At 30.7% G+C, this 72,089-nt stretch overlaps 7 protein-coding genes across 8 annotated transcripts; 5 read left to right on the plus strand and 2 right to left on the minus strand.

The window, feature by feature from the left end:
* The first annotated feature begins 13,358 nt into the window (after positions 1 to 13,358).
* LOC106774020 (abscisic acid receptor PYL9) lies at positions 13,359 to 16,977 on the plus strand. Its single transcript, XM_014660817.2, has 3 exons — positions 13,359 to 13,701; positions 15,671 to 15,886; positions 16,278 to 16,977. The coding sequence occupies exons 1-3, from the start codon at positions 13,576 to 13,578 to the stop codon at positions 16,491 to 16,493; spliced, it is 558 nt and encodes a 185-aa protein (XP_014516303.1). The 5' UTR covers positions 13,359 to 13,575; the 3' UTR covers positions 16,494 to 16,977.
* A 7,812-nt stretch (positions 16,978 to 24,789) lies between these two features.
* Positions 24,790 to 28,209, minus strand: LOC106774019 (pentatricopeptide repeat-containing protein At4g01030, mitochondrial). Its single transcript, XM_014660816.2, has one exon. It carries the CDS (start codon positions 28,049 to 28,051, stop codon positions 25,205 to 25,207), a length of 2,847 nt encoding a protein of 948 aa, XP_014516302.1. The 5' UTR covers positions 28,052 to 28,209; the 3' UTR covers positions 24,790 to 25,204.
* A 2,016-nt stretch (positions 28,210 to 30,225) lies between these two features.
* Positions 30,226 to 33,054, minus strand: LOC106774343. Its single transcript, XM_014661302.2, has 3 exons — positions 32,748 to 33,054; positions 30,756 to 32,357; positions 30,226 to 30,632 (listed from the first exon to the last, which is right to left on the minus strand). The coding sequence occupies exons 1-3, from the start codon at positions 32,799 to 32,801 to the stop codon at positions 30,567 to 30,569; spliced, it is 1,722 nt and encodes a 573-aa protein (XP_014516788.1). The 5' UTR covers positions 32,802 to 33,054; the 3' UTR covers positions 30,226 to 30,566.
* A 4,358-nt stretch (positions 33,055 to 37,412) lies between these two features.
* Positions 37,413 to 41,500, plus strand: LOC106773596. Of its 2 annotated transcripts, none has more exons than XM_014660303.2 (4): positions 37,413 to 38,068; positions 38,925 to 39,140; positions 40,838 to 40,863; positions 40,953 to 41,500. In XM_014660303.2, the coding sequence occupies exons 1-4, from the start codon at positions 37,721 to 37,723 to the stop codon at positions 41,194 to 41,196; spliced, it is 834 nt and encodes a 277-aa protein (XP_014515789.1). In that variant the 5' UTR covers positions 37,413 to 37,720; the 3' UTR covers positions 41,197 to 41,500. The 2 variants fall into 2 exon arrangements, with proteins under 2 accessions (XP_014515789.1, XP_014515790.1); XM_014660304.2 differs by having other exon boundaries at positions 37,759 to 38,068; positions 38,933 to 39,140.
* A 1,732-nt stretch (positions 41,501 to 43,232) lies between these two features.
* On the plus strand, positions 43,233 to 47,957 carry LOC106774166 (rhodanese-like domain-containing protein 4, chloroplastic). The gene is made up of 8 exons (XM_014661045.2): positions 43,233 to 44,035; positions 44,547 to 44,649; positions 44,760 to 44,840; positions 45,246 to 45,323; positions 45,429 to 45,503; positions 46,640 to 46,720; positions 46,919 to 47,143; positions 47,574 to 47,957. The coding sequence occupies exons 1-8, from the start codon at positions 43,401 to 43,403 to the stop codon at positions 47,619 to 47,621; spliced, it is 1,326 nt and encodes a 441-aa protein (XP_014516531.1). The 5' UTR covers positions 43,233 to 43,400; the 3' UTR covers positions 47,622 to 47,957.
* A 1,812-nt stretch (positions 47,958 to 49,769) lies between these two features.
* LOC106773551 (histone H3-like centromeric protein cnp1) lies at positions 49,770 to 53,000 on the plus strand. Its single transcript, XM_014660242.2, has 7 exons — positions 49,770 to 49,902; positions 49,979 to 50,037; positions 50,122 to 50,170; positions 50,285 to 50,427; positions 51,146 to 51,220; positions 51,815 to 51,890; positions 52,668 to 53,000. The coding sequence occupies exons 1-7, from the start codon at positions 49,863 to 49,865 to the stop codon at positions 52,721 to 52,723; spliced, it is 498 nt and encodes a 165-aa protein (XP_014515728.1). The 5' UTR covers positions 49,770 to 49,862; the 3' UTR covers positions 52,724 to 53,000.
* An 11,736-nt stretch (positions 53,001 to 64,736) lies between these two features.
* LOC106774320 (probable WRKY transcription factor 53) lies at positions 64,737 to 67,548 on the plus strand. Its single transcript, XM_014661274.2, has 3 exons — positions 64,737 to 65,531; positions 65,639 to 65,761; positions 66,595 to 67,548. The coding sequence occupies exons 1-3, from the start codon at positions 65,209 to 65,211 to the stop codon at positions 67,229 to 67,231; spliced, it is 1,083 nt and encodes a 360-aa protein (XP_014516760.1). The 5' UTR covers positions 64,737 to 65,208; the 3' UTR covers positions 67,232 to 67,548.
* Positions 67,549 to 72,089: the final 4,541 nt, after the last annotated feature.

Below are 72,089 nucleotides of genomic sequence, written 5' to 3' on the forward strand. Positions count from 1 at the left end.
CTCTTTTGTGTGTGTCTTTTTTAGCTTAACCCATAAGAAAAAATATTTTGAAAAATTCACTAAAAATAAGTAAAATATGATTTTTTGACTCAACTTTTTGCGATAACTATTAGGTTGTATTCAGATGTAGAGTGTTTGCATTTGAAATAATACTCGAGTATAGAGTGTTTGGATTTGACATAATGCTCCTAGATTTTGAGTTGAGAAGATTTAGTGGATAAAAATTTTAAATAGTCATAATTTTTGTTATGAACCTCGAGTGAAACCTCGAGTGAAGACATTTCAAAAATGGAAGTTGTTGGAATTAAAGTGACAAATGCTTTAGACAATACTCAAAGGAGACAGAGGTTATAGAATTTCAAAAAATTCATCATTTACAAGATATTTTTTATTTTCTTAATATTTTCATCCATTTTTTTTCATATTTTACAAATTTATCAGAGACACCTATAATACTTAAAAAGATCTAGAAATTTTTATTATAATTTTTTGTACTATGCATTAATTTTTGCATTGTAAATTCAACTTATCTCTAACAGTGTAAAAACTCTAACAAAAAAAATAATTGTGTTTTCTAAATGTAGTATTATATGGAAAGCTCATCAACATACAAGTCAAACCTACTTCCTATAAATTTAACTCTGTATGCTACCAAAACCATTTTTTTCAACAGTTTCTTTAATTTTGTTTACTTAATTTTTGCCAAATCATGTTTATCTTAACCCACCATAAAAGCTGTTTTGAAAATAATTTATTGATTAATATTTTGGTGGCCAACCTTACTTTTGAATATTAATTTAGAAAATAAAAGTCTTCTTCAATTAAGTAATTAAATAAAAGGGAAATTTTCATTAACTATATGTATATAAACTATGAAATCTTATGGTTTAAACCAGAGCCTGATTAGTTTAGATGAATTAATTAACCATTAAGAAATAAATTTATAATATCAATGCAAGTTTTACTAGTAAAACGCATGGTAACTTCATATCCAACATAACAAAGTAAAAAAAAAATGTATATATATGCATGCTAAAACAGGATAAAATCTATGCTATTCTAGTTTCCATCTAGTTTACATTATCTATTAATATATATATATATATATATATATGGTTTGTTAACTTGCGTACGTTTGTTTTTCAGTTAGTATATTTTAGCAATGTTATTTGGTTTCAGTAGACAAAAATATCCTAATATATCATAGATTTTAAATTTTAAGATTAAGGGTATTTTAATACTACACTAGTCCCAACTGAAAAAACACTTGTTAAACAAATTGTTTTTGTAAAGAGTTGAGTCATTGACATATTCGCCTTTTCATTCAAGATCTCTTCAATTTCATCATTTTTACTAACCTCTATAATTTCATCATCTGTAGATGTTGAATCATCATCTCTAAAAAACCTTCCAGAATAATTACTAATTTCTTCAGATGTCATCTTATTTGTAAAGATTAGATAAAATTAGATAAGACAAAAATTACAAAATAAAAACTTATTATAAAATCATTTTTTTTTAAATTTTAATTGCTAAAAATATACCAACTATATATATAACAAAACACCATTTACTATATTTTATTGTTAGTTAAACCTTATAAAAGTAATCATGAGTAAAATTTATTAAATGAAATGCAAAATAAATAAAAAATGTTACGGGGAACAAATGACAAATGACCATAGTACTCTCGTTATTTTACAGGGAACAGTAACAAGTTAATTATTAATTTATATTATATGATTTATCTTGAGTTGATAGCTTTTAAGAAAAAAAATATATATATATATATATATATATATATATATATATATATATATATTACATTATACACATGATTAATTAATCTAATTCATCCTGGACTATATACATAAGATATGTAAATTCCATTTTTCTGTAATAGGAACCCTAATATTTCTTATGTATAAACAATTCAATATTTATTCTTAGATTGAGTCTTTCCTAATTCCACAAATGGAATCATCAATGTCAACCATCTTTTATATATATAATTTTTTCATGAATGTCTAATGAATTTTACAAATGTGATTTACACCTATATATATGAAAATATAATTAACTTGAGTAAAAATATTAAAAAAATAAAATAAAAATATAACTAAGGCAAGTGAAGAAAAGAATAGATTGAATTAATAGTTTATCTTTAAGAGACTTTACTGCAGTACTTGTTTATATAATATTCCATAACCACTCTGTACTATATTGTACAACTATAAACTTATATTTGGATTCACATCTTTTATGTCATACATATTTTATTCCTTATTATTAATAAAAAAATACTTAATGATTGCATCATTATGTATAAGTGTGTTAAAATTAAATAATATTAAGATATGTGAAAGAACCCATTTACACAATAAGTTAAAACTGGTGTATTTATACTTTTTAAACGTTGAAAAAAAAATTAATCATACAAATCAAACTATTTTAAACTATTGATCTAATAGGTAATAAGATAAACTTCGATTCTAAAATAATTCCATAAATATAGCAACTTTGACATTCAACATGACTTTTTAAATGAGAAAAACAGTTGAGTACGACATTAAAGTGCGTACCATATTCATATATTCTTATTTTTTTTTATAGTAAGTTTGTCGTGTTCTTTCCACTTGTTTCAATAGCTAGGGTTTGAACAAAAGTTGTCCCCCCAAGTGACTGATTAAAAAGGTCATCTCATTTTAGCAAAAATAGATGGAAAGAATAAAACAAATGATTTTGAAGTCTTGGTCGGTGGGTTATACAAATTAATAAATGAACCTAACTTAAAAAATTTGTGAGCAAAATTAAAGTTCATGGTTTGATAATACGTGGCTTTATAAAATACGACATGCTTGTACTCTTGGTGGATTTTTATCCTATGCTTGATCGAAACGTAGCAATTTTATGTAGGGCTTTGTGCTTTATGGAACAAAAATATTAAATATTATATTGAAATTCTTCTCACTTTTTCTTATGAACTGGTAAAAGTGTTACTATTTATAGACTAACATTATTTAATATGCATGCAAAGAATATAACTAAAATTCTTATATGAAATGAATAATCTTATAAGGAAAAAGTTCTATAATATTTTAACTTCAACTATCATCATTGTTCCTTTTTCTTTCTTTCTTTTTTTATCACACAATGGTCTTTTTCCCTAAGACTGAATTGGATATAATTTTGTAGCTAAAGTGAGTTCGGAAGGTATAAGATTTGAGTCAAATGTTCAGTCTAAGATTTTTGTTAGAAAAGATAAAGTTTCTTGATAAATATGGTGTGGAATATAGATACAATGAGAAATTTTTCAACTAAATGTTTTGGAATGTTGACTGGTGAGTCTTATCAAAATCTAATCACTAAAATGTTGTTTTAATTTCAACTTTACGTAAAATAACAAATTTAAATTTCACTTTCAAATACATTGTGATGTGTAAAAAACAAGAAAGTGTTTTTACTACAATATAATAACATAATTGCATCCAAAAGTTTAAAGGTTAAATGCACTATATGATTTGTGTGTATAAATAACATAATTACACTACAAGATTTAAAACATTTTTTAATTAATATAATTCTTTTTATTAAACTAATTAATGATAACAAAATAATAATAATAATTGTATGAATGAAAAATAACACATTATAAGTTAAAGTTGAATTACTGATAAGATTGACTAAGATTCTGGTTTAATAGTTTCTTTTATTTTTATATTTCATAATAATGATTCAATATATTTTTTTTCTATTAATCTTTTACTCAATATTATTTTTTGTATTCTTTAAAAAGGTTTAATGTGGTCTGTTCAGTTAGATTAATTTTAGAAGACGATAATATATATGACATCTCTTAATACAATTACTAGTTATTTTGTATATGTTTATTGTCTAATATCAGAAATAAAATAAGACAAATGACAATTAACATTGATTTAATGAAAAATATCACATAATCCTTTTAAAAAATATTAAGTAAAGAAAAACAAGAAAACGAATATATTATCTTTACAAATATAAGTGTCATTAAGCCTAAAATATTCTGAAATTAAACTCTAAAATTTGACAGTGTAATTACTTATATAAGTGTTATTAATTCTATTCAGTTAATTGAAAGCGAGCATAATGATATATCTTTTTCCTTCTAAAATGTTCTATGAGATGCTTTGAAAAAATTAAAAAAAGAAAAAAAGATTGATTGGTCCATGTTTGTCTTTTTGTGAAGGGACACATCTCACCCACAGATGTTTGTGAAGGAAAGATGCTGCAGGATATACCATCAAGAAACATGCGTGAATATTAAACAGTGTTGTCGTTTTTACCAAAAGAAAAAATATAACAGTATCATAATATGTTTTTAAATTTATTTATATAAAGTATAAAAGTAAAATAGTCATAAAAATATAAAACTTTATATATTTTTTTAAAATAATAAAAAAATATTAAATAAGTATATAAATTTTAAGTGTGTCAAATAATATTTAAAAAAATAAACATATCACTCAACTTCCATGGAAGCCATTTTCAAAAATTACAAATAATGTGAATATCATTAAAATTAGTCCACTTTTATCTGTTGATGCCTTTTCTTAAAAAGTAAAATATGGACTTTAAATTAATTTATTCGAAGATAATGTACAGCATTTATTGCACACCCAAGTGGATATACAGTGGTCACACCCGATTGCAATAATTAGTTATATGTCATCATCCGATTCGATGTCTATACCATAGGATGTTTTTTCAATTATTTTATTTTGAAAAGGTAATGCAACTTTGGAGTACTAATACCCTCTTATTAATAGTGTTTTTATATTTTTGATTAAGTATTGAAGGCTAATTTCTATGCATTTAATTTTTATTTTTTAATTATTTAGGCAAACAATAATTTTAGAAGATGTTTTTTAAGCTATGTTTGTAAATATTAAATACTTTGTTTAGATCATGTTTTCAAATTTAAAATTCTTCCTATACTCTAAAATACCATCTCAAACTTTGGCATGATAATTGAACAATTTATTTTATAGAAACTCACTTTGTGATAGTAAAAATAAACACAATTCTCTTTATAAAGGAATATGAAAAAACATTCAGTTTCAAACTGAAAATGAAATATTGGTTCATTGATAAAAATATATATGTAAAGAGTTGTATGAAAAGTTTAATATGAAAAATTATACAAATTGTCAATACTTACGAGTTTAATAAAAGAAGAAAATGGTAAATATGTAGATAAAATAGTTTTTAAAGATACGATTCAATTTTTCCTATGTTTGATTGTCAAGTTTAATATCATATTTAATGTATATTTTTGTGTTCATTTGCATTTGTAATCATATCCTAGAGAATATTACCTTAAAGGATTTTAAGATATTTTGTAAGTATTAATCTTAATTTTGTCTATAAAAAATGTTTAAGACTTTAATAAAGATATGACAGTTTCGATTATACAATAGATGGAAAAGAAGAAAAAAAATACATGGAATATCACACTTTAGTGATTATGGCAAATGTATGTCTACATTCATGTTATACTAGAAAATATATTTATTTTTTGTGTATCTTTCAAACTTTACAAAGGGTTGTTTATATAGTTAAATAGAGAACAACATCTCACAATATTAAATGATGTGTGGCTAAATTAAGCTTTACAATACTAATAATTCTCTCATTAGGAGCTTGATTTACTTTATCATGTACATGCCTTCATTATTAATTATTTTTGAAGGTTAGTTGATGCAATACAAAGCCTCAACTTATTTGTTGTGACGATCTTGGTCAACATATAAACTGGATTCTCTACACTTGGAATTTTCAACATAGACAAGTCTCTATCATTTATCAAGTTTTTGATAAAATGATACTTCAATTTAATGTGTTTGCATCTAGAATGAAGAATTGGATTTTTAGTAAGATATACAACACTTTGACTATCACTAAACAATGGATGGTCATCTTATTCTTTCATTGAACAATGTCATTGCTTCTGAGATAGTTACATACTCAGCTTCAGTGGTTGAGAGGGAGACACTTCCTTGAAGTTTAGATTTCTAACTAATAATTATACCACCCAACATAAAAAAGTAACTTGTTGTGCTTTTTCTACCATCTAAATCTCCTCCCGCATAAGAAAATCCTTGTAAAGTGAGATTACTTCTTCTAAAAGACAAATGCATTTTTGAAGTGTCCTCCAAATATCTTAGTGTCCACTTCATACCTTCCCGATGCTCCTTTCTCGGATTTGATAGAAACCTACTCACAACTCCCACTACATGTGCTATGTCAAGTCTGGTGCAAACCATAACATACATTAAGCTTTTATTGCAGATGCATATGGCACTTTAGACATGTAATGTTCTTCTTCAACTGTTTGAGAAGATTTCCCTTTTGAAAATTTGAGTGAGTTCCCAAAGGTGTATTATTGGTTTTAGCATTTCCAACATTGAATCTCCTAAGCAATTTTTCTATATATTTCTCCTAAGATAAGTTCAAAATACCTTTATATTTATCCCTAAAGATTCTCATACCAAGAATTTATTTGGCTGGACCAAGATTCTTCATTTCAAAGTTTTCTGACAATTGCTTTTTCAACCTGTTAATTTCTGTCATATTAGCTCTTGTAATCAACATGTCATCAACTTATAATATAAGGATGATATAACTGTCAACATATTTTTTCACATAACAACAACGATCTTCTTCAAATTTGTGATTAACATTGTTATACGATTTGAAATCTCTTTATTAAAATCATAGCATGACAATTTTGAAATTTTCATAAATTTATAGAGTTCTATTCTTTAGAAACCAAATCATATATGATGTATATGATTCAATTTCTATAAGACCCGAGAAAATAGGGTCTTAGAAATAAAGTTTTGTTAAGACTTAAGTATGTTTTCTTTTAGGATATGATATGTCTGATAATATGTTATGTGAGAATATCTTTGTTAAAACATAATTATGTTATTTCTTTGATGTTATTTTAATAAAGTGTAAAACATGTTTTGGTGATATGTTTGTTGGATTGTGATATGTGTGTGTTTGATAGTACCAATATGATGGGTTGGCTTGTTGATAGAAAGGTAGTATAGGATTGAATGGTTGTGGGTTCAATTCTAAGTAGGAAGAGAGTTAAGAAAAACCTTTAGTTATATGTATTGTTGTTTAGGGGCAAAATGGTCTTTTACCTTTATTAATTGGTGTAGAAATAATATAAAAGAGGTGTAAGAAGTAAAATCATGCGAATTAAAAATATAAATATATTATTATAAGCAGGGGAATATTAGAGATAGGGTTTAGGGTGATTATAAATACTAAGATATAGGAAAGATGAGGCATTTATGTAGAAACCCTAGAAACCCTACATCAAAGATAGAAACATAGAGAAAGAGAGAGAAAAAAGACGTTTTTGGGAGAGAAGAAAGAGTTGCAACAAACCTTAGTGCAACGGAAGATTTATGGTGCTTTTGGAGTATAGATAAAACTCTAGTATTGGCCAAGGTATGGGGAAAATTACCTTTGTTTGCTTATTTGTTGTATTATATATGTTCTTGATTATTTTGATTGGTAATTCTTGTTTTGATGCGTATGTATGTGATTATGATTATGATTATATGTGGTTATTGTTGGATAAGGGTTTGTATATCCATGGGGATAGGGTTTATGTAATATTTGTATTGGGTTTTTCCCTAAGAAAGCATGTATCATGTATGTCTTTGTTGGGTTATCCCATAAAAATATGTATTGATACTAAGGGGGAACAAAGTTATGATGTTTGGAGATTTTACCATGCAAATATATGTTATAAAATGGTATGATAATCATATGTAGAATATTGAGTTTGTTTAGGTTACAATATGCATAATGGTGGGTTTTTGGATGATTCAAGTGACGTAATGTATGTATTAGGGATTGTTCATAAGGGTATATGAGATTTGAATACATGCATGAGGTATTGGGTATGTTTCCTCGTGATCTAGGGTTGATGTATGTGTGTTTTGAACACTTGAATTCTTGCCAGTATGTGTTTCGATTTGACAATAATCTATTATCACTAATTATATTCGACTATTTGTGCATTAGTTTTGAGTTTTGCCTTGGGAATAATCGATTATCTGAGATAATAATCTATTATTTGGGATAATAATCGATTATTCCTTCATACGTGATGAATATGGAAATTTGTTGCGCCAAAATTACTGAGATAATCGATTATCTTAAGTGATCATCGATTATAACAGGATATTTTTGTGTAAATGTGAACGTTTTGGGAATAATCGATTATCATAGAACATTTTTACTAGGAAAACTGCATTTTGATGAAGAATGAGCGTGGACCAAGCTTGAGGAGTTGTAGAACATGATGATAATCAGAGAATGAGATTAATGGCCATGTTTAAGGTCAGAGTTGACTTGTGGTTGAGATTTGGAGCATGGGTGAGTGTTGGGGTGTACCTGAGCATATGGTTGATAAGCATATGATTGAGGATAAATCTACTTGTTGTACCTAGTAAGTCCTAAGATTATCTACGGATAAGTACTCCTTTTGACATTGATTGTTGAAAAGGGAGGGATATTCCCTTTTACATTGGTTCTTGAAAAGGGAGGGATATTCCCTTTTACATTGGTTCTTGAAAAGGGAGGGATATTCTCTTTGGCAAATAGTTGTAGAAAAGAGAATGACGTTCGAGTATCGAACCTTCCTTGTGTGGGAGTGATAATGTTTTCCTTACCCTTGTGTGGCAGGAAGACATGTTATTTAGCTATATTGTGGGATTACTTGAGCAGATTTGTAGGGGGGAGACTACAAATGGTCTTTAGGAGCGACTATAGACGGGTGAGGTAGGGTACAAAAGTGGGACTGATTTTTCCTACTATGATTTTTATGGTTTTGTGGAGGCTCACAATGGCGTTCATGATGGGGTTAATCATGATGGTGGTACACGTTTTAATGATCGGAATGATGTTGATGCTCCAGAGTATGCTATGTTGATAGTGATGGTACCATGTAGTGTAGTTAGCATAGGTGTTGTTAAGAGGATAAACGATTTGTCTATGCTTAGGATGTTCGAGATAACATCGAGGATCGATGATCGAGTATTGAGGATCGACTAATTTAAGACAATTTAATTATTTATGTTAGAAGATTAGGAATTCTATTTCTAAGTATGAGATATTTGATTAATGATGATTTAGTCAGTATATATGTATTTTGGTTTATGATTGTTTTATCGGTAGTTGGTAAACGTGTTTGTGTTGTGTGTTTCTGAGTAAAATTATCAGCAATGATCGTATAATGCATTATATGTGAGCAAATGATATTATAGATGTTCCAAAGACATGGTAGATTCGTGAGATAATGGGGAAAAGATTAGGTTTTCTTTATTGTTCTTTTAATTGGACTTTTTATACAATGTAATGTGGAGAATTTTTATTTCCTTGGTCATTTTAATTAATTTAAAAAGATGTAATTGGAAATTACTTTTGGAACTAATATAATTTGATTTAGTTATGCATGTTTAATTATCTAGGTTTTTTAAAAGTATGTTTCCACACTTTAAGAAAGTTTAATTATTATCGATTTTTGTAAGAACTCCAGACACCCGAAATTTTGGACCATTACAATTTCTATAAAATGAAAGTATATAAATTTGTAAAAATTTTAAAATTGTAATTTTATTTTTTTTAATTAGTTTATCTGAGCGAGAGATATAGGCTTCAATTATTGAGGAATCGAAGTCTATATAGTTTATATATGTTTTAGTTTTTTAAGAACTAAAGCCTAAACATTAAAAACAATTAGCATTGAAATTTTAATCTTTTTTTAATAGCAAGATTTATGCTTTAGTTATTAACAGAACCGAAACCTAAGCATCATATAGGCCCTGATTTTATAAATAACCAAAACCTAAAGGATTATCTAAGGTAAATTTAGACTTAATTTTTCGAAGGCGTCACGATTCTCTCTTCCTCCCATTACTCTCTTCCACAATATATTGTTCGTCATTCTGTTGTCACGACTTTTCTCTTCTTTCTCTTTTCTTTGTATTTTGAAATTGCAAGATTTGTTCACAATCTTTTGTTTTTAATTTGTTTCTTAATCATGGGAGTCTAATGCATTGTTTTTGTATTTTTGTTTAGGTTTCTTAATTCATCACTTGATACTCCAAACATGTAAAAGTCCAGTTCTAACTAGTTTTTTTCTTAGGTTCAAAAGAAATTTCAAATTTTTTAAATATTTTTAATTATTTTTGTATATTTATGTTAAAGTATGTTTTTTTTTATGTGTAATGTATTTCTTTTTTGTATGTTTAATATATGCTACATTTTTTTTTTTAATTTGTAATTATAAATGTTTACACACACAATTTGAGAACCAAACACTACCACATAGACAAAGACAAAATTCAATTTCACATTATAGTTTAGGGATTATAAATATATCTAATAATTCTTGTATTTAACATAATTATGTTATATATATCTTTGTTTTTATATATAAAATACAATACAAAAATAACATTTATTATAGGCGACATTAATATCTTAAAAACAACAAAAATTTGTTGATAAACTTTTCTTTTGAATGAAATTCCAATGAACCAAAATTCATCTATAATATCACATATGGAACTTAAAATCCATAAGTAATTACCAATAAATTTATATATCATTACATATGACATATATCTATCGATAAATTCAATGTATGTTTTTATGATAATAAATTATGTTCCTTACATTAAAACAAACTTACATATATTTATCCCAAACAAACATACAATGTCCAATTAAGTATATTCTCTACACAAATGTGCTAATATTTCTATCTAAACACTATCATACAATACAAGTAAATCCAAACATAAATTATTTACAATATTATATATGACAATAACAAATACAATAAATAATAAGTTATTAAAAAAATAATGTATAGGTAAGTATTGTATCCACCCATATAAAAAAAAAAAACCTAACAAGTATTTAAAAAGTCCTATTAATCTACATTTAGTTAAACTATCAATCTATTAGTTTAATCAATAAGTTGTCCACAACTTCTTCTTTTTTCGTAATTAGATAACTTTTAAAAGTCCAATAATAACAGTGTACTTCTATTAATAATATAAGAAAATAAAAATTAATTATAGAATAAAACTAATAATAAACAAACAACTAAAAATAAAACTCAAAAAGTATATGAATATAAAATAAAATAATCGTTTAAATCTAAAATTATAGAAAGTTGACTGTAATAGAATAAAATGAATTAAAAATATTAAGAAATTTTTTATGAAAGTTATTTAAAATAATAAAATTAATTTTTTATTAGTTTATAATATAATTATATAATAAGAGTATTTGTAATTTTTATTAAAATAAAATTAATCTTTCAATAAATATATATATATATATATATAAAAGGTAATTGTAATTTTTAAGTTTATTAGTTGTTATTATAATTATACGATAAAATTATTATTTTTATTTTATGGGTAATTTTATTACATAATAAATATAGGAATACAAATAAATAGGTAAACAAATTTTAAAAGAAAAAGAAATGTTTAAAATATAACATTTTAATTACTTGATAATGAATGTTAAATACAAAATAACAATGACTATATATATATATATATATATATATATATATATATNTAAAATATAACATTTTAATTACTTGATAATGAATGTTAAATACAAAATAACAATGACTATATATATATATATATATATATATATATATATATATATATATATATATATATATATATATATATATATATATATAAGAGTAGGAGAAATCATGAGTAAAAACATATTTTAAAAATATTTAATTTAAAAATGAAAATAATTACCAATTTTATATTTTGTTTTTATTATAATTAAAAAGTAAAAATATTGATTACAAGAAATTTATTCTAAGACATAACTTAATATAAAAAAGTAATATTTTTACACAAATTTGTGATCTACTGCGCAGTTTTTTATATGAATTTTATAATTGTTAAAAATATTTTTCATACTTTTATTATAAAAGTGGTAACATTATTTAGTTTTTTTTTTCGTATTTATTTTCTCTCCTGTTCCGTGCTCAACCTATAATACACCTGAAAATTAACAGCACAATCAATATAGTTCTTAATCATAAGGTTTTAATTTATAAATTTTAAATAATAGTTTTTATATGGTGATTTTATGTTTTCAAAAATATTTTGTATTCTAAATTTTAATTCCAAAATAAAGTAATTTAGTTTTTTTTTTATTATAATAAAGTTAACCTTATATTTAAATTCAAACTCACGAGACAGTTTATTTTTAAAAATGAATTTAAAAGTTAAAAATTGGTCACCACTCAAACTAAATGATACAAAAATTAACAAAATCTACTATTTCACTAAACAATTTCATTAATCTTAAAAAACATTAATATATCTATTTTTTCGATTGATTGTTCATTTTTAAATCTCCATTGAAATTTAACCAATTGACATGCTTTGAAGTTTTAACCATTGTCAAATTCAAAAATTTGTGAAAGTTAAGTCAATCGACTGTGTCGTTTGACTTTAACTCATCCAAAATAGAAAGGCAAGATTGGTTGTAACTCGAAAGAAAGAACTCATACAATTGGTGATTTGTCTGCACCTGTACTTTTGCTTCTTTCTATCGAATTTTTAACCAATCAAAAGCATATATTATATATAGAATCAAAGTACTTCATTAGCCCTATCATTCATATCTATTATCATATTATATATAAATATAAATCATACCATTATTATATTATGGTACAATGCATCAAAACATTGATCTCACTGCTTTGAATTGTACTATGGTTAACATCAAAGTATTAATTTACCAACATAGAAATATAGTTTAAAAATTTAACCTTTCCTAATAAATACATTCTTAATGAAATACCCTTTATCTCATTTCTTTATTATTTTTTGTTAATGAGTTACACATCTTTTTTCTTATCTTATAGATATTAATATAGTCAAAACTAGGTAAAAAAATACATGTTTTTTACATAACTATTTTCATACCTTGTAAATAAAATTATCAATGGAGAGTATGAGCATGGTAGTAACACTTTATGTTTCCAATGTGTACAAGAATTTTTTTTTCTTAATGTTTTTGATATTGATGTATGCTAAAGCATAATAAGGGAGGCAAGGAGGAAGAGAGTGTTGAAGAACATGAGATAAATAAAGTAATAAGACCCACTCATAATATGCTTAATGTTTTTGATATTGATGTATGCTAAGCATTGTTGAAGAAAAACAATATAATAAAACATTGTCGGTGGATTCATGGATTTTTGATGTACTGCCAAGCTAAGCTAAGGTTGACACTTTTTTACACCAACTCTTCTCTCTCTCTCTCTCTCTCTATCTCTCTGTACAGCCTAAGCTTAAGCTTATCTCTCCCCCACCCCACTTGTTGCCTCTGCCCTATGTTATAGCCAAAAGGGTGAGAGAGAAAGAAACACAAACAACAAGCATAGAGAGAAACTAGAGAGAGAAAGAAGTTGAGTGAGTTTAGAGAGATAGATAAGAGAAGAAGATGATGAACGGTGACTCTCGCAGTGCTCTTGAGGCACAGTACATAAGGAGACATCACAAACATGAACCGAGGGAAAACCAGTGCACTTCTGCTCTTGTTAAACACATCAAAGCCCCTGTTCACCTTGTTAGTTTGCCTTTTCTACCTTACCTTGTTGGACCGATTGTGTTGTAAATTGAGTGTCTTTGGTTGGTGGGTCTGATTTGCTTGATGAGGGTGGGATGAATTTTTTTCCTTTTTATTTTTTGGAGATCTGTGAGCTTGTGCTTGTTCTGGGGTTTTTCCTTTGAGTTTCTAATTTTGTATACTTATCTGGCTGTGTTTATCATGGCATTTCTCTATTGTTTTTTGTCTTTTTCTTGAAGATGGGTGGTTAACTGGCTGTTCTATATTTTGAGTTATGTAGATGTTGTCAAAGTTGGATTTTCACCTTTGAAGATGCTGGTTTTTCTGTTGGGTTTTGGCAAGATTTTAAATTGCAGTCCATGTTGCATGTGATCGCAATAGCAGTGGCGATGATCATCAGCAATTGCAGTTGTGATGCCGTTGCAGTGACTCCACAAATCTTGACACTACAGTTTTGGCTGCTGCAATTGTAGTTACTGCCATGCAGTGATTCCAAAAAATAACAGCTTTGAAGTTGCAGCCATAACTGAAGTTTTTTTAAAATCATGTGTTTTGGTTATGAAATCAGTTTTTGGGAAGGGTATTTTTCATTTTACTAAGATGTTTCCTTTGAGTTTTATCTGTTATACTCGCTTAATTGCTTCTTTGTTGTGTTTGTGCATTTGTTTGTCAAGTCTTCCATAAGATGGATTTTTCAGCTCATGAGATTTTTTGTTTGGTTTTGACAAGATTTTGAAAACAGTTCAGCTTTGTCACCATCTTTGCAGTTGTGAAAAATTGTGAGAAATATGGCCAATGCTGCAGCAATTGCATTGGGTGACGGGTTGCAGTGATTTCAAGAATCTTGATGTTGTGGCATAGACTGGGATTATAGTTGCATGTGATTGCTATGTCTCAAAAATCTTGATGCGGTGGCATCACTGTAGTTGCATGTGGTTGCAATAGTTCCAAAATCCTTGATGCTGCAGTGTTGGTCACAATTGCAGTGGAGATGTGGCCAAAACTGTAGTATTTTTAAAACCTTATATTTTGGTTGTAAAATCAGTTGTTGGGGAAGGGTAATCTTCCTCAAATCTGGTCTTGATTGTGTTTTTCCTAACATGTTTAATTTTTGAAGATGGTGTTTTCTGTTTGTGTGTTTGTTTGTCAAGATTTACAACAGTGGATTTTTCATCTCATGACGCCAGTTTTGAATTGTGGCTGCTGGTGCTGCTTTGTCACCTTCCTTGTTGCTGTGAAAAATTGCAGACAAATATGTTCTGCTGCTGCCGAAATTGTAATGGTGTTGCAATTGTTGTGAATTAAAAAATCTTGATGCTGTGACAGCGGAATACAATAACTCCAAAAACCTTGACACTGCAGTGTCAGCCGCAATTTCAGTCACAATGCGGTTGTAGTGACTCCAAAAGCCATCACACCGAGGCTGAAATTGCGGCTTTTTGAAACCTTGTGTTTCGGATAAGCCTTTTGGGAGAAGGGTAATCATCATTTTATCAGAAGGTTTTGTTTGAGGTTTTCCTGTCACAGTTACTTCTTAAGATAAAAAACACAGTAACCTATTTGAAGGTTTTTCTTTTTGTGTGTGTGAATGAATTTCTCTGTCAAGTTTTGCGAATCAATCCTTCTGGTTAATAGAGGATGTAAGTGGAAAAAGAAGGAAATTTGAAAATGTTGGATGGGGTGCATGTTACTCAGCAGGTGATGACACAATGGCATAAGGGCCTCTAATTCTTTGTTTTTTTGCAGACTTGTTTTCAGTACATCAAGTAATGTGTAAAATTCTCAACTTTTACCAGATTATCAACCAATTTTATTCTTTTTATGGACTTTTGATGAAGGTTCAGTGTCATGAAATTAAAGAAATAAGTATATGTGATGATGGCATGCTTTCTTATTCGGTGGATTTTAGCATAGCAGTGTAGGAAAAAAGTAATTGATTGAAATATAAACCATTTGTTTCCCTTCCCAGGTGTGGTCGCTGGTTAGAAGATTTGATCAACCCCAGAAATATAAACCATTTGTTAGCAGATGCATCATGCAAGGAGACCTTGGCATTGGAAGTGTTAGAGAAGTGAATGTTAAATCTGGCCTTCCAGCCACAACAAGTACTGAGAGGTTGGAACAACTTGATGATGAGGAGCACATTCTTGGCATCAGGATTGTTGGAGGCGACCATAGGCTGAGGGTATGATCCTTTTTTCTTCCTTAATTTATTAGGTTGTTCCTTAATTTCTTTTTCTTATAGGAATTCTGGAATTTGTTGAGTAATGGAAAATAGTCTGAAAGAATTGTGATTCCAGAGTCTCCTGTTTGTTCTGTGTATTTTATCTGTTTATTCTATAATTTCTAATCCTTTCAGCCTTGCTTTAATCAAAAGAAATATTTCACTATGATAATTGTGGCCGGTTTTAATAATCTCTGAGAAGAAAGCAAATGTTACCAAGCTGAAATGCCACTATTTGTTTGAGTCTGGATGGTTTGTACTGAGAAACAGCCTAAACTATTAAGTTTGTCACTTCATTTCCTATGGTGTTATGGTGTGTCAGTATAATAATCATGTTTTGTGGAATTTGCAGAACTATTCTTCCATAATAACAGTGCATCCAGAGGTGATTGAGGGAAGACCTGGAACAATGGTGATTGAATCATTTGTGGTGGATGTGCCTGATGGAAACACTAAGGATGAAACTTGCTACTTTGTGGAGGCTTTGATCAGGTGTAACTTAAGCTCTCTTGCTGATGTCTCAGAGAGGATGGCAGTTCAAGGCCGAACCGATCCCATCAACCATTAAGCATGTCTGGGGGAGAATGAAGTTGGTTCATGATCCATTGCTCTCTGATCTAGTTCCAGTGTGAACATTGGTTGGAGTATTCCTTCCATTGTTCCCAGAAGTTTTGGAAGTTTTTTCCTCTGTATCATGGATACAATTCCCCTACCATCCCTCACAAGTTTTGTAAGATGAGATTCTGAGCCTCATGATGGTTGGGGAAAGTTTTTTACCTGCTCTTTTCTTCCTGGATTTTGTGAATGGTGGTTTGTTACTACAGTTGTCTGTAAATATTTTTGTTGAGACAAAACCAGTTTCTGCACTCTTTCAATTTCATGTTTAGTTGCAACTTTTGCCAGATCTATGTGCTGGTGCAAGAGAATTCCAAATAGTGGATACTTCCTTGTTATTTTCTTCTAAGTAGTGTAGCTTTTTTAAGTTACTTGTTCCACCTTCTCCCTGTTTAGGTCTATGTTTTCACAATCAATCAAGTTCTTTGTGCTCTTCCTCTCTCTCGGTATCGTTTATCTTTGAGGAATTTCAAACAAAGATACCATTTCTTCATGCACTTACTTTGAGGACCTTTTAAGACACTTTTAGTACATGCACCTTGCTTTGAGGAACTTCAAAGAATACTGTTTATTCGTTGCAAGTGCTTGCTTTCCAATTCAGCTTAAAATTTGCACTTTATGGGGGAGAGGAAGAAATGCTATTTATAAGAAAAAGGGTTTAAAGCAATAGGACACATAAGAAGTACTAAAGAGTTGAAATAAAATTGTGGAGAAAAGGGTTGAATTTGCAAAGAAATTAAGTTCTGTTGGTACTTTTTTTCTCCTGTGTGTATGTATTGGTGCAATTATTTATGAATGTCACTCTCATCATGGGATAAGATTGCATTAAATACCCTGTGAAGTTTAACCGAATCACGTTTAGAAGTGTTGTGCCTGAACCTTGACGTTGAGGTAAGACACAAACAATCAATACTCTAGATGTTTTTTGTTGAGTAGGGAAGGTGCTGGAGGTATTTAGGAAGGTATTTTAATGCTCAAGTCACTGTTTATGATGGTGAAGTAGTAGATTGCATAATTGATGTGGTTTTAGTGGCCAAGGTGAGAGCATGTAGTTGTCAACTACATAAACACTTATGGAATATAAGGTGTTGTATTGAACAAAGAGACAAATTCTGCACATTAAAATGTCATAGAAGTAGTTTGCAGAAGCATTAATCCATGGTTAACTGCTATATATACATATTGAGACATCAACATTTTTCATTCATCTCACATCTTGATTTTCTTTTTCAATAGGGGCAATGTTTCCTTTAATAATTTATCTTTCTTTTCTTAATCTGTTGTTTGTTATATAGTATTTCTTATGTTATACTTAATTGAATAAATGTTGATGACTTATTTTCCCCTTTCATTCACTGTGTATTCCAAACTACAAATATAGAAAAAAGGGTGATGAGGTTTACAAAGATTCCTCAAAGAAAAAAAAAAGGTTACATAGAGGAAAAGTGTATCAGTTTGTGAGGTGTTGATTGAGAAGATGGAAACATTTAAACCAGTGGCAGTCTATGATTTGCATTAAGCTTCACAAGCACATGCAACTTTATTAAGAAAAATGTTCTGTCGGTCCATTACCCATCAAGAGTTTATTTTTCCTTCTCTTTTTCTCTCACCTTTTGCATTATATTTATGGCTTCAAATTGAATGACTTGATGATAAAATTTGTGGATACAAAACTAAATATAAGAAGGAAAGATATATCTTCTATGTGATGTATATGAATGGTGTTCATTCCCTCCAAAAACATTAAAATGAAGTATAATTTTAATTTTAAAGTTGTGTTAATTTGGTATAACTTCAGTTTGAAGAAATCATATTAGTTTAGTATTATTTAATTCGTTGTAATTCTTTTTAACTTTAATTGATGTAGTGGTAATTTGATATTGTAAGAATCCCATAATTTATAAGGTTATTGGACTTCAGGAAGGGTAGCCAGGCCCATCAGACCAAGACATTTGAGCCTTTAGGGGACTTAGCCAAAGATCAGAAAATCATTTCAGCCTTTCCCCTTTCTCTCTCTAGAAACCCCATGCCTTAACATATCTCTGCCTTCTCTCTACCATTTCAAAAAATTTAACCGTTCAATCCTGGTGCGGAGAGCTTCCATTCAAACCGAATATTTCTCTGTTCCGACTAGGTAAGCTACTTCTCCCTTTCCTCTTCACTGTTTTAGTGTCTAGGGCATGCAACTCTACAGGTTACATGCTATTAGCATGTTTCCCCTTGCAATCTCTGCCAAGTCAAACTCTGAGGACATTACTCTATCGCCATTTTGGTGATCATAGGTTTTGTGAGTCCGGTGCTGTGAGGATACTGCTAGGACGGATATTGTGAGCTGCATTGAGCACCAAAAAGGTAAGGGGAGCTAATTATATAGATAAATATATTATTTCTTGGTTTGTGTATTCATTGATGGAAATATATGTTGAACTTGTTGTGAATTGGTTGATCTGAAAATATGTTGCTTTGTGAATGTAAGATGATATGCTTTGGAATATTATGCATGAATCTGTGGATTTGGTATTGCATGGGTTGGCTTATTTTAAATGGATGGGATGTTGGAAATTGACATGCTGAAAATGTTGTGTTTACTGGAAATTTGATTTTTACTGGTGATATGATGAAGGGTCATGGGCTGTGTAGAATTTAGGGTCTGTGAGTGGAAGTGAGGTACTGGTTAAGGGTAATTGAGGTTTAAGAACGCCGTAGAGCAACTAGGATACTTTAATAAGTCGGTTGAACCTGATTAGGAACCTCCTTCTTTGTTGGTAGGATAGAGGGAACCTAAAAACCAGAGCCGGCACATCACTGATCATAGAGCAGCCATGGCCTGGTCCACTCAGTTGTGACTAGTCATATGTGCTGGTGCCGAAGGTGAGTCCGATGTGATGGACATTTGTTCCCACTCCGGTGACCAATTGGGGTACAAGAAGGTTGGGAGAGAGTAGAACCCTTAGGACAGTTAGAGGATCAGTAGAGGAATTGGGTTGATTTTGGGTTGGTTAAAGGGAANCGAGATAGAAAATTTAGGTATNTGTGGTGTGGGGTGTGTACGGTCTGTCTAGGCAGTTTAGGTAACTTAATTTAGACTTGTTTGGACTATAAAACTGAACCAAAACCTATCAACAGTGTCATAATTGAATCAGGNCCCCTAAGTCTTAGGNATGAATGTTTTAGAGTTAAATTCACACCTAGGTCAGCTTATAATTACTATAGGAATAGTTTAAATTGGTTAAACATGTTTCATATCAATATTAGTGTTACAGAATTTAAATTTAACAATTGGATATGTCTAAGATGTACCAAAACCAGAAAAAATTAGGTTGCTGTCAAAAACTGATGAGAATATTCGATTATCTCACTTGATAATCGATTATTCTGGTCAGAACTTCATATTTTCTTCAAAGTTCTTGCAAATAATCGATTATCACATGTAATAATCGATTATCATATGTAATAATTGATCAAAACTCTGCCACCGATCAACGACCAAACCCCCTTGACGACTCCACCGTCGTTCGCCATTCAACGGCCACCGGAGGTCCACCAAGAGGCGGCGCCGCCGGTCATTCTTCGCGTCTGTTCCAGCGTCAGTCGTGCCGTTTCCACCGTCGACGACCTTGAGGCTCTGCCACCGTGGTCGTCTAACCCTGCCTTGGCGAGGTAGATCTATTTTCGATTTTTTGTTGTATATGGGACAGTTTCGAACCTTGAACCTTAGGATACTTTCGAACCTTGGTTGTAATGGCTTGCTGAATGCTAAGTTTGGATTATTGAAAAGTTATTGTCTGTTAATATAGGATAGTAATTTAATCTGCTGGAATTTCACCTCGAAGGTTCCATATCTGAAAACAATTTGCAGGAATTAGTAAATGTGCTTTGTAAATAGGACTTTATATAAAGAAAGTCGTGACTAACGTGAAAACAAAAGTAGAACCTTTGTTCGGACATATCATTGTTAGTTTCTGTTGTTTCTAGTTAGTTTTGCTTTCTGTTGTGCCAACTCTCTATGGTATCTGATAACCTTGGATGCTGAAAGTGATTCTATTATACAAATTCCTGACCTAACCTTTGTCCTTATTCCAAGTTATTTGCCATTTATTCCTTTCTTTTTCGTCTTTTTAAATTGAACAGAATTATAGCATGTGTCTTCTCTTTATGATGTACACTCATCTGATTTTTTTCTTGCCAGTCTTAGTGTAGAGAAGTTTCCTACCATCATTTAGATCTTAAGTATTATAAGAGAACAGAATTAAACGAATAAAGTTGGCCTTTTTTACCTGTCCTTTTTCCAAGTTATTTGCCATTTATTCCTTCCTTTTTCGTCTTTCTAAATTGAACAGAATTATAGCATGTGTCTTCTCTTTATGATGTACACTCATCTGATTTTTTGTTGCCAATTTGCTTTCTACTCCTTAGTGTAGAGAAGTTTCCTACCATCATTGTGCGAAGGGGGTAGAAAGAGTACAAAAAGTATACTGTAATGGAATAGACTGTATAAATGACCTCCTTTTGTACAGACTCCTTTTGTACTGATGAGATGCATATGGCAACTTGGTTATCAAATCACAATGATGGAGGGGCAGACTCTCAAATCCTTTTTCATCTTGATCTAACATCAATCTACTCACATTAGTTCACAATTAGTTTGAACCATAGCATGATATTCTAATTCGCTTGATGTTTCTAAAACATTTTTGCTTCTTATTCCTCTGTGACATTAAACTATCTCACAAAAAAACACAGTATCTTGGGGGTGGATTTTTAATCTGTAAGAGCCCCTACCAATTACTTTTTGACCTTGCAAGTTGTCTTGATTGCTAATACAATATTAATTAGATAAGTTGAGAATTTGCGTTGCATTTATATGCTTTATTGGCTGGCCTCATCTTGTCAAACCTAGAACCCCAAGAGAAGTATATCTCGTAGAATTGTTTTTCAGTAAGAAATCATACATGAGATCATTTGTTATGTATCNGATGAANATANAATAATTTTTATGNTTGATTTAGTANAAGTCTATGCATGNTTTATTTAAAGTTTATGTATTTATATGGTCACGCCTCAGTTTTGTATTTCCATATCACTATATTTTTAAAATTGAATACATTGTTTATATGTTTTATTGTGCTGTGTCTTTTTGATCTTTTTGATCATGAAACTGTTGCAGTTCTATTTTTATGTTCTTTTCTTTTCTGAAGAGCTCAATCTTACTTTTGTGGAATTTAACCTTAAGTTAACCTTACTTTTTTGTGCATACATTTTTCAGTGATGGATTTCAATAAAGCAAAAGATGGTAGGAATGTAAGTAAACTTGTTGTCATGTTACAAACATCCATAATGTTGAGGACCTTGGAAGTCAGCAGATGTTTGAATCTCAAGTTTCACAATCGGGATTCATGTCCTTATTGACATCTGCATACTACACTAATGATAATGTTGACTTATCACCATGTACTTATACACACCTTTAGGAGATGGACTTTTGGAAATGGACCAATTTTTGGGGTATGTTCCTTCATTTCATCATTTTTGGGGTACTTATACTACTGTTATTGAACTTGGTCATATGATTCATTTTGTGTGCAATTATTTGTTTGCAGGAGAAACTTCAAGACATTAGGGAGAACTTTGTTTCTGATCCTCATAATGTGAGGCGGAAAGAATTCTTGCAATATATACAGTTCATGTATTACATTTTGATGAAAGAAATGTATTATTAACATTTATTAGTAATGCAATTTGAACATTACAATGATGATTGTGTTAGATTTCGTAATGATTTTGACATGGTTTAATACAACAATGACCATTATTTGTGTACGATATTTGCTGCACATTATTTGTGTGTTATTTACAAGGTTTTATTTTTTCACTGAAAATATGCATTTCAAAATAAGTCTGATTGAAACATGCCCTTTTCGTGCAGTAACTTAGCTACAACTACCCACTTATAATGCTTTTGCTACCACTTAAGTCTCTGCACCATGACTTCAAACAAAAACGTTTTTCTTGGGGATGGACTGCAATGTAAATGTCTTATTAAAACTTATTTAATGAATTTTATTCAATATATTTGGTGGATAATTGGAGTCTGGAGTTCAAAAATAAGTTGTTCATTGAAAGATGCCCTCTCCGTGCCGAAAGTTAGTCTAAACTATCCACTTATACTGCCTTCGTTACCACTTAAGTCTCTGCATTATGACTTCAAACATAAACATTTTCTTGGGGATGGACTGCAATGTAAATGTCTTATTAATACTTATTTAATGAATTTTATTCAATATATTTGGTGGATAATAAAGTCTGGAGTTCAAAAATAAGTTCATTGAAAGATGCCCTCTCCGTGCCGAAAGTTAGTCTAAACTATCCACTTATACTGCCTTCGCTACCACTTAAGTCTCTGCACTATGACTTCAAACATAAACGTTTTCATGGAGATGGACTGCAATGTAAATGTCTTATTAAAACTTAATTAATGAATTTAATTCAATATAAATGGTTAACAATAAAGTGTGGAGTTCAAAGCGCCGTTGTTGATTGAAAGATGCCCTCTTCGTGCAGAAAGTTATCTTAAACTACCCATTTATATCGCCCTTGCTACCACTTTCGTTTCTGCAGCATGATTTTAAACAAGAACGTTTCCTTCTCAATGGAACTTGGTATAAAAGTGTTATTAACTGATAATTAATTAATTTTATTGAATATACAAACGTGCCTAACAATTTTATTTTATGCACAAAAGTTGAATTTTATTGAATATACAAACCTACCTAACACAAAAGTTGAAGATGATTGCCCATCTAAATTCACAAACCTGCCTGACACTTATTTTATGCACACAAACATCACAATCACAAATCAAAGTAATTAAAACACTTTCATACAATCCAAATAACTTCAAAAAAGTGCAAAAAAGTAAATGTTTGTACATCAACATCAGTAGTTCTATTATCCAGGCCATGTAGTTTTGTAACATCTTTGGAAGGTTATCAACATAAAAATATAACTACAACATATTCAAGTACTCATTTCTTTCTTCTACCGTCTGCTGTAAATGGAGTTCTCTTGGCACGACTGACGCTGAAAGAGACGCGAAGAATGACCGGCGGCGCCGCCTCTTGATGGACCTCCGGTGGCCGTTAAACGGCGAACGACGGTGGACTCGTCAAGGGGGTTTGGTCATTGATCGGTGGCCGTTGCACGGCGAACGGCGGCGACTGACGGTGTGGCAAGGTCGCGGAGCTTTGATAGTTAGGAGGGAGACTTTCTCTCTCTAGGGTTTCTTTCAAATCCTGAAATCTGAAAATGAAATCTCAATTCAAAATGAAAGCGGACCTCTGTCAGACACTGCTAATCCACGTCATTTTTGAATTTTTTTTTTTTTATTAAAGGCTGACCAATCAGAGCATGACACGGTAGTGGTGTCAAAAATTTGTCATTCACTGTTTGTCAAAGTATCATTTTCCTTTAATGTTTTTGCCACTCATTTCCTTCTACCACCTTTTGCTTTATTTTAAGCGTTAAAATTAAATGGCTTAGTGATAAAATTTGTGTGATCAAAATGTGTGATCAAGTGTTCATTTCCTTCTTGTCCCACCACATGTTCATAATTTTAGGAGTTAAAATTGAATTATTTGATGATAAAGTTGGTGAATACAAATAAATAAATATTATGTGTATGTATGTGATGTTACGTTGAGTTAACAATTACAGTAATTAAAAAAAAAAAAGTCATTTGCATGTTTTACAATGATTAATATATATTCCCTTTTTATTCCATCTCCTTCTATCTCATTTTCTTCATATCTTTTTACCTCTTCCTTTTCTTTATCACATATGTCATATTTTATCTCTACTTTTGCTTCTTGGTTTTTCTTATCACTCCACAGGAAATAATATTAAGATCTTTCAAAATATTTTTTTATTATATTGACTGAAATTTGTAGAAAATTACATTTGTTTGATTGTACCCACAACTCAAACTCGATTCTGCACTCAATTTTCAGTGACTATGTACATCACTTGCTAACATGAGCGACTCTGAATAATTTATGCCATAATCTGTTCTGAAAATTTCCTGCATATATATTATTTACAGGTGCACTGTGTTTCTGACATCGAACTTTATGTGAATGATGGAGAAAGAGGATGTGAAGTTAAATGATGTAACAACCATAGACAAGATATTCTGTGTAATATATGATTTCTTTTCTCGAGCTGGACAGCTTGTTGCTTGAATTTGAAAAATATATTTCATAAACAATTTCAACTTTACTTTTTCATATGCTGATGAAGCCAACTGATGCTACCCTTGCAAATGGTGAAACCTGGTAATACAATAATTTGTTGAAGTACATAAGGCTCCAGAATCAATCAACATACCAGGCGCATGCTATATCACTATTCAGTACCTTGCATGCTATTTTTCATCGCATTGCACGTTCTATCCGTTCTTCAAACTCTTTTCATACTGTGGCTTGCAAAAAAGACGAACTATTTCAGGTGAAGAATACAACTTGCATAAAGGGTATTCAGTGATTCCTAAGAAACTCAGTCATTCATTAATTTAGCATAAAGTTCCTCATGAACACACTCCCTGTGTTGATATGCAAGACTACAATAGCTAGAGAAGAAAATGCTTCATGCTTCTGGTCTTGTGTCTTGTTACCAAAGATCATTGCATGAGCATTCTCCATTCATGAAATGGTGGAAACGACCACCGTCTCTGAGGAAAATCTCACGGTTCCGAGCCAGAGAAATGTACTTTGCTGCTGTGTGACAGTCTTGGCAAATTCTTGTGTTCTTCACTACCCTGATGGGAGATCCATCGCTAGTTTTAATCAATCCATATGTCATTGCCAACTTCTCTGTGTGACTGAGCAGAACCTTTTCCTTCTCCTTCTCATCAATGTTCTGAAGTACACAATGTGTATCAGGTACATATCCCAGCTTTCTTATGTCAGAGACTAACTGATATAACTCAAAATATATTTCTCCTTCTTCTGGATGTGGTTCCCCTTCAGTGGAGAACACATGAATAGTTTGCCTTACTTGTGTCCAACTCCAAACATTTGGAATTTTCATCCCCATGGCAGTCATTGAGTCCTTAAGACGCTCCACGTCCTCCCATCTGTCAAAACTGGAATATATGTTCATCATCAGTACACAGTTAGCAGAGTTATATGGCTCCAACCTCAAAAGATTCCTTGCTGCAATCTCTGCTATCTTAAGGTCTTTGTGAATTCTGCAGGCTGAAAGAAGAGCACCCCAAATACTAGCATCTGCCTTTTGAGGCATGGCGTGGATGAAATCCAAAGCTTCATCAAGAAAGCCAGCTTTTCCAAGAAGATCTACCATGCAAGAATAGTGCTCAATTGTTGGAGTAATATTATAGTTTGTCTTCATGCTGTCAAAGTGCTTCCACCCTTCCATGACTAAACCTGAATTCTTGCAGGCAGATAGAAGAACGGTGAAGGTTATAGCATCAGGTATGAGACCTGTTTTGCACATGCTGTCAAAAAGATTAAATACCTCTTCACCACGGCCATAAATAGCATATCCCATCATCATGCAATTCCAACATGGTAGTGTTTTCTCCTTTATTTTCCTGAAAACCTCATGGGCTACTCTTAATTTTCCTCCCTTACTATACATGTCAATAAGGGCTGTGGCCACATATATGTCATCCACAAACCCATGTCTCACACAAAAGCAGTGTATCTCTTCACCTTTCTTCAACAGTGATGGTCCAGCACATGCACGGAGTAAGCTGCAAATGGTTGTGGAGTTAGGTTTTACATTTTCTTCTTGCATTTGGATGAAAAACTGCAGGGCATCCATGTAGTTCTCATTTTGACAGCAGCCTGATATCATAGCAGTCCAGGACACCACGTTAGGAGTTAATCCCAAACTCTTGATCCTATTCATCAAGGCCAAAGCTTCCTCACTGTGGCCCCACATTGAATAACCTGAAATCAAACTATTCCATGTCACCAAATCTGGTTTTATCCCTTCTCCCTCCATCTGTTTCAATAGATTTTCCGCATTGTTAAACAAGCCCTTGTAGGTGTAACCTGATATCAATGAATTCCAAGCACAAATATTTTTGTTCTTTGAATGATGAAACACTATTTCAGCTTTATCTAAGGAAATATTCTTAATATACATATCCACTAAAGAAGTACAAACATAGGCATCATAGTCAAGGTTACTTCTCATTATGTAGCCATGGATTTCTTTCCCAAGATTAAAGCAACCCAATTCAATAACTGCTTGCAGAGCACTAGTTATTGAACATGAATCTGGCTTGAAGTTAGCCTTTTGCAGGCTCCGGAAACTGGTGAGAACCATTTCATATGATCCCTGAAGAAGATGGCCAGACAAAATAGAATTCCAAGTTATAATGTCTGGTGTGATGCTGGAAGACTCCATTTTTTGGAGGATACCCCACGCACCATTCAAACAGCCATTGACTGCATAACTCGAAATAATTGAGTTCCAAGATGCCAGGTTATGATCCTCCATTGAATCAAAAACTGCTCTAGCTAGGTCAAGTCTATTGTTCCTAGAGTACATGCTAACTACAGAATTACAAATTGAAGTATTTGACAATCTTCCAAATTTTATAACATACCCATGAAGCTGCTTCCCTTCGCTGAGAGCTCTCAACTTTCCACATGCTTGCAGCAGTTTGACCATGGTGCCATCAGTGGCAATGGCAGAAGCAAATTGCATTCGACGGAACAGCTCTAAGGCCTTCTCCCACCTCTCACTCCTCAAGTTTGCCATAACACTTGTATTCCACAAGAAATCTTCTTGAAGTGGTGTCTCATCAAACACTTGGTTTGCCCTATCTATTCCCAAGCACTTCTCGTAGAGATTGATCAATGCACAACTCAAATGTACATCAACATGGAATCCTCTCTTAACCAAACAAGCATGAACTTCCATCCCAAGCCACAACTCCATCAAAGACAAACAAATTTTCAGAACAACAGTGAGAGCTTTGCTGTCAAATTCTACTCCTTTATTATGCAATTCCTTGAACACCTCCAGAATCTCATGTGAGTCACCTCCAAAATTAGAAAACTCCTCCAGAAAAGAATTCCATAAAAGGTAATTCCTTGAAAAACCCACAAAGAAAACCTTTGTTGCTGACACAAAGTCTCCAAATTCCAAGTAGCTTTTCATCATGCTTCCATCCATTGTGACTGAGCTCCCTCTTTTTGGCAATTTGACCATCTGGGCATGCAATTCCCTCACAGAATTCAAAGTCTTCAACTCACCCAAGTTATCCAAAGGGTGAAAGAATGGAGAGAATTTTGGTGAGGAAAATTGAGGAGAAGAAACTAGCTGGGGTTCTGAGATTCCAACAGAAACTGAAGTGGGCGAATGGCTTCTGGGTTGCATGTGGGTTTGTGGATTCTGAACAAAATAAGGATTGAGATGGTGAAAGGGTTGTACAAGATTATCCATAAAACTATGTCTATGAATGGCGATGCAAAGTGTCATTGGAGTGTGATGAATGGAAGGGACTGTAACATTCTAAGAGAACTCTAGCTGAAGCATAAAATCCAATTATCTATTTACAAATGTTTTCATCTGTTCATGTCGGAAAGTTTTGCGACCACGTGGAATGCCAAAATGAAAATTGTTGATAAGGTTTATCCTTATAAATGATTTTTTTTCGAAGCGTAATTTGTTACCCTTCGTAGTTGGTGTCAATGTGCAAGCACCCAGCCTTTTGGGCCCCCACTAAACTGCATACTTTGGGCCTCTTGAATCTTGGGCTATCCTTTTTATAGGCTTTTTCTTCCAGCAGCCCCATTATTACCAACTGAACCCCCATACTAGTAGAAAATGATTAAAATACTTTCTTCACTACACCACTTATGAGGAAGAAGAAATGGAACACATTCTATGTGTTTTGGAAAGTTGAGTCTGAAAAACTAATTCTATAAAAGGTATTATATTCTGAAAATTATATTATTGAAAGCTAATGTATTCTAAACATGTATTGTCATTGATGTTAGTTTTTTCTGTTATTCTTGAGTTTTATATACCCTTCTATTAACATCCTTTACCTTTAATAAGAATTTTCCTTTTCTATATCTTTTTCTTTGTTACCTCTATTTTTTTCTCTTCGTTTTTTTCTCTCTTAATCTTGAAGGAACTCTCAACTATTCCAGTTTCCATTATCGCACTTATGACTTATGGTATAATTGTTACCAACTTTCACTTTGACACTTTACTCTCCAACTCAGCTTCACTACTCTTTACTCTCCTATCAAACCTTAGCTTCTCCCAAATAAAGTGTGTTTACAAGTATAAATTAATTATTAATATAAATAAATTTTCTTATTTAAAATTACATTTTTTGTTAGAATATACATAAACAAACACAAAATACCAGGTGTATGTGAGCTTTTAACAAACCTGGAAAGCCTGACTCTATCTTATTTGTATGGTCGAGTACATAATTAAGCTAGAAACCTTTTTGTTTAATCACAATCAAACAAATGTGATTCAGCATTTAACAAAGTCGTATAATTTACAAGTATAGTTATCAAACTCTCCAATTAACTCAAACTCGTACGTTTATGTTTTCAAACATGGCTTTCGAATTAATTCGGAAGTAAATTTGTTTTCTATATAAACTCGATAGAATTAACTGTGAAATCGGTAAAATCGTATATAATCGCGAGTTTGGAATAATTCTGCGAAGTTAAAAGTTATATATTTAATGAAATACATCAAAATTAATGACAACAATCCAAGTATTTATGTTTTATAATATTTATTTTTATAAATAATATAACTATAAATTTTATTTATTTAAAATTATATAATTTTATAGACTTATTTGAATTAAGATATTATTCATATAATTTTTTTTCATTTGAAAGAGTATATAAATTTTTTCATCTGAAAGAGTTTACTATTTGAGTTTATTTGACTTTCACAAATTTACCTAAACTCTCTGTAACCTTATTTAAAAGTAGATCTAACCATTTAGAATCCCTCTGGTCACCTGTTTACTGACCTATTAATACAAGTTCAGTACCAGTGGGAGAAGTTGCACACATGGCCCCTCAATGCAAGATATTCAGGCACTATTTTTTTTCTTTCCTTTTAAAGTGAGGCATGGATATGGACGTAAGTATTTCTTCGATTTACACAAGTACACAGATACAAAAAATAACAATGATAGTTTTTCATTTCATAACATCAGTTATTTTATTTGGGTTCAGGCGACAACTGAGAAAAAACACAGCCAAATGGATAATTAGAGAGATACACATGTCTTTCTTAATGACTTGCATGTGGATTCTTCAGCCTTAAACCTGAAGTCAACCCATTTACATTTTGTAATAACATACACAATCATTATCTTATCTCCTGGATAAATCAGCAGTACAACGTCTAATAACACCACAATCCACCAGAAAGCTGGCTTAACATTATTATTTCAAAAAGAATTTTCTGAAAATTTAGATTAAACATAGAATTACCAAAAATAGGCTCTTATAATTTTGTAATAGCCTTTTTTTTTCTGTTTACGCATTCTGCCTAGCAAATGACATTCATAAATTGCAAATATACACATATGTCAAGAAATAAAGTTGTGTAAATTATGTAAACTTGAAATAAAACAACATGAGAAAAAAGGATGTAACTCAAACTGCTAATACGGAAGAAAACATTACTAACAGTAAAAGAAACATTTTGAATGATTCATGTTACCAGCGAACTGGCCCAGCAAGCTCAGTGATAGGTTTTCCAGACAATGGACAAATAACATTTAAAATCTTATAGACTGGGTACTGGTCCTTACAATACTCTATGTTACCAAAAACATAGCCAATAGAGAAATTGATGTACTTCTTAGAGTTCATACACGGATGAATCCACAGATAATATCTCCATCTCTACACTTTCTAGCACATGTTTCTACCTTTTTCATGTGCCAAATAAGATAAACACAGTTTCAGAAAACCTTTCTTTCACCAGAAGAACAAATAGTAGATCATCGCTTGAGTTGTCTTCTAGCCAAAGCAGGGACTTTCTTAGGAATATAAACCTTATAGCTAACCTGCACGTATTGACAAATTACTAGTAATAAAAAAGACAAGCAAAGCAAAGGATTACGTACGATATTCTAGGGCTATCATTGTGTCAGAAACATTCAATATTGTTAAGTTAGTCACACACTCACCTGTACCATTTCACCATCCCGCATCACATTCATTGTTTTCTTCTCAAACTGAGAGTCCTGGTTGGATTCAGCTTGCACTTTGTTTGCTTTGCTCTCTACTAATGAAACATCAGCATCTCTAATGTTATTAATACTTTGGATTGCAGCTTGAGGAGTTTTAGCTGCATTCCTTACTACATCACCTTCGGTCACCAGTAACTTTGCATTGGTAGACTCATGTGAAGCAGGTTTTTGAAATGAATCAAGACATGGATTTTGTGTTTGTTTGGTCAATTCTACATTAGTTGCATTGAAGTTAGTGGACTCGGTGATTGTTCCACTATGGTGGTCAATTACTCTCTCGGGTGCACTGGCTAAATCATACTTTGCAGAAGTAGATATATCTTTATTCGAGTCTAAACTCACTTCATTGTCTCTTAGGCAAGCAACTAAATTTCTCCTCCCAACAAACAAATTAGTTTCTTCTCCAGGGGTTTGCTTATCAAGTTTTGTTCCTACAACTGCATTATTGACAACAGACTTACCTTGAACCAGTTCAAGATTATCAGCAATAGGGGGTTTCACCTGGCTAATAGTTTTATTTGTCTGCTCAGGAGCTTTTGCGCTTGACTGCATCTCACTGCGAAATTTTCTCAAGTTTTCCAACGCTCTTTCTCTTAGAATTTTCTCCAAGTCATCATCATTCACATTAGCATCAAAAGTCTGGCTTGTTTCCTTAGCAGATTCACTTGTCAAGGCACTATATGCTCTGTTTTCATTGTAGCTCCTATCTCTAACTCCGGGCTCTACAAAGTTAAGATCAACATTCGTATCTCCTACCTCATTGTCAACACTTAATTTCTCTTCTGAAGCAAGATGCGTATGAAGATCCAACTGTTTTCTTGTGCCCCCATCATTAGTGTCATCACTTCCACACGGGTAATCAAGATCGTTAGCACTCTCCTCTCTGGTTTCATTTCTACACAATTCCTCGTATTCTTCCGCTGCTTTTGTGACAGTAATAACTGATCGGAGCTGCCTGGAATTCTTCTCACCTGCACGTTTCTCCTTAGTAGCTTCATAACTATTTTCACTACTACAAGAAGAAGAACTTCTAGCCCTGTATCTACTACTTCTTTCACTTTCACTTCTTCTCAATCTTCTGTCTTTCTCTTTCCTTTCCGATCTTCCCTTCTGGTTCTTATATCGATTGTCACCACTGCTAGCACTCCCATCCTGGCATGTGGAGCAACTTTGTGATGTGTGACTCATCAAATCTACACTTGCTTCTCTCCTAATATTTTTCTTCTGGAAAGGTTTCTTCCTCACCTCATCACGTTCATGTTTCCTCTTTGCCTTTTTTTTCTTCCTAACATAATGAGAGTCCTCACTGCTATCACGGTAGTAAGATCGTTCCTGAGCCTTCCTCTTACGACCTTTCACATGCTTTCTTGTACGAGACCTATCTCTTTTTCTTCTGTAACTATCTTCAGAACTAGAGGATGCTGATGTGTCCAAACTTCTTGAATCATCAGAGTCATAACTCGAAAGAGAAACCTCACGACGGTGAACCCTCTTGGATTTATTTTTCCTACTCTTCTTAATTCTACTGCTTACCTTGGCCTAAACCATCAAATTAGGCACAAAATCAAGGTAAATTTACATTTGTTATGACAAAAAGTAGAAAAATCCACACTCTGGTTAAATCAATCCACTCAACACACCACACACTCTTAGGTTGGAGTACTCAACAACCAAATCAAATTTAAATAATCAAAACACTTACAACGAAGGAAAAGAAAACCATAACCACAGAAAAAGGAAAAAATTCTAGTCAGTTTCATGATTCACACAAATTGACAAATTTCAGTTCACAATAGCAAGTAATAACATAAACAAAAATATTCCTTTATTTTTCCTAAAAATTAAATTAAAGAGATTGTCTTGACATAAATCCGAAATATAAAATTACACAGCTTAAAATCCAAACAATAATAAGAATTATGAGAATACCTTTGATACTTTCTTAGAAAGTTTCCTCTTGCGCGAAGAGGAGGATTTCTCCATTGCAGCGACCTGCAAAATCAAACTTCTACAAAAAGGAAAATAAATTGAGGAAGAAAGAGTGGGAGAGGAAAGAGTGTTCACAAAAAAAGATGAATTTATAAAGGGAAACTTAGGAAAAGCAAAAGATGTATTAAAAATCGATGCTTTTTTGTTAACCACCAAACCCAATTGCTCAATCTCTCTTGCAATCCAAACTAAACTGTCAATTTGTGCCCTCTTAGGTAAAACCAACTATTTGGTCAGATGGGTTTTGTTCGCTTTTTATATGGGAAGATTCATCTTCACAGCTGCTATATAATAATTTAAACTCTACAAAATAATAAGATTTATAGTAACAGAAACTATTTTTTCAACTGTAAAGATAAGAAAATTTGAGTATTAGTAGTTATTCTTAAAAGTATTTTTATGTTGTGGAAAATAGCTTTGCAAAAAATATTAGATATTTTTTTAATTATTTTATACAATAATGACGTGTAAAGAGTGTTTAGAAAGTTTTTTTAAATAACAAGTAAATATAATAATTGAGTAGAGGCTACAAGTAATTAAAGAATAAATTATTGTAATCCCTTGTGATTTTTGAAATTAGGAGGTTCTTCAAGAATAAATAAATAAATAAATAAATGTAATTTTGATGGTTAGAAGAATAAATATAAATATTTTATTTGTCTTTAAAAAGGTTTTTAGATGCAAACAAAATTCAAACCTTTCATGTATTACTTTTACCCTTATAATCCTTTGATTTATTTTATTTTATTTTTTATATTATTCTTGTCATCTAAAATTTAAACATATTTTTTTAAGATCAATAATGACAGCTCTAACTTATAATTGTAAAAAGTTGATAAGATATATATTTTTTATCTATTATTACTAATAGAAAAAATCTAAAAAGATGTTTAGATTTAGAAAACATCTAAAATATTTGTGTAATATAATGTTAATTATGTATCTAACTATAATTAATTTTAACAATAGAATTCACATGCAAAATCATCATTCACGTAATTTTTTTTAATAAAAAAAGTTCTAAAAATATATTTAACTTTTATAAAAGAAATGGAATATATTTAATATTTTAGGAATTCAACGAGTATACAAAAATTATTTTATCTTTATATAAATTGTACAGTATATGATATTAGGGTCGAGCGGTTAGTAATTAAAGGATAATCAAGAATATCTTATTAAAGATATGGATAAACAGAAGATAAAATAATCAAGAATATCTATTTAATAAGATATTCTTGATTATCCTTTGATTATTTTATATCTTTAATAAGATATATCGTAACCGCTCGACCCTAATATCATACTATACATAAACGATGTAGTGTTAATTTTTTAGTTCAAACCTCTTTTTGGTCTCTAAGTTATGAACGAATTTTCAATTTAGTCTCCGCTTTTAAAAATGTAAATCTTTGGTTCCTAAGTTATAAAAAATGTATCAAATGAGTCCTTTTTTTTTACTTGAAATACTGTCATGAACATCAAAAAAGGACTCATTTGATACATTTTTTATAACTTAGGAACCAAAGGTTTACCTCTTTAAAAGCGGAGACTAAATTGAACATCCGCTTATAACTTAGGGACCAAAAAGAGGTTTAAACCTAATTTTTTATTAAAAATACATATATTTTTCTATCGCAAAATGTCTTTTTAATTTATATATTTAGAAGATATAAAAAGCATAAACATATATCTTTTACTAAATTATATTTTTTACTAGTATTTATATATATAAATGTAAATTAAAAATTAAAAAATGAACACCCAAAGAGTTATAAGCTTTAATAATGTCTAAAAGATTATATTGAATTTGAACATTTGATACTAAAGCACCTCTCATGTAATTCACAAACTTGTACATACTTGTAATTTTCTAACATACTTGTACATACACAACAATGACAGAAGAGAATAATACAAATAAATAATGTACCAATAATATGAAAAATAGCTAAACATAATAAGTCCACCACAAATTCAATGTTTAGTTGAAATAGTTAATTATAATTTTTTGCATTGTAAGTGTTTTTTTTTCTTTTCAAAAAGTGGGAGTATGATATAAAATATAATTTAATTTAGTAATTATTAAAGAAATGAGATATATATTTTTAATCATAATAATAAAATAAATGTTGCAATTAAAATAGAAATAAATTTAATATTTGTTTAAATAGTTAGGTGGTGATGATAAATAACTTTTTTAAGTGATCAAATTTATAAAAAGATAAAATATTGATAATTAATTTTAAGTAATAATTAATGAAATAATTTTATCCTATAAATTTATTTATAGAAAAGCAATAAAAGATACAGAACTAAATATGTTTGTGACAAGTTGTAATTAGATATCCATAAAGCATGTATAATTAAATTTTAATAATGTTACTTTTGTGGCATCACAGAATATGGGTACAAACTCATGTGGTCAACTTTATGCAATTTTTCAATATTGAAATATCATTGTTAAAACATATAAGAAGGAAATAAATGTAATTTTCAAATAAATAATTTATTGTGAAATTGGATGAAAAATTATAATTTAATCATCTTAATTAATTTATAATGTTAAAGCTTCAATAATTTTACTTAATTTATACGAATCAATGTTATGTTTTTTTTTGTCATTTTAACTTTTCAACAAAAGTATAGTTAAATTAGATAATCTATAATTACATCAAATTAATTCAAACAATTATATCAAGTCAAGATTACTCTATATAAATAGACATGTATAAAGTAAAGACATACACACTAAAAATACCTTATAATACCTATATACATTGTCAATCATACAAGAAGAAGGAAATGATGAACGTAATTTTCGTAGAATTCATTGTAAAATTTAATAAGAAATAATAGTTTAATTGTTTCAATTTATACCGTCAATATTTTAATGATTTTGTTTAATTCATATGAATCAATATCTTCTTTTAATCTATTCAATAAAAGTCTTCGATAATTCATTCAAATTATCACGCTAAGTTAAAATCGTATGACGTAAATATACATTTGACAACAAATGAACACACAAGTTACAGTAAATAAACACGTAAATATACATTTGACAACAAATAAACACACAAGTTACAGTAAATAAACAGACAAGTTAAAACACGTGGATACATTGTTAAACCATACAAGAAGAAAGAAAGGATGAACCTTACTTTCACATGATTTATTGTGAAATTGGAAGAAAAATAATAGTTTATTCAATGATTTTGCTTAATCAAAGAAATCAATCTCCTTCTTTGATTATTTTAACTTTCCAATAAAAGTTTATTCAGATAATTCACAATCATACCAAATTAAATCCATTCAAATTAGCGTACTAAATCAAAATGGTATGAAATAAACACATGTGGCAACAAGTAAACATATATGTAATAACATATAAATACATTGTTAAACCATAAAAAAAATGTAACTTCCAAATAATTCATTGTCAAATTTGATGAGAAATGATAGTTTAATCATCTTAAGTTACGCTTTTCAACAATCTTATTTAATTCATATGAATGAATCCCGTCTTTTTTTTACCATTTTAACTTCCCAGTAAAAGTTACTTCTTATAATTCATAATTACACCAAATTAAATTTATTAAATTATCATACCAAGTTAAAAACATATAAAGATAAATATATAACAAGTAAAAATATTCTTGCTTGTAAGTTAAGTGGAAATAGGGTGACAACGGGGTAAGTTAAAGTTATTTTTTGTAAATTGAAATTAACATTGGTTTTGAAAGAACTATTCAATTTGAGTTGATGAAATTGATGTTCAATCATCATCTTTCACCATGAGACCTTTGTGCTATTATGGACGTAACTTGCTAACAACAACCAGAACCAAAGACTCAAACAGCAAAACGTGAAAACCCAATTATGATCTTCACCATCATGAAAACCTTAATTACAAATCCTAAAACTCCAAATTAGCATAATCCCATCTCACTCCGTCAACCATCTTTACACCACCATAGAAAAACTCAATCACATATATCTGAATTCAAACCACTTAAACTCTTAATCTCACTCTGAAGCACAAGGCCTCCATGGAACCTGCAAAAAACATCCAAATCACATAACCATAATCTCTTTGCTCCACGAAACTATTACCATAGAACCTCCAAATTACAAGTTCGATTCGTGCATCATAGGACCTTTGTCTCCACGCACCTGCACAGAAAACACAACATCAGGTTAAGAATACTTACTTGATTTATGTCTCTCTAATTGCAATTTGAATTTTAACTTACCATTGTAATGTAATTTCCACTTAATTTGTCATATATATATATATATATATATATATATATATATATATATATATATCCAAAATTAACAACTCATTCAATATTAACTTAAATAAATATTACATTGTTAACGATTTAAATATCATCAATAAAAAAAACTAAATTGAATAAATTAAAGAAAATCATTAAAAGTGAACAAAACTTGAAATCTCTTTAAATAACAATAACAAATATATAAACTGAAATAGATATTAAACTAAATATATAATAACATATAAATATATATGATAACACCTATTTGTTATATTAATAAATCTTTAAGATTATTACATAAATCAAAAAATAAAATCATATTTCACCCGAATTCAAATTGATTAAGGAAACATTGGATGATTTTAGAACTTTGGATTTTCCTTTACTTTCGTATATACGAAAGAAAAAGAAAAAAAAGAAAAAAAGAAAAAGACTTGCAATCGATGTGGGACAAATTCTTCTCGTTCCCACAGGATATTTTCCAGAAACAACCATCCTTCCTTCCTTACATTCTATACCTTGTTAATTTATTTGTAACACAACATATTGGCCATTATCAATAGCATTCTTGAACTGAAACTGTGAACACTACTGAAATCACTGCCATATTCTATATATCAGAATCAGATGTTGCATTCTCAGTGTCACCACTTTCTCTTCCCACTCCCACTCTCACCCACACTCACACACCATAAACCCTCTCACTCCCTTCTTCCACCCCTTCATCACAAGCGCACCATTCTCCACTCCGTTTCAGTTTCAGCCCTTCCTGCTTGGCTAGCTCAACTCGCTGATGCGGCAGATGTTAACACAGAGGGACCAATCGAGCTACCCCTGTCTTCCACCCCATCCATCTTCGCCACCGACGACGAGCCTTCTCCCATTCAAGTCGCTTCCAGTATTCTCCTTACTGGCGCCATCTCCGTCTTCCTCTTTCGCGCCCTCCGCCGCAGGGCTCAACGTGTCAAACAAGCCGTAAGCGCACCCTTCCCTCTTCTTTCTTCTTCATTCTAAGTTTCTGGGTAAGAAAAAAAATGTTTTTTTAAGGATAATACGTTTTGTATGGCTGTCTGTCGTCAGTTGAGTTGAGATTTGACTTCGGAGCATGTGGTATGCAAAGTTTCCATTTGTTTTTCCCTTGAAAAAAATAAAAAATGTCAATTTGACTACTTATAAGTAGTTATTATAATTTATAATTGTATGACAATTGAAGGGTGCATTTCAATTAAATTATAGATATTGGAGATTGTATGGCCAAAATAGAGTATAAAACATTTGATAAATAGTGGGAATTGTGTTAGTTTTTTGGGATTGAGTTATAAGAATTCAAATTCTTATATAGTATCAGAATATATTTGAGTTGTTGGGCATATCGGACCATGTCCAGTTTTACAAATTTCATGTTATAAGGAATGTTCAGTTTTTTTGTATGAAGGGGTGTGTTAGAGATTCTATATTAATTAGTGATATGCTTAGAATAATGTATAGAAGTGGTGAATATCTGAGTTAGTCTTTTAGGTTGATTGAGGCTCAAGCCCAAATTCTAATACTAGAAAGAAAAAAAAATGATCTTTTAATAAAAGGTTATTTGATTTTTGCATAATGGTCACTACTCTTGGCGTTTTCAATGTCTGTAGGATAATATTCAAAGTTTTGATTTTCTTCATAAATGTTTTGGTGAAAAGTGATTTAAGATAAGATTTTTAGTTTTAAAACATGATATTGGATGTGTTGGGTTGTTTTTGTTGTTATGCAAAGTTGAATTTTGGAGTGATATTACTTATTTGTGATGTTATGTTGCTGGATGTGTAAATGGGTTTTGTGCTTTTAGCAATTCAGGTCTTCAGGAGTGAAGTCGCTCAAGGAAGAAGCATTGGATAGCTTGAAGGCCTTGGGTTCAGCTTCTGTAGATGCTAAGGGTCCACCTTCACCTGTTCAGACATTGCTTGGGGGAGTATCTGCTGGAGTTATTGCTCTTATTCTCTATAAGTTTGCCAGTACCATAGAGGGAGCTCTAAACCGACAAACAATTTCAGATAACTACTCTGTATGTCTCCCTTCCCTGTATTTGTTCTTCTTGTTGCACAGCATGTTAGTTGAAAACTTGGAATTATATAATACTGTGTCTTTTTACTAATCTAACCAAAGAAAAGGTTGGAGTTTGAACACTTTATTTCATATATATTGCATATTTGAAGTTATATTTCGTCTTTAAATATTGAAATTTTATACAAATTATAACTTAACAATTCTAAAATCAGCTTTGCAATTACAATTGAATCTCGGTTTGATAACTTTGGATCTGATAGATAAGAATTTGAATCTTGTTACTATTCTTAATTGTGATTATTGTATAATTAGAATGGAAGGGTACTTCGTTTCTTGATAGTTTTCTCGGTTACTAGGCTTGAGTAATTATTCTGAACAATTTTGTTCATTGGATGGCTTATCATTCTACTTTAGCTACAATTCTTGAGGCTCCAAAACACTAATGGAAAAAGATTGAAAAGTAAGCATTTCAGTTGAAGAAACAAAGAGTTGCTTCGGTAACATGAATCCAATTTTCAAAGGAATATGTATGTATTTTGATTGATGGAATGTCCTTCAGGGGCAGTAGTCTTCAATTAACTAGCTGTGTTTCTTTCACCAATTAAGAACGCTTCAAGTTTCTTATAACTTCTAATGTTTTAATATTTTTATCATCTTAGAATTTCTAATATTGTCCTTTTTAATATATTGTATAGGAAGATGTTTATGTTAAGTCGTTATTGCCTGATGTTATGACAGTTTTATTGAAGTTTGCAACATTCTTCATACTTACATGGATATTTCTTGTTGATTCACAAACTTCATAATTATTCTGTATCATTGATGAACATATTGAATATACCTAAAGTTATGGCTTCTGGGAGTTTGATTGAAATTTTCAACATTGTTTATCCTCTTCTTACATGGCTATTTAATGTTGATTTGTATTAATTCATGGTTATTTTGTATCATTGATGAACATATATTCAATACTTGATTGTGATGATTGGAATACTCCATTGTAGTGAAGTTGAATAATCATTCGGATTTGTAAGGAAATATATTCCCAACTTGAAACTAGAGATTCTGCTAAATATGCTTGAATCTACTTATAATGAGTCTTGGAACTGGATAATTCCATGTTTCTTGTCGGAACAGTTACCTGATTCTGAAATACATACTTCTAAGATAGTTGTGTTTTTTATTTTCACAAATACACTAGTAAGTACAGAGAGTAGAAATTGAATGGGAAAAATGGATAAAACTAAGAATTTATTCTTTCATTTTAATGCGTTCCTGGAACTGTATAGAAACTTCAATCTTTGATACTCTTCACTGGAGTATCCAAGGGAAGCTATTAAGAAAAAAAATTAAAATTACATCATTTGTTGGAAACGAGGTTATCAACTTTTACAAGTATGTCTACTGTTATCGTGATCATAAGTTGGTTATATATCTTACACTCATCTACGTACAAGAATATTTCTCACATGATCAATTTTAGCTGCTATTGCCTATGATTGTGGTAATGGATTACATTAATTATAGTATTTTGAAAAAGAAGCAATTGCAGATTTTCTGTGTACACAAGAAGCACCTTTACCATGTGTCATATTCATTCATAGAATTGTTTTGTCATATTGATTCATAGTAGATAACAATGGCAACAGAACAGACGTTCAAGTTATTTATATTTTGAAATTGTATTCTTTTCAGGTCCGCCAGATAACTATCACTGTAAGGTAGCTTCAATCACCTTTTTCTAATTGGGACCTTTCTGTTTTTTTTTTTAAAGCACCTGACATTAGAATCATGTGGCAATTTTTTACAGGACAATAGTGAATGGCTTGACATATCTTGCAACATTTGTTTTTGGCCTAAATTCCCTTGGTTTATTCCTATATTCTGGCCAGCTTGCCATAAAATCCATTATGGGAGGAGATTCAACTGAAAAGGAAACTGAAAGTAAAAGTACTGAACAGTCAAATTCATCAAAGTTGTCCATTGAGAATACCACAGAGAACACTGAATTGAGTGGCAGGAAGGAAGAACAAAGTTCAAATGATGCACAGTAGCTATTAGGTGTAAATATAGTGAATATAAAATGGAGGTCAACAAATTTTATCCACTTGTAAAAGTATATATCCTTTTACTTTTGAGAGTAATTGAGTTGGCAAGTGATCTTCAATGCAATTGCTAGTCTTAAATGTTGAATTTTTTGATAGATTTATGGAAGCTACATACTCCCGTCCTCTCCTTTATCCTTTACATTTGCCAAAATTTTCAGTTTTCTTTTTATAGGAAGAAGCTGAGAATTTGAGGCGACTCAATCCATTCAATGCACCGGCAGACAAATATACTATTTCCGTTTGCTGCTTCCATGTTTCTGTGAAAAGATTAAGCTTTACTATCATCAACTAAAGCCATTATTGCTATTTTGCTCTAAAACTAAGGCTCTACTATGACGTTTGAAGGATCAATTACTTCCCTGAGTTTTTTGTAACGTCCCTCAATATAAGATTTAAAAGAATAATCAATATCTTATTTATGGTGTGTTCACTTGGATGTGATAGGGAGAGAGTGATTGAGTGAATTTGAGGAGAATTGAGGATAATTTTTTGTTGTTTATTTGAGTGAATTTGGAGATAAACGAGATTGGATTTTGAAGTAAATTTTTTTAATCTGTCATATAAACTAAATCCTACACCAATTTTCATAAATTTTATTTTAAAATTCATTCTCGTTTACTTTTAAATTCACTCAAATAAATAATAAAAACAAATTATCCTCAAATCCACTCAATCACTCTCCCCAATCCTAAGTGAACACACCTTTAAAGTTAGAGATAATGCAAAAAAAAAAGAAACTCTATATAAAAATAAAAAATAAAAAATTATAATTAATTTGTTTTCTTTAATTTTCAAAATATGAAAATATATAAAAAGAATTATAATTTATAAAGGTATACATATTTTGGTAATTTTTGCCATGACATTATGTATTTACAAAACTTGGATCGTACTATTCTTTTCTATATAAATACTGAAAAATATTTTGTATTTTCACTAAAAAGTAGTACTTGTTCTTACTTTTATTGTTGTACTAACAAAATGAATGAGCAAATATCTTTTTCCACTACAAATAACCATTCATTCACGTTTTTCATACAAAATATTAAAGTTGTTCAACAGTTAAATCTTAGAGAAATATCTAGAGGGATATAATAATTTATTGAAACTTAATGCACTCACATACATTATGGAGATCAAATTATTCCGAGAAATAACTCTTAAATAATTCTCTATATTATGTGTAATAATCAAACTTTTAAATATTTTTCGTAATATTTTATCCATGATGCACAAGCACATCAAGTTTTAAATCAATCAGATATTAATAATTAGATAATCTTATCATGCATATGTATTTATATTTTAAACCAATATATATTCAACCCTTGCGCTAAAAGTTCTTGTAAAAGAGTCTATATTATCCTGTAAATTGTTTTTAAAAAATTATTCAATACTTTATTAAATAAACTCAGTTTAACGTAAATATCTTAAAAGTCTTACTGAATATATAATTATATATTACATATTTATCTAACATTATTATTTTTTTTTAAACTAAAATTTAGTATGTATGACCATTGAATTGATTTACATATATTTATAATTACATTCTTTACAGATAGTTAATGAAAACATTGAAAAGAGAACCTTCATCAAATATAATGAAACCATATAATCCTTTCTCTGTCAGTAAAAAGAGTATATATCAGTTAAAACTAAGATTTTTTTTTTTTTACAAAAATAAAAGTCTATCAACTTTATAATTAAAATTAAAAACAAATTAAAAACATCTCAAAATTTTCTCAGATGAAACTACTAGAAGTTTGAAAATTGTACTACACTCTCTATAGAATGGTACTCCCATTGTTGTTGTAGTTTGTGTAAAATCTGTGGAAGTTTGTGAGCCACACAATTTCAGACCATGAAACCTTAACTCAATCTCATCAGCTGAGTCTCATCTTCATTCTCCACGTGTCATGCTCTCACTGGTAGTGTTCCAATATCCTCACCACGTCAGCACCTCCACCAAATTGCACCTACCAACAACACCACAGAGTTTCCACTCAAACCAGATAGATCAACATTCAACACCTTAACAAGGAAACAAAACAACCACCATCAACCAACCCTTTGAGCATCCACCTCTCATGGTAGCACTACTTCATACTCTCTTCCTCTGAGTGTCTCACTACAGAGTTTCTGATACCATGGAGGCTCTCAATGCTGCAGCTTTGACTCCTCTGTCTGTGCTTTCTGATACAAAGGCAACAAGAAAACAACCTCCAGTTTCTTTATGCAAAGGTTCAAGCTTTTCCACCTTCACCGACAAGAAACCAACGTTGCTGCAAAGTTGCTTATCAAAAAGTCTTCATGGGGGGTTGTTTCTTGCAGCTTCAATTATGAGTGGTGATGTTGCCTCAGCTTTGACGTACGAGGAGGCACTGGGGCAAACTTTGAGTCTCCCCGGTACTGGAGACTTTGATGTGAACGGTTTTGTGGAGAGTGCTACTGGCTTTGCAACTGAGAACCCTGCAATTGTTGCTGGGGGAGTGGCTATTCTGGCACTGCCATTGGTTTTGTCTCAGGTTTTTAAGAAGCCTAAGGCGTGGGGTGTTGAATCTGCTAAGAATGCATATGCAAAACTTGGGGCTGATGAGAATGCTCAGTTGCTTGATATCAGAGCTCTAGTGGAGATTAGGCAAGTGGGGTCCCCAGATGTTGGGGGTCTGAGGAAGAAGGCGGTGTCGATTGCTTATAAGGGTGATGATAAGCCAGGGTTCCTTAAGAAGCTTGCATTGAAGTTTAAGGAACCACAGAATACCACATTGTTTATTCTGGACAAGTAAGAGTAACACAGAACAATTTCATCTCCAATTTTTCTGTATTTGTTGTTATAGTCAATGTTCATTATATGATCTGTTAATTGATGAGAAAAAGTCAAGTCCCTCTTTGACTATAGATAGTACATGATAAGAACCTATAATGTAGAGCTTATAAGTCACCAATTATTTTGCAAGTCAATATTGTGAGGATAAGTTGGGGCTAAAATGTATGATTAGGTTATCTCATTTTGTGAAGAAATCTGATTAACATTGAACGGTAGCTGTGTTTTTTTATCATGACTATTGGATATTCCTTATTGCACTTTGCAAAAATGAGTTTTGTGAGGAGGAACTAGACACAAAATCTAAGGTTAGATCATCCCAATTTTGCTACTAATGGTGCGGGGATTGAAATTCCTACCAGCATTCAAAGGTTGTTGTGTTACTTTACCAAGAATATTTGCTTTTTCCTATGCACTTTTCAAGAAAAGTTTCTTGAAGCTGATTGAGTGAACTTGTGATGGAAGCCAGATTTGATGGGAACTCTGAACTGGTTGCAGAGTTGGTTACTGTTAATGGATTTAAAGCTGCTTATGCAATTAAGGATGGTGCAGAAGGACCAAGAGGATGGAAGGTATTTCCTCTCCCTTTTCATTTTTCTGTTTTATAGTTACAACTTTTGCATTTAAATTGCCGGTTTGTTTTCTACTGTTTAGTGTTCTGACACGGAATGGAATTCTGCAGAGTAGTGGTCTTCCTTGGTTAGCACCAAAGAAGACATTGAGTTTGGATAATCTAACGGATGCTATATCTGAAGTAATTGGAGTAAGTATCTTGATTTTATCTAATTGTAATTGTTATTCTCAATGCTGAAGCACGGGCAAATACTACTATTGCTTTTCATATTGTAAACTAGTATGCTTTTTCTCTGTTTAATTTAATAATACAGATAGGGTATTTAAATTGTTTTTGGAAGTAAAAGTTTGATCTTTCAAATTGAGAATTTTAGTTTGCAAGAAAGGAAACTGACCAGTCAGGGAAAATGAAGAATGAATTATTGACTGGACTTGCTGATTAGAAAAAAAAGAAGATGAGAATGAGATATTGTTTTTTTCAAGAATATGGTGATTGATCCATTTATATGTGCTTGATTTTAAAATAAATAGGTTTTTGTTCATGATCTTGTTAGAGTATTTCTCTGTGTTTCTAATTAATGGAGGACCACTGCAGGATTCATCTGATGGTGTTGCTGTTACTCTTGGGATTGCTGCAGGAGCTGCTGGACTGAGCCTGTTAGCTTTTTCTGAGGTTAGTCCTGAGTTATCACTGACAATTTATTCTCTTTTCTCAAAAAGAAATAATTTTGACTTTATTAACCTAACTTACTTGTTTATGATGTTTTTCTGTTTGTAGATAGAATCAATTCTCCAAGTTCTAGGATCAGCTGCACTTATTCAATTTGCAAGCAAGAAGCTTTTATTTGCTGAGGTAAGTATGTTTTTCAAAGCAGAATGCAATTTTTTTTCCCTCTGTTTTTTGCATATCTGTGCTTCAACTTTGTAATTCTTCCTTCTAATGACCTTATTGTGACGTTATATCAAATATCAACATCAGATATTTCCCTTCAAGGAATGAGGCTTTTTTCTAATGATATCGTCAAAATGTGAGAATTTAAACAGGGTAAATAAGTAAAAGAAATAATCATCAATTATAAGGCCTTGGTTCTCCCAACACTGTTATAATCTCAATTATAACAGTATTATGATTTGTAACAGTTAGGTTCTTCCACCGTTGTTATCGTATTTGAGTTACTCTGGAGTCAGGACTCCTATGTTCAAAATCCAATTTTGAAGAACATTTTCCCTCTTAGCTGCATTGGTTTTGAGAATTGTTGCTAGAGCATGCAAAGCTGTAGAATGTATCGTTGTTCTTTTGGTAATTTTCTGTTCACATAACATTGCTATATACTATGAATTTCCACTAAAGTGGATAATGATGATCAAAGAGAATTAGAATATAAAGAAAAATACATTTTTCTTCCTTGATGATGCTTAAATTACACTGCCTTCCCCTCTTATCTAAATAATTGAATCCATTTTCCTTAAGAGATCAATGTGGCAGTTTTTTAGTTTCTCTAATGAAAACTAGTATATCAATGATGTTGAGATGAGCAAAAGAAATTAATGATTGTGAGAAACTATGAACAAGCTTGTGATTATTTTTCTTTTCTATTTAAGTCACTGATAACTAATTCTCAACATTGTATTATCAATTTTTGGAATTCAACATATGCAATGATGTTTCACACACTGGTACTATCAACGTTGAAATTTCACTCAAAGTCATTTTTTGTCTTCTGAAGTCATAGTTCATAGTAGGATTTTAAAACTGGTGGCTGATAATGTTGAAAGTCACAAGATGGGGAGAGGAGTATGATACATGAAATAATATATTATGAGTATTGTTGCACTCAGGAATTTGTAAATTCAGGCTGAACATTGCATACCAATCAAAGAAGTTTCATTGGTCATCATGCCCTTCTTTTCTGGTTTCTTGTCAATTATATGGATAAAATCACAAGCTTATTTTTCTCTCTATATTAATTTCAATTTATTTGATGGCAGGACCGAAAGCAAACCGTGAAACAAATTGATGAGTTCTTGAACACCAAAGTTGCCCCTAAAGAACTTGTTGATGAAATAAAGGTACTTGAGTTTTATTAATCTATATCATAATAAACTAGCTGTAAATATGCTGCGATGCATTTTGGAGTACAGATTTTGGAGCTGTAATCGAGAAATATTATATTTGTTTCTGAAAGGATATCATGCATGATCTGTGAACCTTTTTATCCCTCTTCCTCTGACCTTGTTCTCTATGAATTGAATTGCTGGGGACTCTAGGACATTGGAAAGGCTCTTCTACCAACCTCTACCAGTAAGGCTCTTCCTGCTCCAGCAGACAAAAGTTCAGAGCTTGCTACAGCTGATAGCAATGCACAGACAGCAGTAGCTACTCCAGTGACCAATGCAGATGCAGTAGCTCCTGCAGTAAACTCAGTGCCCAAAGCTGAAATCAAGGAAGAACCACTTCCTGTGCCACCAAGGCCACTTTCACCATACCCATATGTGATGTCTTACTTTCCTTCTCTACTAGTTTTTCACTTTCTGTGCTGATTATTCATGCTTGTGGTTGCTAATTTTCTTAGAACTTGTTTTTTCCATGTATATCCTCTTCTTTGAAAGTTGCTACTAACACATTTTTCCTAGCACTCTTTTGAACATACTATTATTGGCTGAAATCTTTTGAAAAATCACAAAATTTTGCTTGTCATTCTACTGGCCTCACTCATGATTTCATAGTTTCTAATACATCTAAATTGAGCAGGCATTGCTTTTTTATAAAAAAAGGTGTTGGAATTAAGTAATTGCATTATAATCAAATGTCACACTGCATTTTTGTAGTTACAAATAAACCTCATTTGGAACATATATGGTGAATTTTCTGCATACTGCATGCTTCTGACACAGTTTTCTCTCTGTTTTTCTTGAATTGCAGTATCCAGATTTCAAGCCTCCAACATCTCCTACCCCATCACAGCCCTAGAACTCCACTTCTTTTAATCTTGAACAGAATTCCATAGAAGGCAAATCAATTGTCCAGCATGTATGAAGAGGTGAACAATAAATACTACAGTCTATAATCCTATCAGAAAGTCATGCATCTAATTTGCAGATAAGATCCATGACATAAGTTGCATAATGTTTTTCAGTCTGTTATGATTATCCTTCTACTTGTGCTACTTGGTACACTTTTTTTGTAATTGATGGATGTGTTGTAGAGGTAGCTGCCAAAGTAAACATTGTAGTGTTTTAAGATTTAGTATATAACATTCAATCCTTCACTTCTGGTGCAAGCAAATAAGATTTCATGTTCTCAATTCTCCCTTTGAACTGCCATTATTGATTTATTTCTCAGAATTATTATCCTTTTCAATCTCTCATTTTCTTTAATTAAAGCAATTAGAAAAATTTCCTCATCTGTGAAACTTCTTTTTAAAGTTTTTTCTTTTCATTACGATAATAAATAAAGCATTTTAGTGTTGCATACAAGAATGCAGTTTAATATTGCATAAATGATAAAAATATTATAATCTGCATATATTTATAAATGAAATTTGAGACAAATAATTAATATATATAGATATTTATTATCAGTAGTTAAGAGTAGTGAATATTTTAATATATAAATGAGTTAGGAATAATATATTGTTTGTATACGTCGATATTTATTAATCACAAAAAGTTTAAAATTAAGATTTAATTTATATTTTATTAGTTATAATTAAATTTAATTTCAGCTTTATTAATATAACTTTAAAAAAATTAATTTTAATTTATATTTAGTTTAGTTTAATTATATTAATTTCATTTTTTTTTATAATTTTATTTTCAAATTTATAAAATATATCTTTTTAAATATAAATGGATATTCATGAATATATATATATATATATATATATATATATATATATATATATATATATATATATATATATATACAGATATTTAGTAAACATATTCATACTTAACCTNTTTTATTTTCAAATTTATAAAATATATCTTTTTATATATATATATATATATATATGTATATATATATATATATATATATATATATATATATATATATATATATTTAAAAATATCTACAGATATTTAGTAAACATATTCATACTTAACCTAACCCATTAACATTTTTAACTAGAAATATCTTAAGCTAATTATGAAAAATTAATATTCCAAATTTTCTCCTAAGATCATTTGCCACATTATCAATAACAATTACATATCTAAATTATCATCAAGAAGTAGTATTGGTTAACAATTAAATAACAAAGCACGAATTAAAATTACATGTATAATAAAAAATATAAAATAATTTTTTTCATAGAAACGAAAATTACTTATTCTTGAAATGATTGGATAAAATGGTAATTTTAAAGCTAAACCATTTATGTTATCTATATTAACAAGGATAACTAATGAATCTAATACAAATTTATCATATACATCATTTTTTTCAAGAATAAGTTAGTGAAAAGTTACAAGTTACTTTAAGATGATCATACTTTTTTTTTTTTTTTCTAATAAGTAAAGATGATTCCAACTTATTAGCATTTGTTTTTAAACATCAACTGAAAGAAATAATTTTTTTAATACTATCTTCTAATTTTTGTTTATCACATAATTAAAAAATAATCACTTAATTAAATTGTTATTTTACTGTTTCCAATTTTTGTTTCGCAATTTTGGTCTTCTTTTTTATTTTATTTTTTTATTCTTAGACTAACACAATAATAATTTAAGACATGATAAAAGTGATTCAATCATTAAAATGTTAAAATAAAATATATGAAAAATAATATTAAAAAAATTTATAAATAATCTAACTACTTTAAAATCACTTGCAAAAAATATTATAGATAATTATTTTAATTTAAATAAGCAATTATTTAAATATTAAACAATGAGATAATTATTTTAGTTAAAAAAACTTTTAAATTTGTATAAACGTTAATTTATTAATATTATAGTTGTAACTTTTAATTCTGAACTTATCCAAATTAGTAATTTGCCAAAATTAAACTAAAAAGTTATAAAAATATTAATTTAAATGTTATGTTAGTCAGTGAGATAACGGTAATATTGAAGCAGGGATAGTTTGGGAAACCAATAAAATGGAGGCAAAATGCTACATTTTGAAATTTCAGAAAATACAGAAGTTGAAACCGGATACTGAATCCCAAGAGTGAAGTTTCGATTTCTTCAGAGTTTGTAGTGTTCTATGGCGAGAGTGAAGCACACGCCAGCTTCGCGCAAAGTTGGTATGTCTGAAAATCAACGCCTCACTTTTTTTTTTTTTTTACTAACCCTGATTTTCTTCCCTATTCAATTCCGAAGGTAAAGGTAAAGCCAAACGCGCTTCCACGTCCACGCCACAGATACCGTCACAGCAATCGGTAACTCTTTCTCCCTATCTCTCTCTGCATTTCGATTTGCGAAATCCGTAATTTGACCTTTGTTTTCTGAAATTGTGATTGAAGCCTGTGACTAGAAGTAATACAAGGGTTCAACAACAAGAGGAGCCGCAGGGTAAGTGAAAAACCCCGCGTTCTTCGTTTGAGTTGAGCTGTGGTTGTAATTATTGTGCTGATTCATTTTTGGTGTTCTAATGTTTCATCATCATTTGTTGAAAATTAAAAAAAGAGGAAGAAACAGCAGCAGCAGCGCCACAGACGCAGGGAAAGAGGAAAAAGCGCAGTAAGCCAGGAGCAGCGGCGCTTCGCGAGATTCGACGGTTTCAGAAGAGTTGCGAGCTTCTTATCCCGGCTGCCCCCTTTATCAGATGTGTAAGTTTTTCTGCAACCGTCACTATTTGCTCTTAGGTGGATATTAGCCCATTTTTTGTTGCTTGTACTAGGAAATTTAATAAACATGTGATGTTAGTTTCGGGTATGCTGCTTTGCTTATTTGATGGATTGTATATGCAAAAAAACACTAGTTACAATTACGCAATTGTGTTAGTATATATTTGGTGTACAGTTAGCAGAGTTACTTCTCTGTATTCACTACTGCTGTAAATATCTGAATCTGAAATCAATGTTCAATATCTGGTTTTCATTAGGACAAAAATTGGATAAAGATCTTTTGATAACGTTTTTTTAATTAGAATTAGATTTTCATTCTAGTAATTTGTGCAAGGTTTGCATCTAAATTTTGTGATTTTCATAATTCTTCACTTGCAGCTCCTCCCACTCTAACTAACACTAAGTAAATTACTTGGGTGTAAAACTGGACATCACAATTTGGTTGCTAATTAACAGTAAGTAAATTACTTGGGTATATAAATGAGTATCATAGTTTGTTTGCCGTTTTGTTTTTTAGTAGGAATATTTTTGTAACTTTTGCCACTTGTTCACTGATGGAAGTGCTTTAAGAACATGCTCTGTATGGAATCATGATTATGTCATTAATTAAGATTTGTTGTCATAGCATCACGTACCTTATTTGGCTGAATTAAATCTTCTGAGGAGTTTGTTCACTGTTTTGGCAATGTTTGTTTGGTAGGTCAAACAAATTACACATCAATTCTCTACAGAGGTGACTCGCTGGACGCCTGAAGCTGTGGTAGCACTGCAGGAGGTATGCAACTTATTCCATGTGCATTTTAGTTATCACTAGGGTGTTAGCGTGTTGAGAATTTTCAATTCATCTAATTAGAACGCAAAGGCTGTTTTTAATAAAAACAAAAATTCATGTTTTAACCCAACTTATTCCAGACCTTGTGTCAATTTGTTGCCGGGTGAACTGTTTAAATTTTTATACTTAAAATAATGTGTTATTAGATTCTACTGCAGTCTTCATTATTTTTTTTGTAAATTTATTTTATTTGTGTGCCTTTTGCATGGTTTTAAACTTTGAAAATCTGTCCAACATTACCGAATCTCTCTAGAAAAAAAAGCATTGATTTGTGAAAATTGAAGATTTAGAAATTCAATGTATTACTATAAATCAAGATGCTATAGTTAGTTGCATTCTTAATGAAATGAGAATAATAACAAGTAACTTGTTAAGAGTTGTTTCATCACATCAGACTTCCAAGTGATAAAACATTGATTCATTTTCACCTCTTGTTTTAAAATGTTTGTCATTGATTCATTTTCACCTCTTGTCATTTTTAACCAAAGTTTTCATAAAACATGACCATTCTTTGGAATTTATATAACCATACTGCAGGCAGCTGAGGAATGTCTGGTTCACTTGTTTCAAGATGGAATGCTTTGTGCAATTCACGCTCGGCGTATTACACTTAGTAAGTTTATATAATTTTTTTAAATTCTTAACCAGATTTTTGGGGGATGAATTTGGCTTTCATAGATTCTATACCTGCTTTTATTGGTGATGAATGTATTTGTTTTGTCTGTTACATATAAATTAATCGTTTTATTAATTTATTAGTTACACTTAAAAGGATATTCTACGGTCTGTATGATGGAGTATATGCTAAAAGAAAAAAAATCATGGTACTGTACTGGCTGGGAAAATTTTACATTTTTTTTATTAAAAGAAAATACGCATTGTTCTAGTTAAATATAAAGAATGCTACATCAGCTTAATTCAGAAAGTGATAAACACAGCGGAGAGTATATTACCTCTGATCATGTATATGGTTTCAGAACCCTCCTTATGTCACAAAATGTTGCCTCTGTTCCTCATGTCTCATGTGGATCGGTTCCCATTTTCCCTTTTTTATTTTTCTAATAATTTTCCCTTTACTTTTAATATTTTTATTTCATTACTGCGTTTTTATCGCTTATAGATTAATAGTGACTATGTGTGTAAACTGACTAATTATTTATGATGAATGTCTTTAATTATTTTTTGTTCGTGTAGAAACATATATAATTTAAGCTTGTAATAATAATAATAACAATAACATCAATATTTAAAATAGCATTCATACCACATAGAGTTGGTTGCCTGTTAATTGATCACTATGCAATGATCCTTCTTGCTGTTTATTAATTGGTTTATGTTTTTCCCCATGTGAGAGTATTTTTGAGTTCTCTTTCTTTTTGCGCTATCTCAGTGACAAAGGATATTCAGTTGGCCCGGAGGCTTGGAGGAATAGGAAGGCCTTGGTGAATGTACAATGCCAGAAGTAAACACCACCATTACTGCTTTTGTCTGTAAACTCTCTGCCAAATTAGAGTGATTATTTGGTATTATATATTAGGAAATATAATGTCACTCACTTTGTAGTTTAAACAACAATGATAGAATTCATTAAGAAACAACCATTATAGTATGGTTTTTACCATGACTTTAAACTGATTAGTGACATAGTGGTGTAAAAATTGTAGCAATTAAATATTTCAAGTTATTTCCATTTATACTGTATTAGGAATACCAGGTTATAATTTTTGGTTATAATTTCAGTATTATGTTTTTCCTAATTTGGATCTAATTTTAGGAGTTATTCTCTGCTAAGTTACATTCCAGGTTAAAAACAAAAATGCATTGTGAATTTAAAACCGATATTATTCATAATCATTCAACTTTTATGTTTAGTTTTAATCTTTTTTAACAAAAAAGTTTAGTTTGACATGCAAAACAAATATCGAAGTATTGACAACAAAGATAATGTATGATTTGATGTCAATATAAAATATTATTCATTAATTATTTTAATTACATCATAAAATGATTTTTCTTAACAAGAAATACTTAATAAAGTAAAATATTTTTTCGATAAAAAATGTTCAAATCCCAGTCTTCAAACATTGATAGTTTGATGTAATGTCTAACTAAGATATTAATTAAGTTAACGATAGAAATTTAGTTGTAGATATAAACGTCATCTTTCGTTTCAGTATTATCAAATTATAAAAAGTCTATTATGCTTGAAATACTTAAACTTTTTTTCTTTATCTCAATAAAATAGCAATTTGTAACAACAATCTTCCAAAATTTCTATTAATCTTGAGTTCGATAATTGATGCTAATATTTAATAATTGCTTCTTGATTTCGGAGGTTATAAACAAATATATATATATATATATATATATATATATATATATATATATATATATATATATATATATATATATATATATATATATATATAATGTGTGTAGCTTCTAAACTTTTATTACAAATTAAAATTTGATTATGTTTTAAACTTTAATATATTTTTTGTTTTTTTAATTTTTAAAAATAAATTGATATAATCTCTTTAGTTCAATAAAATTAATTTTTTATATTGAATGATATTTGAAACTGATATTTAAGATAAAATGTTCAATGTAGATAATTGAAATATAAATATAAAGCGTGGTTTAATATGTAAAAAAATTAGATTAGAAATATCATATTTATACTTTGAAATCAAATTATATTAAAATTTAAAACAAAAACGAAATTTTATTTTATATAAAAATTTAAATATTAAAAACATATTTAATCTAATGAAAATAGCTAAAGCACCAAATCATGAGAGTTATAATTCTAACTTAGTTATAATGAAAAATCTGATAATTTAAAAATGATATAAATACTTTATATTACATCAAATTGAAGGACATAGTAAACTTTGAATAAAAAGATGTTTTGGAATGTTTAGAAAACCTTGAAGCTTATTAATGGCAAGTTTTGTAAAGATGTTTGATGGTGAAATTAAGATAAAGTGCATGCATCTTCCTTTGGACATATTTATTACATCATTGACTTTAACTCATTCCGTAACAAAGGTGTTTCCTTATCTTTCATAGAGTTCATACTTAAAATATGATAGACATAAAATGTGGTTAACATGCTCCTTCTTATCAAATCATCTTGTGCTCCATTTTCAAATAAATACACTAATTCCTTGTTATAAGGTTCTATTTGAATCATTTTATGTCATATTCAAATGAAGATCATAAATTTAATAAAATCTTACCATTACATTATGAATATGATGTAAAATATAATACACTTATATTTTTTAAGATAGTGGTTCATAAAAATAAAACATATCACTTTTTGAAATGTTTTTGTTATTAATAATTAATCAAATAAAAAATTAGTTGAAATTGTATATATTCATTTATGATCTCACAATTCAAAACTAACTTATACAAAATACCCAATTCCTCCAAATGAGTAAATCTCAAGATATATGGACATATTTTTAAAACTATATTACATACCATTATCTTTTGTTTGGTATTATTTTTACTGACATTTTTGGATTCATATCATATCATTATATATATATATATATATATATATATATATATATATATATATATCAAGAAACTAAAGATTTACTTACTCAATATTTAATATATACTCCTTAATCTCATTTATCAATATATTGATTCATACATGATATAAACATATCGAAAAGTGTACACAAATTCTTAAAAATATAATAAATATTTTTGTTTTTGTGTAAATCCAAATTAAAATTACATATATTAAAAATTGAGTATTATTGTTTTATAGATTAAATACTTCATTGATAAATATTGTGAAAGTATACTAAAGTATCAAATATGGACATGCTAAAATTAATAGATTGTTCATATAATAGCTTAACATGAATAATATAGTAAATGCGAACTACCTATCTCTTATCTTTAACCTGTATTTATAGTTTTCGTCATGTATGGACATGATATTAGCGAAATCTTGATTACCTTAATCTTTTGCAAAAATCTAATTATTGACTTGGACTGATCGTTCAGCTTTTGCCTGTCCGGTCTGAGTTAGGATTCCTATCACGCTTGATCCGTTTATCTGAGTATGACTCTCCATGACTATCTGACACGTTTGATTGTGGAGTGACTTCACAACCGTCCAACCCATACGGTACAAAACACATTTAGTTTCTTTTATTTGTTTATTTTAAAAAATGCATGTTATCTAAAAAAACACTTTAACAAATTCTTGATAAAAGAATGCTGGTCTATATAATAGATATTTTTTTTTCACATGGATATTCATTTATAGATAAATATTTGTAAATAATATGTGAGAAAAAATTTCCATCAATTATTAGCCGGTAGAGAAATGTAAAATGAAAAAATTTATAGAAATGCAAGGAAGTTACTAATAATTAATTTGAATCTTTCATCACTCCTTTTGAAAGTTTCGACTGGTTTGACTATGGCCTGTGTTCACACTTCACACACGTGTCACTTGTCTTTTTCTATGTGTACAAAGCATGGTTATCATTCATGAAATTTTGATATTGAATATAAAAGAAAATATCTTAATTCTTCATCACAAATAAAAATAAATTTCAACCAATTTTATTTTATTTTATGAGATTATTTCGAAATTATCTTGAATTTAATTATTTTAATTAAACATAAAATATTTCAACTAAAAAAAATATATGGGTTGCTTTTAGTCTACCATAAATGTATTAAAGTAATTGAATAATAGAAGCAATCCAAATTCGTAACATAGATTTTGATTCTATTGACAACAACTCATTGCCATTTTTGTGAAATAGTTTTGATCTTTAAAATAGAAGAAAACAAAAAAATTGTATAAAATAACGATAATCAAACATATAAAAGAGAAAAAAAAGTTATATAGTCTTAAATGATAATCATAAAAGTAATGAAAAAAATTGAGTGTAAAGTTATAGTGAATAAAAATTTAATAAATAACATCATAAAGCGAAATGTAATGCAAGTAAAATCAATGGAAGAATTAAGATAGACATGAAATATAGGATAAGTTTGTATACTAATAATGTTAATTCTTACTATTATCTAAGCATTATTTTAGTAGTAAGATTAACTCTTTTCTAACTTGAAACTCACTTATCTTTCTTTTATCTTGCTTTTATAATAAGTGTGTTTTGGGCTATATTGATATAATATCATCACTAATTCCTTTATTTTATAGTTAATATTATGCTTAGAAGAACCTTCACCAATGTATAGAGCTTAACCAACCACAAAAGCAAGCAAAACAAAAAGAGAGAATTTTGGAATGTTGTAGCTGGACTACGACTGAGTTATATATGTCTCTGGAATGTTGTAGCTGAGGTGCAGTTGGGGTGCAGCTAAACGCTCTGTCACTGAAATTCTGCGGCTAAGCTGCAGTTGAGTGCCAACCCTCTAGAATGCCACAGCTAGGCTGCAACTGGGATGCAGTTGAGCGGTGACGATGTTGATGTGGAAAATTTGGTCTATTTAGACCTAAAACGCGAAGGGAAAGGAGTCTTTGGTTCTTTGGAGGTGCGATTCTACTGTTGAAGCTCATGGAGGGCGTGAGGAGCTTGTGGGAACATCTCCTTCTTTTCCTTTGGGTCTCCTTCTTCTTTCATCTTCCATGATTGTAAGCTTTAGGGTTCTCCATGGAAGTGGAGAACCAGATTCATCTTGTTAGGGATTGTTGTAGCCTATGAATTCTTTTATATTGGATGATTAATTCAAATATATATATATATATATATATATATGTCTTTTCTATCAATTGCTAGTATTCTTGTTTCAAATCTTAAAACTTGCATGTAATTGGAATGTTCATGACTTGATTTTAGGGTTTCATGGATTATGGGGACGTAAGATGAAACCTAGAACTGAAAAAAGACTCCTTGTGGTCATTTACTTTCCCTTTATATAGTTTAATTGTTAGTGCTAAATATCAATTATTATAATCGATATTAAATTGGTAGAGTTTATTCCCTTAACTCTTTACAATTACGTTATCAATTTGTATATTTATATTACTAATCCAATGATAGAATCAATTCATTCAACTACTTTTCTATATGATATCAGCGTAACACGATCCTCTTCATTTTTTTTATCTTCTTTAACCCAGGACGTCACTCCTTCCTTTCTTTTTGTCTCACATGGCCAACAACAACTCTTCATCTATTAGCAACCCTCATGAGCCATCAAAACCCTTCACTTGCATCACTCTTAGCAGTGTCACCAAGCTTCTACCCTCAAATTACCTCACTTGGAAACTTCAAGTTGAAGCTCTTCTTGATGGCTATGATCTTCTCAAATATACAGATGGATCCTTTCCTGCGCCGCTGATGACGGTCTCCACCACCGTTGAACCTCCAATTCCGAATCCTACTTATCAAACTCGGCTTCGACAGGATCGTCTTATATACGGTGCTCTCCTCACCAAGTGTGGAGAAAAGTCCCAAAGCGGACAATATCTCCATTGGTAAAAGAAGAGTCGAACAAAGGTTTATATACACATAGATACCTCCATTGGTAATAGGCCTTTTGGAGTGGTAACAAAAGAAAATCTGTGAGGGCTTGACCCAAAGCGAACAATATCTTACCAAGTGTGTGTTGAACCTCCCCAATAGTGGTATCAGAGCCTGGTTCGGGTTTGGTGACTGGGCTCAGACGAGTACATCCCCCGTGATCAGGTGAGTCAGGCAGGTGGTCAATGGCGGATTGCCCAATGAATCATGAGAGGTGGGGAGAGCAAGAGATGCTCAGTGTTGACCATGGTGTGCCCATGGTGTACTCAAGGAGAAAAAGAGTTCCGCAGAAGGAGGAAGGAGAACCGTAGTCCGTAGTCCTTTGTTTGAGGGAGGATGTTGGAGTGCAAACAAAGTCCCACATCGGATAAAAGAAGAGTCAGACAAGGGTTTATATACACATAGATACCTCCATTGATAAGAGACCTTTTGGAGTAGTACCAAAAGCAAATTCGTGAGACTTTGATCCAAAGCAGACAATATCTTACCAAGTGTGGAAATTTATGTGTGTCTTGAAAAGATGTTAGACTTTTAATTTCCTAGTAGATATGATAGAAAAAATATATAATTTTATAAATTTATTAAAATGTAATTAATTTTATAGTCATGTATTCCTAACTTTAACTTTTATGAAAATTAAGAAAATAAATACATATTTAAGCAACCATCAATATCATTTATAAGGAGAATGAATGCACATAAATGATTGAAAAGAAATTTTTCATGACATAAAAAATTTCTACAATATAGAAAGAAAAGTGAGGGTTAAGAAAAAAGTTACCATTAGGTGGAAGACAAAAGGTAACGCGTTTTTAGGTTTCATTAAGTAAAGAAGACAAAAACATGATAACATATAAAACATACATTAATGATGTTCCCTGCTCTCACTTTCCACAACATAACCTAGTAATTTCATTGTGGAAATTTTGTTGTTTTTGTTGGTGGAAACATGTAAATATAATAATTGGTCTGATTTGAATTCCACATTTTCTTTCAAATCGGCTTTGGATCTCTGTTCAACGTCATGACAGTCAAAGCTCTTATAATATCTTTCTTTTCATTAGTCGCGTAATTTACATGTAAGTACGTCGTCGATCATTGCTTTCCTTTCTCTCTTTATTGTGTTGTCAATATCATAATTCTGTTTCCAAATATGTTACACTGTTTTTAAATATTAAACTAGCATGTGGTTATAACTGTTTTGTTCACTTCGTTGAATTTTCTTCTAGATTAAATGATTTTAAATTCGAATAGATTTTTTTATGTAAATAATGATGTTGAGAAATTAAAATAAGTATTAAATATATTTTTAGCTTTTAAGTTTTTATGTAAAATTATAATTTATTTATATCTTAAATTTTAATATAAGTCTTCAAACTTATATATTTATATATTAATCTAAATGTATTAAATTTTATCGAGGTGTTAAATAATATGTCAAGTTAAACTTTGAATTAATTATAATGTTTTAACACTTTTCAGTTTAAACATTAATTTGGAATATTATTTATCAATTAAAATATATTAGTTTTGGTTGAGAGGGTTATATTTATTATTTTTTAAAGTTTAAGATAAAATATATCAAAGTTAAAAAATAAACAAATTTCAATTCAGCATCAGAGTTCAGATGATATAAATATATTTAACTTTTAAAATAATATTTCTAATTTAATTTACTAGAGTAATATTTTTATATTGTTAACAATTTTTTTTTATGTATGAATTTTTTGCTATTGACATATATATCTTTGTTTGAACTTCGTTGTGAAATAGTATTATTATGATCAATTATTATATTTAAGATCAATTTTGAAAAACGTCTTGAAAAATTAGAGAAAGAAAGTGTATTTAATTTGTCATTACTCTCAACTCTTAAACAAAACAAAAAATAGTAAGTGTAGTGAAACACTTAAAAAAAGCATATTAAAACATACGATTAAATATGTTTTTAGTCCCTATACTTTGGGGTGATTTTGGTTTTAATCCCTCTTTCAAATTAAGGTACAATTTAGTCCTTCAACTTTAGAAAACTTTGATTTTAGTCATTTTTACCAAATATTTTTAACTTTATTTGTTGTTTCAAACGCGTTTCTGAGTTAATATTGAAACAAAAATGTGTCAAACAGTGTAAACAATCCAAATGCTATAATGCAACGTGCTTGAAACAACAAATAAAGTTAAAAAATTTGATAAAAATGACTAAAACCAGAGTTTTCTAAAGTTGAAAGACTAAATTGTACCTTAGTTTGAAAGAGGGACTAAAACCAAAATCGTCCCAAAGTATAGAGACTAAAAACATATTTAACCCTAAAATATATTAAATTATGAGTATTTCTTATTTATATCACTATTTAATTACCAAGATTGTATGAATTTTCTTATTTAATAATTATCTTGTAAAAAATACTAATGGACTCTCACTAAAAAGTTTATGTATAAATTAAAAATAATAATTTTTATAGAAAAATAGTTTATTTAAACAGATATAATATTTTGTGTGTTGATAAAGGTTGGTGGCAAAGGCTAATAAAAAATTAACTTTTTATCAATAAACAATAGGAATCCAACTATCATCTATATAAAGGGTTTGATGAATTTTATTTATTTATTTTACAAATCTCACATGTATTTTTACAGAAGATGTCTAATTCAAATATGATTATTGAATCATTAATATTTTTAATTTTTTTTAAAATAATAATTAACCTGAGATAATCCAGTACTACTTAACTTAATTAAAAAGCCCATATAAATAAGAAATAAAATACTCTGTTTAACATACAAGTATAATTGGTACAATTAACAATGTAATTAAAAGGATAATAGGATATATTTTATTATTAATTAAATTCTGTGAACGAAAAATGGTCCACGTTGTGTTCTAGAAAATGAAAATGAAATATTTTTATCTTTCAGCAATAATTTATTTAAAAGTATGAACGCGTTTAGAAGAAACGGAAAAGAAAGGAATGCAACAGTTTCATCAGAAAACCAAACAAGCCATTGACTTAGGATAAGATAATAAGACAAAATAAAAAAATAATAGGAAAACAAATTAACGTTTCACATATAATAAATTAATAAGAACTTTTATTGGTATAAATCATATTAGTTTATACCGTTGTATTTTAATTATAAAAACACCATTTTAATATTTTTAAATCAGTATCTTAAGTTTAAAGTAAATTAAACTAACATTAAAAAAAATATTACAAAATAAAAAATTGGACTAAATTTGTGAAATTTTTAAGATACAAATACTAAAATCAGAATAAAATATGAGGATTCAAATCAACAAAAAATAAGAATATATTCATTGAAATTTCAAAAAATGTTACATTTATGTACTATGTGCTGATCTAAATTCAATTATTCTTATCATACATTCACCACTTACACATATCATATCATACATTCATATGCAATAAGACTTTCTCATGCTAAAACCTATGAACATCACATAGATGATAAAGACACATGAATGCATTGAATTTAAGTTTAAGTTTTAGAAGCCTTGAATATGTCCTAATATTGTACTCTTTGACGGTATACAAGGAAACAAGGAATAATAATTTATGTTAAATTCTTGTAACTTTTCATTTTTTCTTTCAAATTGCAATTCAAGTCATAAAAGCTAAAATAGACTTTATCACCCCTTAATAACTTCTCTAGCTATCCTATTCTATGAATCTAATAAATAGTAGAGTAAGAATAGTCAAATTCAATGCATTATATCACTACACAATGCATATGGTTACATCCTTCACAAATATATATTAGTCAATTATCACAAATTATCTAATTTCAAGTATTAAAAAGAAATATGCAACTATAAGTGTAATCCCACTATAATAAAATAAATGTTTAAATCTTTTTTTGTCCCTAAGTTATAAGCTAATGTTCAATTTAGTCTCCGCTCTTAAAAATGTCAACCTTTAGTCCCTAAGTTATAAAAAATGTATTAAATCAACCGTTAACGAAATCAATGAAATATGTATCAAATCAGTCTCATCTATATTCTTTCATACTTGTGGGCTCTTTGAAGGTTGTAAAATCTTCATATCTGGATGGCAACTTGATATATATTTCATTGATTTCGTTATCGGCTGGAACTGATTTGATACATTTTTTATAACTTAGGGGCTAAAGGTTGACATTTTTAAAAGCAGAGACTAAACTAAACACCGGCTTATAACTTAGGGACCAAAAAGGATTTAAACCTAAAATAAACTATGAATGTAAAAAATAGTTAAATAAAATAAATTAAAAATAATTTGTTTTCACATATCAAATAATTTTCATAATATCAAATGTCAATTAAGAACAATTCAACATAGTTTCATATAAAATATTTTTATTGATAATATAAATCAATTACGATAAACCAACAATACAATATAAAACAATCTTCAACCATACGATTTTCTTGCATACACAATTACTAAGATCAAGTTACAACCAAACATTTAGGTATCCTACCTTGAAATTCTAAAAAAATTAACTAATTTTTCTTATTTGACAATAAATTATTTTAGCTAAATTCCAATAAATTTGATTTAATATAAGAAACTTATATCTGTTTCGAAAAACCCTTCAAATAAATCAAAAGTATCTTTACGACGTTAATAGAGATTTATCTTTATTTATCAAACTTTACATATACAACACAACTTTATATGCATGCAAATAATCACATGCGAACAATGATAAAAAAAAACTTAAAAAAAAATTGATTGGATAAATATCTTATTTTTCTTAGCTTTACTAAAATAATTTCAAATTGAAAAGAATGAACAAGTAAATTATAAAGAGATGATTATTTCTATAAAGTAAAATTAAAATAGTTAAGTTCTTCTATCTGACTATTTTTCAAACTAAACTAATAAAATGTATATACTTCATCCTATTAAAACTACTTCTATTAGTTTACTCCACTTTGTGATTACATATTCAAATTATAATTTAATAAAAATTACAAGTCTTTATATAATTCAATGTAAACTAATCAAAACCCATTATCCAAAAAGAAACTTCTTTAAGTGCGATTTTTTTTTTCGTTAAGTGTAAATGCATTGTTGTAAGTTTTCAAATTATAAATTCATTCAAAATATTAAAAAAATAAAATTTGCAATTACCATTTTTTTATTTTGATTTTCTTCATATTAATAGCAGCATTTTGCTTCTTATATATTTGTGTTAGGAAAAGATACTTATATTAATTTCGGATGGTTTTGTCTGAGTGAGTCATGCAGCACAATTTTGACCACTGTATAAGTATCAAATTGTCTATAAAATATTTCTGTAATTTTGTGATATCAACTTGAATTTGTTGGTCAATATGCTCAAATGAATATTGGGTAGAAAATTAGTCACATGAATCATTATTTGCCTGTAACATCCAACTAGTGCTATTCTTTCCTTTTGCAGCTGAATCTTCCAAACTGTGAACTATGTTGTCATTCAATGTTCAGTTTTTTAAATTTTGAGTTCGTTATTTAATTATAGATATATTGCTAAATGATATAACTATGTATAATTAATTATACATTTAAGGACCAAGTTGGAGACTTATTTTTGCGAATAAAGTGTCCTATAATTATTTATATTAAAAAATTAATGTCATTTTCCACTTGTTTTGGTGAGTACTTTTCGAACCTTTTAAATTATTACAGCTTATAACTATACTAAATTTTTGGTACCTATAAAATTATTATAAATATTATGGTAACAACTTTTTTATAATTGATCATTTGTTATTATTTCATTTTTATGCTTGAGTTTATTTTTTAAAAAAAGATATTAACAACTTTTTTATACTTAGATTTATTTTAAAAAAATATTTAAAATAGACCAACTACATAATACCATGTATACATAATAAAAAATATAAAAAAAATTATTAAAAATAATTTTTCTTTTTAAAAAAATATTTGAAACAAATCAATAATAACCTATTACGTTACAAAAAAATTATTAAAAAAACATTCTCCTTATTATAATATTTTACGTAGCAGAGCATAAATCTTTAATATTAAATCTTAAATCATAAAATTTTCCCACCATACATGACACGACTTTCAATGTTTTCTTCTTCAGAGTCACACTATTTATAGATACGTGTAGCACTTTAAAAAAACCTTTTCTTTCAGCCACCAATCCTTAAGAAAAAGCTCTCATTTTTAATTAAAAAAAATTATCTGTACAAAGAAAACCAATTAACATCATTAAATTGTATTATTCTCTTAATATTCTTTAATGTTTTTTCATAAATGAAAAATAGATAAAAATATCATTTTTAGCTAATAATAAAGAGTATATTAGAGATAGTATTTAATATTCCTCAACTAAAAGCCATAAAAGTGGTCTCTATTTAAATACTTCCAAATTAAAAATTATATAAAAATGGGATGAGATTCGTACCAGAAAAGACCACGTCATCACCCACCATCACACTTTTGATGGCTCAACCAATGGAAGTTAATAAAATATGTCACGCCACCACATAACTGTCAAAATCAACGTAAGCAAAATTTTACACGTTTTGCATTTTGCAATGATAATATAAACGAATTTAAATTTCTTAATTTAGTAAACTTTGATTAAAGTCTGATAGTTTCTTCCTCGTTCCTTCAAAATTTTCAATATCTAATAATAATATAATATTTTTCAAGTAATCATTTAGCTTATTCTACGTCTAAATAATTAATCAGTATTAGAATTTCAAATTTTAGAAGCATTAAATTAAAATACAAGAAAAGCATTTGAATATTTTAAAATACAAGATGCAACCAAGAATCTTCTACCCTTCTTCCGCGTTATTGTTCGCTACCACTGGGATGCGTACGTCACCGCGTTTGAGCTTTTTATAATTACCCATCGTAGGGTTCAAGAGATGAGGTCGATGTGGGACATTCTTATTTTTTGAAGTGGTCAATAATTCAATCAGGATATTCATGGATAACTCTTTCGTCACTTTTTTTTCTCCTTCTCCTTATTCTAATTGAAATGATAAAATCATAATCTGAATTTTTGAGGGCTCCACTCTATAGAAAACTTACATTTGTTTGAGCAGTCAAATCTACCTCTTTTTCCTTCTCTTTTCTCACCCTTAAAACCCCCTTTCCTCTCACCTTCTTTGTTAAGAAAGCCTCCTATTTTTCCTATTTGATTCACACTTTCACACTCTCTATGACCAATCCCTTATATCTCCCTCCACTCAGCACAACATAACTCGCCACTTCACCAATAATTTTTCACTCCAATTTCCCACTTTTGTAACTTTTCTGAATGATTGCTCCATTTGGCATCCTTTTTGGATATAACTTCCTTCCCCTACAACTTTTCTTTCAGAGTTTCTCTGCAAAACTTTAGTTTCTTGCTATTGGTTCTTCTCAACAAATGGAAGAGAGTGCGAAGTGTGAGCAAGTTAGTGTCATTGATGAGTTGCTGCTAGGGAAGGAGCTAACAAAGAAGCTTTGTGAACAACTATTCTCGTCTTCCTCTTCCTCATCATCCTCCTCCTCCTCATCTTGTGACACAAATGAGGTCTTGATTGAGAAAATAATCTCCACCATGGAGAAGGCACTTGCCAAGGTGAATTGTATGGCTAATGTAGGAGAAAGTAAGGCCATGATGGATTCCCATTGCTCTTTCACAAATGGTAGTCCCAAAAGTGAGGTCATGGAGCCTGAGGTTGAGCACAAACATGTCTCTAAGAAAAGGTAATGTCAAAAGTGCTTTTTGAAAATTATTGTTTCTTTTGGAGATGGGGTGAAAAGGTTCATGGTCTGATTTCAAAAGGGGTGTTCTTTGAATCTGTGGAATGCAGAAAGACCATGCCAAGGCGGAGAGAGCAAGTGGAGGTGTGCTTGGGAACGGAAGGAAATAAGGAAGATGGCTATAGCTGGAGAAAGTATGGGCAGAAGGACATTCTTGGAGCAAAGTTTCCAAGGTAAAAATTTGTTTTTTTTTTTTTTCTTCAAACATGCATAATTGAAGTGTTATTTTTTACCATAGTGAAAATTTGCATAATTTGTAATTTGTAATTTGAATGACATGTTTATTTAGAGAAAGGTCACCTGTTTAACCTTTTGATATTACTATTATTTTGGTAGGTACCCTCTAACCAAAAGAACAAATATCATTGGCCAGTTAGCCAATGAAGTCTAAAGAGGAAATAAAAAACCAAATTTTAGCACGCTTAGGCTCTTGTTCCCTCTTTCTAAAGTGTTCACTTTACAGCCACATAATGAGTAGGACAAAGTGATTTTAAAAAGACAATAAAAACTTACCCAAAGGACAATATTAGCTAGATTGAATTCACTACAATAGCAGCTTTTTAATAAATGCAGTCTTTTGGGGCCGAGGCTTCACCATGTGTGGTGCAAGAAACTGTTGATCCAGTCATACATTAGAAAAATCTGACAATCTTATCAAGTTGCCGAGCTTCTAGTTTTATTATGGTCTTAAAAACTTGGCAGGTTATGTACTTTTTTTTTAAGTATTAAAAACAATACTCATATTCAAGCCGAATTCACAACTGTACAAATAGGAGGCAGATAAAAAATATGTCCTGAACACCCTTTTTTGATATAAGCTAAAAGCTTAATGCTTTTACCAAAAGGACCACAAAACCAGTTCAAAATTGTTAGTTTTGATGTGCCCTGTATCATCAGCATGCAAAAAAGTGCACTGTCTTGTTAATTCTTCCATTTACTGAAGTGTTTTTTACAAAGCGATCCATGTTCATGATTTTTTCTGACATAACAGTGGTTTTTGTTGCAGGGGATATTACAGATGCACATATAGAAACATACAAGGATGTCTGGCCACTAAGCAAGTGCAAAAGTCAGATGAAGATCCAATGATATACGAGATAACATACATAGGAAGACACACATGCACCCAAGCAAGTCACTTGAAAAAGACAGCGGTGCCCCCATCAAAAACCAAGGTGAGAATCGAAGAAAACCAGCACCAAACCAATGAAAAGAATCAACCACAACAAGAGAAAATAGAGCAACCCCCAGAGACTATTTTCTCCTTTGGATCACAAGGTGAAGTTAAAGTAGAGGACTTGGACTTAGAAATTTTCCCATCATTTTGCTTCTCTTCTCCATCAATAGGGTCTGAAAACGATGAAAACAACAACATCTTCCCTTACTCCATGATCGACAACAACTTATTGGAAAGCTTCTCTCCTTCATTCATGTCTACAACAACTTCAGAATCAGACATGTTCTGCAACTGGGAGAGCACTGGACTAGGCCAAAGTGTGCATAACTCCACTTCAGATATCACTGATATAGTTTCCACACCAACTTCAGTCACCTATTCATCAATAATGGACCTTGATATCTTCCTCGATAAGAACGATTTCGACATAGATTTTCCTATGAACACCAGAGAACTTTGCATTTGATCAATATTGTCTCACAAGTTAACTGCATATAGAATTTATATGCAGATTAACAGCGAGCTTTGTAGACCCTGACTACCATCATAACCGAGGGAAGCAAGTCTTTGAAAATCATACAGTGTCCATAAAGAAGACAGTAAAATTTCCCTCTCATGCTGGTCAAGAAGAATTTTCGTGTATCTAGACTGCAATGTGAAAATAGTTTGCAGGTTGTAGCTGTAGTCTTTTGTTGTTTCTCTCTTCAGTGGTAGCATGATCAAGTATCTTCTTCTGGTTCATACAGCCAAAAATTGTTAAATAAATGAATTTTTACCTCCATACATCTGCTCTACAAAATTATGATCAGCATTTTTCACTATATCAAGGCTAACCAATGGACTATTTCACCTACCAAAAGACAGAATTATGACCAAATGCTCTAATAGTTACTGACAGATTTTTAGATATTTCCTAGATTAAGCATGCTTCGAGGAAAAACAGCTGCATATGTCCCCTCGTGAGGATTGGGACCACAAGCATCATTCATGAAGTTACAACCCTCGTCTTATATAACTCTAAAAGGCTAAAGGGAATCATAATTCCTCAGAAGGAAACAAATACATTAGGATAAATGGAATTTATATGCGTCTGAAAATAAAATCTTTATCAGTAGTATGAATAAAAAGGAGTTGTGGATTGTCTTCATTAGCAACCAACCATGCTTCTCTAAATCCTATATAACATGGTGAATAAACATTATCTCTATTCTCACATTGGCGTGTCACAGGGACAACCCAAATAAAAGTGATGAAAATTACGAAAACAACATGATAATAACCTTGACCACATCAAAAAGAAAATCAATTTGACTCAAGTCACACCAGCTAGCTACTTTGGTACATGATTTTGTCTCTTTGACTAGGAATGAAAGAACTATTGCAAATCTCTATTATATTTATCATACACGATTATTCACATGTTAATTCAGGATATGATAGTTCATTGGTGAAAGTCGCAGAATAAAAGATAACTCTTTTTACCTGAACTGCTTGGTCATTTTCAAAGATCAATGTTAAAGTAATGATGGTCAACAAAGGAGTTGCATAAACCATTGTCAAAACCGTTTACTTTCTTTCTTTTTTTCTGAACCATTTTATTAAAAAAAGTGGTAATGTTTCTGGTTTTTTCTAATTTTCAATCTCATTCCTATGGTTTTTCATTTCAAACTAGTACAATAGTGCAACAAGAATGATGCGCGATGATTACATATGTTGTATGTTATCAGTTCAACGGATGATAAAATGATTAACGAAGATACTCAATTAAGTCTATATTTTTGTCATTGATTAATTGCTTAATTTGATTAACATATACCCAAAAATGCTCATATTTTATAAGGAAATTCCTTTACATGTCAATAGAGACATGGTCCCTCAAAAGCATACATCTTATAATTGAGTAGAAAAGGAGACTATGAAAATATAACAAAAATACCAGGTAAAGCGCAGTATATAGGTTTTGAGTTTCTAGACTTTGCATTGAAAATAAAATTTTGATGATTTTGTTTTTTTATTTGACATAAATTAGGGTGTTTGATTATTATTTTATGAAATTAAAGGAGTGATGACATTTTAAATTGATATTGAACTTTGTGGATGATTTTATGTAGAATGTGGATATTACGACGTTGATGATTTTTTAAATTCCTGCTGCAGTCCCACTATGTTCTGTTGCTCTGTTCTTTCAAAGAACAGCTCCAACAGCATGTCAGGGTCCATGCAATGGAAGCAGTAATGGCTTGTTGGGAGATTGAGCAATCCTTACAAAGTTTAACAGGTACTACTATACTCTTTTTAGTGATTGTTACATATTAACATCAAAATAAGGGTTGGTTACATGACAAGTTGGAATAACTTCATTCTAGTACGCTCGACTATGTTCAGGCTATCAATGAACCAACCTGTAAGTTGGGTCACCTTTTCAAGTAACCCATTTCTGGAAATTGTTTGATAGGTCAAGGCTTTTCAATTTATGATGATTAAGCTGTTGACATTGTATCTTAAATCGAAATCTCTTTGATAAACTGTTCGGACTTCAATTCTCTCTTTATTGGATTATTAGTGGTTATGCATGTTGGAGATACGAATCTGAACCATTTGATTATTCTCTTAACAACGCAAACTTTTATACGTTTTAAGCCTTGGTTTTTATTGAAAGTTATGATAATTATATCAATTGACTCTTATTTTATTTGTATTGGACAAGTCTCATAATGATTACTTTAGCTGATTGTTTTGTTTAAAATAATATTGTCATCAATATAGTGGTCTGTGATTTGGTGTTAATTTCAGTTTTCCTTTTCTTTTTCAAGAGGAGGTGTCTCATCTTTTATTTATTTATAGGTTACTTATTCTAGCTCCACCCAGTCACCTTCCTACTCTTTTTCCTTCACGAATACTGATTTGACTGATATTTGGACTATGGAATAGACTACATCAATGAAAGAACCTGACTAACTAGCAGAAGTGACTGTATTTATTTCCTTCAGATTTATTTATCAGTTCACTTCGTGAAGCACGAAAATATTTTACACTACCACGTGTTACATTCTGGGTGGTCCACATATTTTAAAAAATAAAATGATAAAACATGGATTCAATGTGTAGTGACAGACCTAGTATCAATGTACAAATAAGTGTGTAATTTAGGCTAATTTTTAGCACAAGAAGGTATCAATGTAAAAATAACGCAGATTAAAAAATGTCCTCCTCGTGCTAAAAGTTAGCCTAAACTACCCACTTATTTGTACATTGATACCTGGTCTATCACTACATATTCAATCCATGTTCTGTCATTTTATTTTTTAAAACATGTGGACCATCCAGAATGTGACACGTGATGGTGTCAAAAATTTTTCACATTCGGACGTCAAAGTATCATTATTCTATCTTTAAAGGTTATGCATTTATCACTTGTGTTACTCATTCTCCCATATAGAATGATACCTTTCTCTTATGTTCTATTTTGTTGTAGAAAATGCATGAATTATTTATTTATGCTATTATGGTGGAATGGTCTTATTCTGCTTGGGCCATTTATATACTTTGAAGAATTTCTAGGCTGAACATTATTGGCTTTTAATGTTGCCTCTTGCTTTTCTTGCCCTTAGAATGCTCTTTGATAACTTGTGTACACGTAGTTTTTTAATTAGGTTTTTTTAATTTGGGAAAAATTGATTTAGGCATTTTTCATTATTCCGACTGCAGCCACCGTCCACTACCATTTTGCCTCTGCCTCCGTCGCCAAATACAGATTGGGCCAAGACTTCATGCCCACGCATGCACCCATTGACAACTGCAATCTACGAGAGCATAGGAACATGAAAGACAAGTACAAAAATTGTTATATTTCTCTGCCAAGTACCAACTCTTGAAATCAACTACATTTCGTTAATTGGAAGGAACAAGAATGCTCTGGTTCACAACTACAGACATGGTTTTTCTAGGCTTGTTGTTCGTTTAACCAAAGAGGAGGTAAATTCAATTGCTCATAGACGTGGTGTGATCTCTGTCTTTCGGGATCTAATTCTGAAGCTCCACACAACCCGTTCTTGGGATTTCCTTAAGGACCAAAGCCCATTACCCAAAACCCACAGCCCAAACAGGGCCTCCAACTCTGCTCCCTCATCAGTCGTCGTCATTGGCAATTTGGGAACCTTCTCTTTCAGCTTCCCCTTCCAAATCCAAACTTCGAAAAATTCGGAACCTTCTCTGCAAACCAAACAGCTAGGGTTCTTCTCTTCACTGAGAGGGAAACGGGGAAAACAGAGTCGAGGGGGGAGCTCCAGATTCGGCGCCAGTGATGACGACAACGACCTCTGTGAACGACGACAACCTCACTGGCAGAACAAGAAGCCGGTGGGAGATGCGATGTCTCCAGCGTGAATGGCATTGACAACGGCCACTCCGACCGACTGAGGGCGAGCGACGGCGAGACCCAAGGTCTAGTGTTGACTGTTTACGCGATGGTGAAGCTGTGATGGAGCGATGAAGGAGAAGATGGTGTCGCGTGCGCTGAGTGATTGCTTCTCGACACCTTTCACTTCGTCGCACTGTTCTCCCCCGCCGCGACCTTCAGTTTCTCCGAACGCGCCATCGAGACGAGCTTCCGACCATTGACGATATTTCGCCTGGAGCCCTTCGAGAAGAAGCAGTACTCGTGGAACAACCAATCGGGGTCCTGACAGATGTTTTGGTTCAAGCTGGAGACTTTGTGCCAGGTTCAGGGACTCTGCGGGGGTTCGGGGTTTACATTGGGGAAGCATCCAACGTCTGTGAGTGTGTGAGTGGGTTTGAGCCTTTGGATAGTCATGGGTGGGGTTCTGCTGACTACTGTCAAGGTTGTCACCGTGTGGACGCTGGGTGTGATGGGGATGATGGGTTTGAAGATCTTGGAGCTGTGAGGCTTGGATTTGAGATTGTGAGTTTGATTCGGGATTGGAAGGTTTTGAGGGGGGTTGTTATTGGGTCGATTGCGGTTTTGGGGTGGTGGTGGAGGCCTCGTATCGGAAACTTTAAACTTGAACACCAATGATTATTTAATTATTGTACCATTTAGTTGCTCGAGTACCATGCTCCAACCTTCTTGTCTAACGATCCACCCAAGAAGATCCTCCAAGGGGGGTTTGGATGATCGTCTTTTTGCAGAACTTCTATCATGAACTCGGTGAGGTGTTGTCCTCGAATGGAACCATGCGACTCAAACTGAAGGTCGATCAAGGTCCAACTTCCTTAAGATCTTTGTCATTGGAGGATTGGTGTGGACGACTACCTGGTAGCTCTAAAAATTACGGTTTTAACCAATGGGCTACTGTTAAGAGTAC

The sequence above is a fragment of the Vigna radiata genome, chromosome 9, assembly GCF_000741045.1.
Source record: "Vigna radiata var. radiata cultivar VC1973A chromosome 9, Vradiata_ver6, whole genome shotgun sequence".
Lineage (NCBI taxonomy): Eukaryota > Viridiplantae > Streptophyta > Magnoliopsida > Fabales > Fabaceae > Vigna > Vigna radiata.

Bases quoted from the DNA above. Each gene is read 5' to 3' on its own strand.
- LOC106774020 (XM_014660817.2), top strand. From the start codon at position 13,576: ATGATGAACGGTGACTCTCGCAGTGCTCTTGAGGCACAGTACATAAGG. The intron at 13,702-15,670 runs GTTAGTTTGCCT...TTCCCTTCCCAG, and splicing joins TCAAAGCCCCTGTTCACCTT to GTGTGGTCGCTGGTTAGAAG. The intron at 15,887-16,277 runs GTATGATCCTTT...TGGAATTTGCAG, and splicing joins GAGGCGACCATAGGCTGAGG to AACTATTCTTCCATAATAAC.
- LOC106774019 (XM_014660816.2), bottom strand. From the start codon at position 28,051: ATGACACTTTGCATCGCCATTCATAGACATAGTTTTATGGATAATCTT.
- LOC106774343 (XM_014661302.2), bottom strand. From the start codon at position 32,801: ATGGAGAAATCCTCCTCTTCGCGCAAGAGGAAACTTTCTAAGAAAGTA. The intron at 32,358-32,747 runs GTATTCTCATAA...TTGATGGTTTAG, and splicing joins TTTCTAAGAAAGTATCAAAG to GCCAAGGTAAGCAGTAGAAT. The intron at 30,633-30,755 runs GTGAGTGTGTGA...CAATACGTGCAG, and splicing joins GGGATGGTGAAATGGTACAG to GTTAGCTATAAGGTTTATAT.
- LOC106773596 (XM_014660303.2), top strand. From the start codon at position 37,721: ATGTTGCATTCTCAGTGTCACCACTTTCTCTTCCCACTCCCACTCTCA. The intron at 38,069-38,924 runs GTAAGCGCACCC...TTGTGCTTTTAG, and splicing joins CTCAACGTGTCAAACAAGCC to CAATTCAGGTCTTCAGGAGT. The intron at 40,864-40,952 runs GTAGCTTCAATC...AATTTTTTACAG, and splicing joins CAGATAACTATCACTGTAAG to GACAATAGTGAATGGCTTGA.
- LOC106774166 (XM_014661045.2), top strand. From the start codon at position 43,401: ATGGAGGCTCTCAATGCTGCAGCTTTGACTCCTCTGTCTGTGCTTTCT. The intron at 45,324-45,428 runs GTTAGTCCTGAG...TTCTGTTTGTAG, and splicing joins GCCTGTTAGCTTTTTCTGAG to ATAGAATCAATTCTCCAAGT. The intron at 45,504-46,639 runs GTAAGTATGTTT...ATTTGATGGCAG, and splicing joins AGAAGCTTTTATTTGCTGAG to GACCGAAAGCAAACCGTGAA.
- LOC106773551 (XM_014660242.2), top strand. From the start codon at position 49,863: ATGGCGAGAGTGAAGCACACGCCAGCTTCGCGCAAAGTTG. The intron at 49,903-49,978 runs GTATGTCTGAAA...TCAATTCCGAAG, and splicing joins GCCAGCTTCGCGCAAAGTTG to GTAAAGGTAAAGCCAAACGC. The intron at 50,038-50,121 runs GTAACTCTTTCT...TTGTGATTGAAG, and splicing joins AGATACCGTCACAGCAATCG to CCTGTGACTAGAAGTAATAC.
- LOC106774320 (XM_014661274.2), top strand. From the start codon at position 65,209: ATGGAAGAGAGTGCGAAGTGTGAGCAAGTTAGTGTCATTGATGAGTTG. The intron at 65,532-65,638 runs GTAATGTCAAAA...TGTGGAATGCAG, and splicing joins AAACATGTCTCTAAGAAAAG to AAAGACCATGCCAAGGCGGA. The intron at 65,762-66,594 runs GTAAAAATTTGT...TTTTTGTTGCAG, and splicing joins CTTGGAGCAAAGTTTCCAAG to GGGATATTACAGATGCACAT.